Genomic DNA, 60948 nt, shown 5'->3' on the forward strand with positions numbered 1-60948 from the left:
TGAACAGAGAAATAGACAATTCAACATAATAGTTGGACATTTCAATGCCTCACTTTCAATAATAAATACAACAACTTGACAGAGATCAGCAAGGAAAGAGAAGGCTTGAATAACACTATAAACTAACTAGACCTAACAGACATCTATAGAACACTTCACCCACAACAGCAGAATATGCATTCTTCTGTTGCATATTCCATACACAGAATGTTTTCCAGGACAGACTATGTGTTGGGACATAATACAAGCTTCAGTAAATGTAACAGAATTAAAGTCATGCAAAGTATGTTCACAATTCACACACAACAGAATGAAATTAGAAATCAATGATACAATGAAATTTGGGAAATTAAGAGATATGTGGAAATTAAGCAATATTCTCCTAAACAGCCAATGGGTCAAAAAAGAAATCACAAGTGAACCAAGAAAATACTTTGAGATGCATAAAAATTAAAACAGAATATACTAAACTTATGGGATGCAACAGAAACAGTATTCAGAAGGATTTTATAGCTGTAAATGCCTATTAATAAAGTATCAAATCAATAACCTAACTTTTCACTTTAAGAAACTAGAAAAAGATGAGCAAATGAAATTAGACGAAAGCAGAAAGAGGAAAGTAAAGATTAGAGTAAAAATAAATTATATAGACATCTAAAGAAGTTTAACTATATGGACCTTTGTCAAAAACTTATAAATACAACTTCAGTATAAAATTGATGATATAGGTATTCACAAATTTTAATTTCTTGAGGCTCCTTGCCTTATTTATGCCATCACTTACTATAATGTAATGAATGAAAGGTATGAATGAATGAAAGGTATAAATGAAATAAAATAGAAAAAAATTCATCTTGTTGAGTTTTTCAGTGACTAGAAATATTTTCGTCCTTGGATTTAAATGTCCTTAACCCTGATAGAAATGAATTCATCAATGCTGACCACTGAGTCTAGAGAACAAACATGGCCTGAGGTCTTAGGGATAATTTTGGAAAAATAAAGAAAAAAATACCTTTTATATTGAGTAAAACATTTGCAAAATCACTCCCCAGAAGCAAAACATCAATATGGTCGCAGGAATGGCTTAGGAAGATATCTGATGATGACATTAATATCCACTTTTCTGAAAACACTTTGACTCTTCAAGCCATTGAATTTCATCACTAGTCTTCTTCCTTTACCAATTATCTTCAACCTCTTTTGTTCAGATTTGGTCACAAGGAAGAACAGCATAAGCAATGATAAGGTATTGGAAGGTGAAGTACAGCAATAAGAAAGTAAAAAGTTTCATGAAAATCCAAGACCAGGAAACATATTTCAGGAAGCTTCACCTCATTGACCTTCTGCTATTCCTTCTGCCATTAAAAAATACCCATTTAATCTTCACCAGCCACTTTCTTTACATTTTATCTCCATTTTCCTTTCTTGCCCCCCATTCTTTTTTTTTTGTTGGGGGACGGACCCAGGCTGGAGTGCAGTGGAGGGATCTCAGCTCACTGCAACCTCCACTTCCTGGGTTCAAGCAATTCTCATGCCCTAGCAGACTCAGTGGACGTGACCACAACTGGTTTATTTTTTTGTCTTTTTGGTAGAGATGGGGTTTCACCATGTTGGCCAGGCTGGTCTCAAACTCCTGGCCTCAAGTGATCCACTGGCCTCAGTCTTTCTCCCGCCCCCCGCCCCCCGCCCCCCGCCCCCGCCGCACCTCCAGAGTGCTCAGCAGGACTCAGCCTTTCAAAGTGCTGGGATTACAGGCACGAGCCACCTCATCTGGCCTATTTATCTCCATTTTCTTTTTCTTTTTTGAGACAGAGTCTCACTTTGCCACTAGGCTGGAGTGCAGTGGCGTGATCTCAGTTCACTGTAACCTCTGCCTCCTGGGTTCAAGTGATTCTCCTGCCTCAGCTTCCCGAGTAGCTGGGACTACAGGCATGCGCCACCACACCCAGCTAATTTTTATATTTTTAGTAAATACAAAATTCAGTATTTAAATACTAAAATTTAGTATTTAAATACAAAATTTTACTATTTCGCTAATTTAGTATTTTTAGTTTCACCATCTTGACCAGGATGGTCTTGATCTCTTGACCTTATGATCCACCCGCCTCAGCCTCCCAAAGTACTGAGATTACAGGCATGAGCCACCATGACTGGCCTCTTTTTCTTTCTTTCTTTCTTTTTTTTTTTTTTTGAGGCAGAGTCTCACTCTGTCACCCAGATTGGAGTATACTGGGGCAATCTCAGCTCACTGCAACCTCTACTTCCTGGGTTCAAGGGATTCTCCTGCCTCAACCTCCTGAGTAACTGGGATTACAGGCACATACCATCATGCCAAGCTAATTTTTTGTATTTTTAGTAGAGACAGGGTTTCACCATTTGGCCAGGCTGGTCTTGAACTCTTTACCTCAGGTGTTCCACCTGTCTCAGCCTCCCAAAGTGTTGGGATTACAGGTGTGAGCCACTGCGCCTGTGCTATTTATCTCCAATTCCTGAAAAGGATGTAATAATAAACCATGCTGGTTAAGTCATAAGGAAGGAGTACGCACAAGGTGCACAAGCTACCCCATAACTTTTCAGGAGAAAAAGATTTTTAAAAAACTCCTTAAAATATGCAAGATCAGCTACAAACATTATGAAATACAAGTTACAGTTCTGTTTGTTCTATAGCAGTATAAAAATCACAAAACTCTCGGGGGCCGGGCGCGATGGCTCACGCCTGTAATTCCAGCACTTTGGGAGGCTGAGGCGGGTGGATCACGAGGTCAAGAGATCGAGACCATCCTGGTCAACATGGTGAAACCCCGTCTCTACTAAAAATACAAAAAATTAGCTGGGCATGGTGGCACGTGCCTGTAATCCCAGCTACTCAGGAGGCTGAGGCAGGAGAATTGCCTGAACCCAGGAGGCGGAGGTTGCAGTGAGCCGAGATCGCGCCATTGCACTCCAGCCTGGGTAACAAGAGCGAAAGTCTGTCTCAAAAAAAAAAAAAAAATCACAAAACTCTCATCAAAATAGAAAATAAGAGCAATGACATACCATAAGCACCTTGTATACTTCAACTGACAATGACATTTTAATTGGCACCATCTCTGCCAGACAAGTATTAAGCCTGGCATCAGGCATGAGTTTATTAATTCGTGTGTTCACATATTTTTAATGATGTTTGGTAAACTGATTTCTTACTTTTTTTTTTTTTAAAGATGGGGTTTCACCATTATGGCCAGGCTGGTCTTGAACTCCTGACCTCAGGTGATCCACCTACCTCGGCCTCCCACAGTGCTAGGATTACAGGCATGAACCACCGTGCCTGGCATTTGATTCACTTTTTAGTTTAATAAACACTTCAGCTCCTACTTCATGGTAGATGTGAATTCATATTTCCATCTGTATCTTCCAGTTTTAAGATCTGAAAATATGTGAAGTGTATCTTTTTTTTTTTTTTTTTTTTTTTTGAGATGGAGTCTAACTCTGTTGCCCAGGCTAGAGTGCAGTAGCACGATCTTGGCTCACTGCAACCTTCGCCTCCTGGATTCAAGCAATTCTCCTGCCTCGGCCTCCTGAGTAGCTGGGATTATAGGTGTGTGCCACCACACACGGCTAATTTTTATATTTTTAGTAGAGATGGGGTTTTGCCATGTTAGCCAGGCTAGTCTTGAACTCCTGATCTCCGGTGATCCACCCACCTCGGCTTCCCAGAGTGCTAGGATTACAGGCGTGAGCCACCACGCCCGGCCAATTTCTTACTTTTATTCCTTCTTGCTTCTTTAATTAAGTCCTAAATGTGGAGAGATCTTTCTGTACAACATCAAGCCATATATGCCTCCAAAGTGTTCTAGTGATACTATGCCTTTGCCAGCTAGGGCCTCACTGTTGCTGAGCAACCTAAAACATTTATTTTTGTTTTTGACTTTTTATCACTTTTTCCTATTGACTGCCAATCTTTCCTAGTCTCTTCAAATCCTTTTCCACTCACTATTCTTTGTAAATAAATCACAGACTTGAACATACCAGGAAATAACTATAAAGAGTGAAGAGTCTTGCCTGGTGTTATACAACTAATTGATGATCACATTAAAACTAGAAACCAGGTCTTCTGAGTCTCTCTAGTTTCCCACTATTAGAGGGTCATATAAATGGGCTAAATTCATATGTGACATGAGATTTTCCTAATTTCTTTTTTGCCAGTTCTGATTTTCTTTTATTTTCTCTCTTGCTGCAGAGGAAGCACCGTTACTTTAAATCTTTTTAAAAAATATTTTAAAAATATTTATTTTTTTCTAAGAGATAGGGTCTCCCTCTGTTGTCCAGGCTGGAGTGCAGTGGCACAATCATAACTCACTGTGACCTCAAACTCCTGGGTTCAAACCATCCTCTCACCTCAGCCTCCCAAGGAGCTAGGACAACAGGCATGTGCCACCATACTGGGTAATTTCTTTATTTTTCTGTAGCAATGAGGACTTGCTAAGTTGTCCAGGCTAGTCTAGAACTCCTGGTCCATAGTGATCCTCTAAACTTGGCCTTTCAAAGCACTCCTGGTGGCTCACAGGAGTGAACCACTGTCCCTAGCCTGTTCCTCTAACTCTTGAATTCAAGCTTTTTAAAATTTTTTTTTGAGACCAAGTCTTGCTATGTCGCCCAGGCTGAAGTGCACAATCTCGGCTCACTGCAACCTCTGCATCTCAGATTCAAGCTACTGGGATTACAGGGGCATGCCACCACATCCAGCTAATTTTGGATTTTTAGTAGAGACCGGGTTTCACCATGTGGCCAGGCTGGTCTCGAACTCCTGACCTCAAGTGATCCACCCACCTTGGCCTCTCAAAGTGCTAGAATTACAGACATGAGCCACTGTGCCCAGTGGAATTCAAGTTTCCTAATGTAGTGTTTGGCGCAAAGCATAGGGCCAGCACCACTGACGGTATGAGAGATGATTTGAGTAGTATGCAGATTTGGCATTGAATAACATATTTTTTCTTTTTTTTGAGACGGAGTTTCGCTCGTTACCCAGTCTGGAGTGCAATGGCGCGATCTTGGCTCACCGCAACCTCCGCCTCCTGGGTTCAGGCAATTCTCCTGCCTCAGCCTCCTGAGTAGCTGGGATTACAGGCACGCTCCGCCATGCCCAGCTAATTTTTTGTATTTTTAGTAGAGACGGGGTTTCACCATGTTGACCAGGATGGTCTCGATCTCTTGACCTCGTGATCCACCCGCCTCGGCCTCCCAAAGTGCTGAGATTACAGGCTTGAGCCACCACACCCGGCTGGCATTGAATAACATTTAATCACACAGAGAGAAAGCTGCTTTATCCAATGCTTTTTCAATCCTAATAAGGATAAAGCATCATTTTCACATCAATGTTTAACACCTCTCTGACACCATCTATTTCCCTTTTTAATAAAGAACCATCAACCTCAACCCTGGAGACTTGGCACAACCTTTTCTAGCGAGCATTTTCATAGTATTGTTCTGCTTTTGTTGTGCTTGCTTTCATTTATGGCAAATACTGCTGACTTTCCATTTTTAGTTTTCAATTTAAGTAAGAAAATGAATCTGATTTAAAGCAAAATATTGAGTAAATACTATATATGGTTGTACATGTACATATGGCCAAAAAAAAAAAAAAGTCATGAAAGCCATGCTTGAGTGACTAGCTGCAGGAAACACTGTATTGGTGCAATCTATTACAAATGACCTGGGGTGAGAACTCTCCAGAATTTTCTTCCACTTAAACTCCTCCTCATTTGCTCCTGTCATTTTGGCTTCTAAATCTCAGAGTGTTCTTTCTAATAGTGCTGCCTCTGAACTGCTATGGTCTGGAGTTTCATTCTTCTCCACTTGTCCCACCCTTCAGGAATCTGCTTCATCACAATCTTCTGCTTCCAAATTGAGGGAGAATTTTTCTCCTCTGCAAGTGGTTATGATTCCTGTGGCTAATCTTTTGGCTAAGTGTCAAGAGGACACTTGTGTAATGCTACTCCCTAGCATATGCAAAGTGCTCCTCCATTCCAACTTTCACCCAGTATCACAGAACAAAGTTTACCCACCTCAGGTGATGCTTTCTTGAGCATCTATCCCCTCTCATCCTCTGGAATGGAATATTTCAGCATTTGACCATCAGCTCCCAAATGTAACTTACCCACAAGGCCCTAATGATCCTCAGACAAATAGCATTCCTGATAGCCTGCCCTAGTGCCCCAGAGTTTCAGTTGGATGTAGCTTAGGTACAACAAAACACTTTATAAAACAAAAATAATTAAAGGCTGAACATGGTGGCTCATGCCTGTAATCCCAGCACTTTGGGAGGCCAAGATAGGAGGACTCCTTGAGCTCAGGAGTTGAAGACCAGCCTGGGTAACATAGTGAGACCCCACCTTCAAAAAAGTAAAAAAAAAATTAGGCTAGGCATGGTGGCTCACGCTTGTAATGCCAGCACTTTGGGAGGCAGAAGCAGGCAGATCACAAGGTCAGGAGTTCAAGACCAGCCTGGCCAACACAGTGAAACCCCGCCTCTACTAAAGACACAAAAAATTTGCAGGTGTGGTGGCATGTGTCTGTAATCCCAGCTACTCAGGAGGCTGAGGCAGGAGAATCGCTTGAACCTGGGAGGAAGGGGTTGCAGTGAGCCAAGATCGCACCATTGCACTCCAGCCTGGGCGACTGGGCAAGATTCTGTCTCAAAAAAAAAAAAAAAAGAAAAAAAGAAAAGAAAGGAAAAACGAGCTGGGTGTGGTGGCATGCCTGTTGTCCCAGGTACTCAGGAGGCTGAGTTGAATTTCTTAAGTCACCAGGAGTTCAAAGCTGCAGTGAGTTATGATTACACCGTTGCACTCCAGCCTAGGTAACAGAGGAATTTGCAAAAGATATTGCAAAGAAAATTAACTGTACTGTTTCTAAGAAGCAATAACTGGAAGTTAAGTCTTGATGTTTAAGAACACAAGTTAAGATTCTTTATGTTTCTTATGCTTTTTATATTTCTATAGCAGGCTTCAGTGGTACTGGGCACAGTTTTATATCTTCTAGATCAAATTGACGCAAGGGAGCAGATATATTTTGAATATTCACATGCCTAACATATACTAGTACTCTGAGCAAATGCAAGAATGTTAATTTGCAAATATTTTAAATACTCTACCTCCTGGGGAAAGAAAATCATTCCTTTAATTTCCTTTGGCAGAAAGCCCCAGGTACCTTTTAATTTTCTACTCCACTCTGGTTTAATGCTCTGGTCATATTACAGAGTGTAACTTAAACAAAGACTACTTAAATTTTTTTTTTTTACTATCCTGCTTTCACAACAGTTAAATTCATATGTCTGTCTCTATGGTTACTTTTTTACAGTGTTCACTGAAATTTAATATGCTCTCCTCTGACCCTCCCCTCAAATACATTAAATCCACAATGAGGCAATAAATCAGGAGTGAGAAATAAGGAGGCAAGCTTATCCACATGATTAAAGTAAATAGTAACCATGAATTTGCTAACCCACAACTCTCTGTCTCAGCTCTATCTTGGGGATAGAGACTCATTAAACCTTGTTTTCAATATAGTGAAAACATTATTTTTACATTGAACTATTATTAAAGAAAATAAATTCCTCAAATTATATTTTGAATGACAATAATATTTCCAAGTTTATATAGCTAGCTATTGCCTCACATTTTCTGCATATTGTACTGTGTACTGGGTGATGCATGATAGAATATATCATGATCTCTAAGACACCTTCCATGTTTGTAATCTTCTGTGTGAATGTATGTGAAAGAGAGTGATATCTTGCTAGCATCTGAGAATAAAGAGATATATAATAAAAATGAAAAGATAAAGATATAACTATTTTAGAGTGTGTGTGTTGTGTGAATAAAAAGATGGCAGAAGGAGAGGGAATAGGTATGTACACAAATATTTACAATAAAAATGAAAAGGTGCTAAGATACACGTATATCCATCTTTAGTTTCTTGAGGGCAAGGTCCCTGATCATCTCTATATATTCATTCTTTTACTTCCAGGGCTGAACACAATGCCAGGGACACAGCAAGAATTTAATATATACTTGTTGAACAAATGAATGCATGTATACATAAACTGTTACTAAACGTTTGACGTATTCTGGGGATAATGGAAGTGGGTGCATTTCTGGGAGAAGGGGTCCTGGGTGGAGATCTGCACTGCTAATTTTTTTCTCCATTACCCATTCTCCCCTTCTTCTATAGTAGCAGTTCCCTGATTTTTAGCTGGACACATTTATCAACCTCCTTTGCTGCTGGTTATATGACTAAGTTCTGGCCAATAAAATGTGAGCCAAAGTGATATGTGCACCTTTCAGGTCATTGAAAAATATGGGCTGCTTTCTCTTTCCCTTTTATCCCACTAACTACTGACTGGAAATGGACATGACCTTACACTAATGAGGGAAGGGCAAATCCCTAAGGAGGAAAGGCAGAGGTGGAATTAGAACCAGTTGCCTTTCAACTGTACCTGAGTTTTTCAAACTGTGGTCTTTGGGCCAACTGCATCATAGTCGCCAGAGTTACCTGCTAAAAATGCAAATTATTGGGTCTTACTGATTCAAATCTCTGGGGTGAGTTCCAAGGATTTGCAATTATTTTTTAGCTGCAAGCGGTGGTTCACGCCTGAAATCCCAGCACCTTGGGAGGCTGAGGAGGGAGGGCTGCTTGTGCCCAGGAGTTCGAGACCAGCCTTGTCAACATAATGGGACCCGTGTCTGTTATTTAAAAAAAAAAAAAAAAATCATTACAGGCCAGCTGTGGTGGCTCACGCCTGTGATCCCAGCACTTTGGGAGACTGAGGCAGGTGGATCACTTGAGGTCAGCAGTTTAAGACCAGCCTGGCCAACATGGTCAAACCCCGTCTCTACTCAAAATACAAAAATTAGGCGGGTGTCATGGTGGGCGCCTGTAATCCCAGATGTTCGGGAAGTTGAGGCATGAGAATCACCTGAACCCGGGAGGCGGAGGTTGCGGTGAGAGGAGATTGCGCCGCTGTACTCCAGCCTGGGCGACAGAGCTAGACTGTGTCTCAAAAAAACACTATTTAACAAATGCTTTAAAGAATGTGCATTTTGTAACAGGTTCTTCAGGGACTTGAGCGTTGAAAATCACGGAACTGCGTCAGACTAACCTCAAAAATATCCTCAAATGTTTATAAACAAAGCCAAGGGCACGCATTCCGGCCCGGTGCGGTCCAGGAACTCCGGGAGAGGCCGCTGCCTCGGAGGGGCTGAAACAGGTGTCCTCGCGCACAGACGGAAGCGCGACTCTCCCAGCCCCAGCGAGCACTTGCCAAATCCCGCGGGAGCGGCCCGGGCGCCGCCCCCGCTGCCCCACCGCCTCTCGCGGTTGCCATGGAGACTGGGCCCCGGACCGGTCGACTGCGGGAGACCCGGGAGGCTGAGCTGTCACCCCTTTCCGCGCTCACACCTCTCCGCCGCCACGTCTGCGAAGGCCTCACGCGCGAGGCCGGGCGAGGCCCCGAGGCGCGCACCACTTCACGGCACCGGGGCCAACCGGGCGCCGGAGGCCGCGACCCCCCCGCCCCCGAATCCGGCCGGTGGGAGTGGCTGCATTTGAACCCAACGGCCTTCGCGGGCCGCAGCCGTCGCCCCGCGGTCGGGGGGCTCCCGTGGGCCTGTGGCCGACGCCCGCCTCCGCGTCTTCCTCCCCGAAGCCCTGGGACCCATCCGCCCTCGGGGTAAGGGAGGAGTCGCCGGAGCCGGTGACAGGGCTGTGGGGACGCGGACCGGGCTCCCGGGGCCGCTCTGTCCCCAGACTGGCCCGGGGAAAGCCGCCGGTCTCCTCGGGGCGCTTCTCCCGCCGCCGCCGTACCCCTCCTCGCCCTTTTTTTTTTTTTTTCTCGAGCATTTGGAAGTTTCGTGCGCGGCTTGTCCGGCTCGAAGTGTGGGACGCTCGGATGGGCCAGGAAATGCCCCCTCTCAGTCTTTAAGGCTACAACGAAGGGAGCCCCCCACTGGGGTGCTGCAGAAAGTGATTTACTGCAATTACCTTCTCTCTTCACAGAGACCATGCTGCAGAGGCGAGGAAAGCCATTTCCTGGAACATCGGAATTCTAACCCCAGGGTGAGGGACTCACGACAGGCGAGGGGCAGACATGCTGAACTCCACGGGCGAACTGGAGTTTTCGAGCGAAGAAAACCCCGAGATCATCTCCCAACTCGCTTCCCTGGCTCTGTGCGGTGGGAAAAGCTCAGCTGGTGTACCCGAGAAAACGGGCTATCCGGACTCTGTTTATGTCATGGCAGCGAACATTTTTCAGGGTATTCGAATCGAAAAGTCGGCACAGAAAGTCTTAATCAAGTATGGAAATGAACCTCTGCGGTCCTTATCCGAATCTGAGGATCAGTCTTTTCGGCGTTTGTCCTATGAGCTGGCTTTCAGTGCCCTGAAATGTGAGTTGTGCCATTCTGGAGGATCAACAGTAAAAGAAAATAATAGCGAGAGAATTTGGGGAATGCAGCCCTCCTCCTCGCTGCCCCTCATTCACACCAGGTTTTGGTTTTCAGCAAGTGCATCTCTTTGGTCAATTGCAAGTGTCAAGGATTTAGGGTTCTAATGAAACTAGCTCTTCCAGGCCAGGACTGCAGATTTCCCCATGGCTGGCACTGGGCTTTGTCCTTAGATCGGCGTAGTGAGCGGTCATTAAATTGAACATGTACACAATTTATACCAATGATCATTTCCCTCTCCCTGTATTTTTTTTTTTTCTCCGTAGAGTTGTGTGTGTGTGTGTGTGTGGGGGGGGGGGTCTCACTTTATTGTCCAGACTGGTCTCAAACTCTGAATCTCAAGGGATCTTCCCGCTTCAGCCTCCCAAAGTGCTGGGATTACAGGCAACAAGCAACCACACCCGGTCTCCCAGTGTTTTACTTTCCATTCCCTGTGTTTACCATTTTTTGGTTTTTTAGTTTATGAGCTTTCACATATAGAAAACGAGTAAGGAACAGAGACTAATAAACAGAAAAGGTGCCAAATTTTAAAAACGAATATCAAAATTATACCAACCCCAATTAAGACTATCCCATTCATAGCCAACAGCTTTAATGGGAGGAGCCAAACTTTAGTAGAACTTCTCTTTCTCATTTGCCTTCAGCTTGAGACTCAGTGTTACTGATTCCCTCAAGGGTGGTTAATTATCAATCTGAGGCCAAATGTGGTGGCTCAGGCCTGTAATCCTAGCAGTTTTCGAGGCCAAGCTGGATTGATTGGGCTCAGGCATTCAAGACCAGCCTGGCATATAGTAAGACCTCTTCTCTTCAAAAAATTTAAAAATTTGCCCAGTGTGATGGCTCATGTCTTTAGTCCCAGATACTTGGGGGGCTGAGGTGGGAAGATCACTTGAGCCTAAGAGGCAGAGGTTTCAGTGAGCCAAAATGGTGTCATTGCTCTCTAACCTGGTAACAGAGCAAGACCCTGTCAAAAAAAAAAAAAAAAAAAATCAATCTGAATGTGGAATTGACACTAGGAAATAACCAAATATTGTTATTACAAGGAGAGCAGTCAAAGGGCCTGAAGCTTTTTGGTTTTGTACTAGCTGTGACTAAAAACATTGGTTTGTAAACTGACTGAACGTAGTTCCAAAAAGAAGTTCTAGAAGTGTTTAGAGTATTAGCAGCATGGCTGAAATGATGAGTAGAAGCCTTTCTAAAGAGACATCTCAAAAAGTGCAAATACTCTTTTGCATGATTTTCTTAGTATTGATGAGCCTTGTACATCCTTGCTTATAGGAAGCAGTTAATTACTCAGTTCAGCTGGGTGCATGTGGCTTACACTTGCAATCCCAGCACTTTCGGAGATTAGGTGGGAGGATTGCTTGAGTTCAGGAGTTCAAGATGAACCTGGACAACATAGTGAGACCCCTTATCTCTATTTTTTTAAATTAAAAAAATGCTCAGTTGAATTTGAATGTCTTACTGATTATTTAGACAGGAATATATATTTTTTGTTGTCTGAAGAGATGATATAGCTTAACTCTGAAGCCAGCAATTTGTCATGGAGAAAAATTTGTGTGATGTGAAACAACTTCTCTTTTTCATTTCTTTGTTTTCTCCTGCTCAGGAATTTTTCTTTTCTTTTTAAATCTGTTTTAACCATTCTTCCTCCTCCAGTTTAATTTTTCAGATTTTGTTTCATCTCTCTTCTTCTCCTCTCCCCCAGCCAAAGTGTTACATTTCATGCAATGAATCAAATGAACATTTTTACACTTTTTTTTTCTTGCAACAGTGAAATGCAGACTGGGCAGCTGTGTTGATTAATTGGTATTTAATGTTAATGCTAGAATTCTATTATAGGTAATTTGTTCTCCTAATAGAGTATTGAGTATTACCTTTAGAATTCAATAAGAAAAGCCTGATTTATAATTCTATATAAAATAATGCATTAACTAAATGATTGTGTTGTAGTGATGTATGTGATAGATTATTGTTTTCGTCCTCTCCATCTTATTTTCTGTTTAATGAAAGATCTTGTGATTATTTGATCTTAATTAATGACCCAGAAAATCCCATTCAAATAAATTGTCATAGACCTTTACAAAACTTTTTTTTTTTTGAGGCAGGGTCTCATTCTGTCTCCCAGGCTGGAGTACAGTGTTGTGATTTCTGCTCACTGCATCCTCTGCTGCCTGGGTTCAAGTGATTTCCTGCCTCAGCCTCTCCAGTAGCTGGGATTACAGGCACATGTCACCATACCTGGATAATTTTTTGTATTTTTAGTAGAGACAAGGTTTCGCCATGTTGACCAGGCAAACTCCTGACCTCAAGTGATCCACCCTCCTCTGTCTTTCGCAAAGTGCTGAGATTATAGGTATGAGCCACCATGCCTGGCCAAAATTTCTTTTCTTGAAATGTTCATTTTTATAAGTTCAAATTATAAGGTAAGATGGTATTGTTTACTTGTTAAATATATTTTTTCTTATAATAATACGGTTGATATGGTTTGCCTGTGTCCCTACCCAAAACTCATCTTGAATTCCCATGTATTGTGGGAGGGACCCGGTGGGAGGTAATAGAATCATGGGGGCAGGTCTTTCTTATACTGTTCTCATGTTAGTGAGTAAGTTTCATGAGATCTGATGGTTCTATAAGGGGGAGTTTCCCTGTACAAGTTCTCTTCCCTTGTCTGCCACCATGTAAGGTGTGCCTTTCACCTTCCATCATGATTGTGAGGCCTCCCCAATGTGGAACTGTAAGTCCGTTCAACTTCTATCTTTTGTAAATTGCCCAGTCTCAGGTATATCTTTATCAACAGCATGAAAATGGACTAATACAAGGGTCTTATCAGTAATTTCTGAATGTGCAAATAGAATAAAATCAGAATTTTATGTAGTGAGTTTTCCAAGATAATTAGCAGCCTGCTATTTTACTTTTTGTTTGTGAGATGGAGTCTCGTTCTGTCACCCAGGCCAGAGTGCAATGGCACAATCTTGGCTGACTGCAACCTCCGCCTCCTGGGTGCAAGCAATTCTCTGCCTCGGCCTCCCAAGTAGCTGGGATTACAGGCACCCACCACCATGCCTGGCTAATTTTTGTATTTTTAGTAGAGATGGGGATTTCACCATGTTGGCCAGGCTGGTCTCAAACTCCTGACCTCGGATAATCCACATGCTTCAGCCTCCCAAACTGCTGGGATTACAGGTGTGAGCCACTGCAATGGGCCATCTGCTATTTTACTTTTAAAATATTGGAGGCTCTTATTCATTTCACTTTTTATCTACTGTATTATCAGTGTTCTGTCAATACTTTCACAGGTGATATTTCTTAAACTTACATCTGGCTTATACAGTGTAAGTTCAGGGCATAATGGATCAGAAAAGAAAACTCAGAATTTCTTCCCTAAGATTTTATAGGAGCCGTAAAACTGCAAAGGTTACTGTGAAAATGAAAGAGAGCTTGAGTAATGGTCCCTTTTGTTTGTGAATTTGTGAACAGGTAACTAAATCCCATTACCATAATATTTAAGGAAGTAGGAGAAGAAAAGCAATAACAGAAAATCTCTTATTTATGTAAATGTTAAGTGTCTTCCTTTGGTTGTCTTTTATGCTTTTTCAGTTTTGTTTGTTCCTTTGTTGATGTCCTTCATTGCGTATTGCATATAAGGTCTTTCAAGGCAGGAAGTATATTTATCTGATTAACCTTTTAAATACTTAAAGGGCTCCATAAAATGTTTTTTGAAATGAAGACTGCCATTAGTTCTGCTTTACCAAATAATCCCAAGGTCAATTTTCTGCTAACAAAGGTAGAATTACTAATGAAAAGTAGGCTGCCTATTCCTCTCTCAAAGTAGTAGAGTACCAGGAGCCAATTAATTTTTTCAAAGAATCTCGGTATTTTTCAAGGAACACTAAATATTTTTTTAAAAATAAGGAAAGAAAAATCTGGCAAAAAAATTTTTTAAAGAAATTAACAAACAAACAAACAAAAAAACTTCAAGAACGAGATACCCCTGAAATTGCTAAGTTTTTTTTTTTTTCCTGGCTTCTTTCTCCACCTTCTCTAGGTTTATATTGTTGTTGGTGAACTTCAAATCCCAGGAACTGATTGTGGCATTAACCTGGTGATTTCAGAATCGTATAATCTGTCAGTGAAAAACTTAGTAAATGCTTAACATGTGATTTGGTTATAGCTTTTGGGAATTAGTAATTGTAGTTAGGAGTTCCTAAGACCACCTCCAGGTTCAACAATTTGCTGAAAGGACTGACAGAACTCAGCAAAGCTGTTATACTCATGGTTATAGTTTATTACAGTGAAAGGATACAGATTCAAATCAGCAACAAGTAAAGGTATATGGGGCAGAGTCCAGGAGAGAGACCAGATGCAAGCTTCCTATTTTCCTTTCCCAAGGTGGTCTACCGAGAGTGCTTCATTCTCCCACCAATGATAAATGACAACATGAATGAAGCATTGCCAACTAGGAAGCTCACCTGAGCCTTGCTATTTGTAAGCATTTTTATTGGGTGTCAGTTTCATAGACAAGGTAGAGTCATGTGGCTGACCTTAGTTTTCAATCTTTAGCTTCTTCAGAGGTCAAGCTGATACTATGTTGTCTAGGGCCCCAGGGATTAAAAAAAAAATAGTTATCTTTATCAGATATTCCAAGAACTTAAGAAGTTATCTCCTAGGAAAGGGTTGTTAAAGGGCAGCCCTTTCTTTAGAATCTGCAGAGTTTGGCCCCCCAGGCCTGCTGAATGGGAAGAGGGAGAGATATGCCCTAGTTTGTTCTTCCAATTTCACCTGTCTAATAAACCCAATTTTTCTTTCATAGGGAGTGGTAAGAAAGGGTAGAGAGAGAGTTAAGGTGTTTCTGTAGGGAAGGTCCTCCACATGGAAACATGTGAAATGGTGGTTAAGAGTTCCCTGCTGCAGACTGAAGAGAAGCTTTAATGAGTGGGGAGAGGGAGAGAGAATTGGAGTTACTGGGCTGAATTCCAGAATAGGCAGGGTTTGCAACTTTCAAGTAAGTCCTGATAACCTTAATTGGGCATTATCAGTGTGGTTTATTTAGTTACTCCAGTTTGTCATAACAATAAGAAGAGGAAAGGCAGCATAATGTTGTGGTGAAGTGTATGTACTTTGGTGCCAGACTGCCTGGGTTTGACTGCTTTATCTGCTACTTGCTCTGTGACTATGAACATGTTACTTAACTGTGCTGTGCCTCTTTTCTGATGAAATAAAACAACCTAACTCATATGGTTGTTGTGGAGATTAAATGAATTAATGTATGAAATGCACTTAGAACATTGTCAAGCACATAGAAAACATACACACAATCCCCAATTTATGATGGTGGACCTTATAATTTTTCCACTTTACCATGATGTGAAAGCTGTACACATACTTTGAGTACCCATACAGCCATTCTGTTTTTTACTTTCAGTATCTAATCAGTTACATGAGATGGTCAATACTTTATTATAAAATAGGCTTTGTTTTGGGTAGTTTTGCCTAACTACAGGCCTGTGTAAGTTTTCCAAATATGTTTAAGATAGTCTAAGCTAAGCTATGGTGTTTGATAGGTTAGATGTATTACATACATTTTTTTATATACAATATTTTTAACTTATGATGGGTTTATTAGGATATAACTCCATCGTAAGGAAAGGAGCATCTGTATAAAGTATACAGTTACTCATGTTGATATTACTATGTGTGAAGGTAAAATTGTAGGTATACAAAAGTAATGCATTCTGCACAATATCAAAGGTAACCCAAAGGTGATAATTGCTTTTGACAAAAGCCCAAGGGGAAAAAAGTGCAATATTGGGAAAAGCATGTTTGTTATCTTTTGTTTGTTCTGCCTCTCCTATTTATGTTTTTTTTTTTTTTTTTTTTTTTAGACAGAGTTTTGTCACTCTTTTTGCCCAAGCTGAAGTGCAATGATGCGATCTTGGCTCACTGCAAGCTCCACCTCTTTGGTTGAAGTGATTCTCCAGCCTCAGCCTCCCAAGTAGCTGGGATTACAAGTGTGCGCCACCATACCTGGCTAATTTTTTGTATTTTTCGTAGAAAGGGGGTTTCACCATGTTAGCCAGGCTGGTCTCGATCTCCGGACCTCAGGTGATCTGCCTGCCTTGGCCTCCCAAAGTGCTGGGATTATAGGTGTGAGTCACCACGCCCTGCCAGCCTCTTCTATTTCTTAGGAGTCTAGCATCTCCATTGCTCAAAAGAGGTCTGCCAAGTTAGAAGTCCTTTATTCTAATACTGTACTTGTGAAAAAAAGTACAAAAAGTATAAAGTAGATGGAAATTGGTTCGAAAGTATTAAGAATGTGAAACTGTGAACTTCATTTCCTTATAAGCGATAATTACTTTGTGAAGTACGAGTACATAATTGTGGCTGGAATGTGGATAGTGATTCCCAGAGTATTTCTATGGGAAAATTGGAGTCTGTGCTCCCAAATCAGTCATTTCTTTTTAGAATTCCCAAATGAAAAATGAAATTTAGGCCAGGCATGGTGGCTCATGCCTGTAATCCCAACACTTTGGGAAGCCGAAGTGGGCAGATCACTGGAGGTCAGGAGTTGAAGACCAGCTTGGCCAACATGGTGAAAACCCATCTCTACAAAAAATACAAAAATAATGTTAAAAAAAAAAACCCTAAAACTAAAACAAAAAAAACAAAAACAAAAACAAAAAAGAAAAGTAAAATATACAAAAATTAGCCAGCTGTGGTGCCACACACCTGTAATCCCAGCAGATTGGGAGGCTGAGGCAGGAGGGTTGCTTGAGCCCAGAAGGTGGAGGTTGCAGTAAGCTGTGATAGTGCTATTGCCCTCCAGACTGGGTGACAGAGCAAGACTCTGTCTCAGAAAAAAAAAAAAGAAAATTCAATTCGTGAATTCAAATTCAGTTTATACCTTCGATATAGTAGGTTTTCCATAAATGTTGAATAAATTGAAGCTAGGCAGGCCTACCTTTCTATTCAGCTGATTAAAGCATTTGTTATATGCCAGGCACAGTGGCTCACACCTGTAATCCCAGCACTTTGGGAGGCTGAGGGAGGCAGATCACCTAAGGTCAAGAGTTTAAGACCAGCCTGGCCAACATGGTGAAACCCCATCTCTACTAAAAATGCAAAAATTAGCTGTGGCACATACCTGTAATCCCAGCTACTTTGTAGATACAGGAGAATCGTTTGAACCCATGAGACGGAGGTTGCAGTGAGCTGAGATCATGCCACTGCACTCCAGCCTGGGTGATAGAGCAATACGCTGTCTCAAAAATAAATAAATAAATAAATAAAAAGCATTTATTATGTGATGTATATATAGTTTAAGTAGTTGTAACATAAAGACCATTCATGTTCCCTGTGGAAGTTTTTAAGTATGTTTGCTTGTTTCTACTTAACTACCTTTGCAATTATCATAACCTCTACCTGGAATGCTGTCCCTTCCTAGATATTCACATGGCTAACTCCTTGTCATTTGGGCCTTAGATTAAATGTCATCACATCAATGTCTTCACTGTTGAGTTTTACCAAATACTTAAGAAATAATACCAATGTAACACAAACTCTGAGAGAACAGAGGAACAGTTTCCACTCATAGGCTGCATAACTTTGATAACAACACTGGCAAGGATATTACAAGAAAAGAAAATTGGGCCGGGCGCGGTGGCTCAAGCCTATAATCCCAGCACTTTGGGAGGCCGAGGCGGGTGGATCACGAGGTCGAGAGATCGAGACCATCCTGGTCAACATGGTGAAACCCCGTCTCTACTAAAAATACAAAAAAATAGCTGGGCATGGTGGCACGTGCCTGTAATCCCAGCTACTCAGGAGGCTGAGGCAGGAGAATTGCCTGAACCCAGGAGGCGGAGGTTGCGGTGAGCCGAGATCGCGCCATTGCACTCCAGCCTGGGTAACAAGAGCGAAACTCCGTCTCAAAAAAAAAAAAAAAAAAGAGAAAATTATAGACCAGCATCCCTCATGAACATGAACATACAACAAAAATCCTAAATAAAACATTAGCAGCCTGGTGTGGTGGCTCATGCTTGTAATCCCAGCACTTTGGGAGGTGAGGCGGGCAGATCGCCTGAGGTCAGGAGTTCAAGACCAGCCTGGTCAACAGGGTGAAACCCCATCTCTATGAAAAATACAAAAATTAGGCTGAGGCAGGAGAATTTTAGGCTGAGGCAGGAGAATTGCTTGAACCCGGGAGGCGGAGGTTGCAGTGAGCCGAGATCGCACAATTGTACTCCAGCCTGGATGACAGAGCAAGACTCTGTCTCAAAAACAGAACAAAAAAAATTAGCAACTCGAATCCAGCAATACATAGAAAGAATAAGAAAACTGTTGTTCAACATTATTAATTAGGTCCTCTTTAATGTTTTTCAAAGACCATACATTAAAGGTTGGAATCCTTTTATTACTACTTTGACTATTCAGATAATGATTCTTTGACTATGATTACATGTGGAGTCTAGGTCATAAGGGTTCAGCATTCATAAAGATTATAAATATTTCGTCATGTCATTATAATTTAAGTCTTTATCCAGAATTGAGGTATATTTTAGAAATGAAAGTAAATATATATATGGCATTATTAAAGTATATTTTGGTTCCAGAATTTTCATGTTCCACTTTGTATTTTTGGTGACAGGAATTTCCCTTGTCTTGTAGATCAAGATATTTTGGAAACTATATTGATAGACAGCTGTATCTTCCCAAGTACCACAATAGTAAGTAGATATGTTTTAGAATTACATTGTCTCATGATTTTTTTTAAAAAGAAAGTGTTTGAAAGCCTTTAGATTTAAATAATTAGTTTGCTTAATATTGAAACCTCTTAAATATAGACTATCTTCTAATATTCATTTTGGTGAACATACCAAAAATTGTCTCTTTAGAAAGTTTTTTTTTTTTTTCCTGGCTTTTTTTCTATTTTGAAAACCTTCTTTCTTTCCATATCCAATCAGACTATGTAAAAATAGCCATATTTCTGCTCTGTTATGAAAAATAATGGAATGGAAAATATTGCTTGGTAAGATATTGTTTGCATATTTTTCTTCATGTGTGTTTTCCCTTGATAGCCAGATCATTTGAGCAGTCTTATTATTGTGATGCTATATGATTTCCAAGATAGAAAATTTCAAACTCGTGTCCTTTCTGATAATGAAGAGTCCATATCAGAAGTTCAAGAAGTAGAGAACCTTCTTAACAGGTAATTGTAAAAGTGAAAAGGATGTTTTATATGAAAGTCACATTGGTATTTTTATTGGTAAAACTGGCATACAGCATAATGTGTAAATAAGAGTTAAATTTTATAGAGAAAAATATAAAAATTCATAAATTTCTTGGATTCGAACAGGTTAAATATTTTGTTTAAAATTAGGTTTTTTTCAAAGCTTGATTTACAAGATCAAATGTGTAAGTATGTGAGAAAGCATTAAAAAGTTCCAATAATTTTTAGCACATAAATTAAACTGTATTTGAAACAGCTACTAATTGCTTAGTTTATTTATAGCTTTGTAAAAAAAAAGAAAAAGAAAACCTCTAACATGAATCAAATGAGAAAATTCCAGTAGTAGGCAAGAATCAACTATTTTGCCAAAGTAAAAAAAAAATTCTACTTAAGAGTAAACTAACATCTTAAATATGTTTTCTTTTTATCCTAAATATCAGTAGAAGTCTACCATGAGAATAATAATTATCTACCTCAAAGGGTAGTTGGAATAATGGAGTAGATTAATGCATCTAAAATACTTAGCTTAGAACCAGACATAGAATAAATGGTCAGAAAATGTTAAGTGTTACTATTTTCTATGGTTTGAATGTGTCCCCCAGAATTCATGTATTGGAAACCTAATCTTCAGTATGACAATGTTGGGAGTTGGGGCCTAATAAGAAGTGTTTAGGTCATGAAGATTTCACCCTCATGAATAGATTAATGCATTGGTTACTGTTACCAACTTGTAATTTTACACATGGGAAAAATGAGGAATAGACAAGTTAAAGCAGGGGTCCCCAACCTGAGGGCCACAGACCAGTACCCATCTGTGGCCTGTTCAGAACTGGGCAGTACAGCAGGAGGTGAGTGGTGGGTGAACGAGCATGACCACCTGAGATCTACCTTCTGTGAGATCAGCAGCTGCATTAGGTTCTCATAGGAGCATGAACCCTGCTGTGAACTACACATGCATGGGATCTAGGTTGTGTGCTCCTTATGAGAATCTAAGGATCCTTATGAGATCATCTAATGCTTGATGATATGAGGTGGAACAGTTTCATCCTAAAATCATTCCCTCCACCCTCCCCAGTTCTTGGAAAAATTGTCTTCCACGAAACTGATCCCTGGTACCAAAAAGTTTCGGGACTGTTTAATGCCACATAACGGGAAAGGGAGTAGCCAGAATTCACACTCAGCAATCACCATCTACCTAAAGTCCAAACTCCAACCATTTATATGCTATCGCTCCTTCCACTTAACATAGTGAGGCTTGGCTGGGGTTTAGAACATAGTCATATCTCATGTCATTGTCATAGCCATGAGAAATCATGGGATGGAGAAGAGCAAAAGCAATCAGATGTATGTACTCTCTGTTTATAAGTAAGGATATTGTGCCTGTTTATTTTGGGTTTGGGGGAAACTGCCTTGCCGCTATGCTAGTTCCAGTTTGGGGCAGCCTGACTCCCAGGATGGGTATTCAGAGGAAACTCGGTGGAGCAATATGCTATGGGAGAGGCTCTGAGTTTTGGTTTCCTGTGCCTCTCCTAGTTTCTGTCTGACATAGTCAGGACTTAGGGGCCTTTCATGTTTCAACTTAGTCTCAGATGGGCTATTGAGAGCTGGGGTTATGCTGAGTCAACCAAGAAACCCACAGGGCTCTAACCAAGAAAGAAAGATTACACTGTGGTTTCATTAGAAGTAGACTTTAGCTAAGGATGCTGGTGAGACACGTGGGAGTAGGATAAGTAAAGGGCCTGGCTTAAGAGGTCAGAGGAACCAAAAGATGTTAATGTCGAAGGATTCCTGGTTCCCCAGATTTTCCCCATTCCCATAATCCACATCGTGCTACCACCTGCCTTAACACATATTCTGGTTACATTGTTGTCAGTGCAATGCTTTTTCCCCATACCCAAACCAAGAGAATTTTATGTGCTGCAAATTTTAGTCTTAAATGAATCAGTCACATTGTACTCTATTAATAATATGCTATAGGAGAAATGCCTATGTTTAATGATTGAATTGCAGAGAAGAATAGTAGTGCAGTGCTGGGAAAATACACGTACAAAGATGCCACAGTATTTTATTCAAGTCTTTGCTTTCAAGTAATTGAAGCCATCTTCAGTGAGCTTTAGCAAAAATGGAAAATAAAGATACTGGGATATCTCATACAGCTTAAGGACTCAGGAAGAGAATGAAATCAGGAACTGAAAAGATGTTAGGACTTTCATTTGCTTTATCTCTTTATCTTTTTATCTCTGCTTCTCTCACAGTATCTGCTTCATTTTTTTTCCTCTGCACATCTGCCTACTGTGCTTTTTTAGTGTGCATGGAAAAGGCCCTACTGTTGTACCTCAGTACCTAAGCTTATGTTACAGTTGTATGCTAGTTTCTTCACTTAGACTAACTTCTTATCTGTACCTCCCAATTCTAAATTCCTAAGAGAGGAAATTCAGTTGGCTCAGTGTGGGTCAGGTGCATCCTCTTGGGCCAATTCCCTGTAGCCAATTAAGTGGTATTCTAAACCACAGAAAGACAGCTGGAAGCCAACTTGATTCATCTTTTAGGGCTTGAGACTAGTTGCCAGGGAAGTTAAATCACTGTAAGCTCAAAGTATATCTTAGCATGTATCTACTTAGAGGATTAAGACTCATTCTTTTTTTTTTTTTTTTTTTTTTTTTTTTTTTGAGATGGGTCTTGCTCTGTCCCCCAGGCTGGAGTGGTGCAATGACTAGATCTTGGCTCACTGCAACCTCTGCCTCCTGGGTTCAAGCGATTCTCCTGCCGCGGCCTCCTGAGTAGCGGAGATTTGAGGTGTGCACCATCATGCCCGGCTAATTTTTGTGTTTTTGTGGAGACGGGGTTTCACCATGTTGGCCAGGTTGGTCTCAAACTCCTGACCTCAGGTGATCCGCCCGCCTTGGCCTCCCAAAATCATGCCTGGGATAAGGCATGAGCCACTGTGCCTGGCCATTAGATAAAGACTAATTCTAAGGTGTAATAGAAGAAGAAGTAATTAGCAAGAAATTGAATGAGAATGATTTCTTCCTTGTAAAAGTGGTTTGACCTTTGCTGTTGTTCCTCCTAGAGATTGTTCGATTTTTTTCACTCTTATACCCCTATGCACCAACATGTATCTTTTTCTTCACTTATTCATGGTTTTATACATATAATCCAAGGTGATACCTATTATCATTTTTTTACATATGAATGGTCTTTAAGAATTCATTTTTGTGTATGAAATGCAACTGTCTTTTTAATACTGTGTGACTAGGTTAGAAAAAGAGAAACCACAGTCCCTTCTTTCTCACTCCCCATGCCTTTCCACCAGCCCAGTAATCTATTTCTGTCAAATTATTTGTTGGACTGTTGTGAGGCAGCAATTGGAAAATAGGCAATGAAAAACTAGAGAAAGGAGGGGAAAGACTTAGTTCTTCTTCCAAATCACCCCAAAACCGTTTATCCTGAAGTCTACTTCACAGCAGAGGCATCACCATCTACCTAGATATCATCCTTAATTCTTCTTTCCTCCCCTCCCCTGCATTCAATCTGTATCTAATGCATCAAGTCCTGTAACTCCAATTCAGAAACCTACAGTGAATCCGTGTGCTTCTTTCCATTTTCACTACTACCATCCAAATCTATGCCACCGTAATCTGTCACCTGGACTACCACGATAGCTTCCTTAGATTGGTTTCCCCGGCCTATAACTCTTACTTTCCTGCAATCCATTCCTCATGGCAGGTAGTGATGTTTTCAAACTGGAATTGTATGGTCATGATAGAATATCTTGGATCAGGCGTCCCCTTCTACTGTAACAACTAGAAAACTGGACAAAATATGTTATAGGATGTAAAGATTTTGGATATTAGACAAGAAGCAGCACAGAAACTTGATCCCTGAAAGAAAAAACAAATGAGGTGAGCCCTAGAATAGTCTTGGCTTTATGCCTGGAAGAATTCTCAAACTGCAATGCAGGAAGTAGAAAATAGCAGTCTTGCTGAGTTAAGAAAACAGAGACCAGTTTTAGAAGACTGAAGTGATGGTTTTTCTTCTCTGTTGATTTAAGTGGCCAGGTGATTTATGTTGACTGGTTTATGAATATTAAGCCAGCCATGCATTTTTGGAATAAACCACATTTGCTCAGATATATTCTTTTTCTTGTCTTCCTCAGTTTCTCTCATTCTCCGTAATGCTCCAGAATTTCTCATTGCCAAAATGCCCCTTAAATACCTGTTCATGGGTTTTATCTCTCACATTCTCTCTACCCCTTCTTCAGAAACTCTTCACTTGTCTCACCTCATGAAGAGTCTGAAACAGATGTCTGATTTTATATTTTTCTGGGAAATTCAAGCAGTTCATTAAGATTATCTTTTAGCATTAAGAAAATGCAATCAAGCCGGGTGTGGTGGCTCAAGCCTGTAATCCCAGCACTTTGGGAGGCCGAGGCGGGTGGATCACGAGGTCGAGAGTTCGAGACCATCCTGGTCGACATGGTGAAACCCCGTCTCTACTAAAAATACAAAAAATCAGCTGAGCATGGTGGCGTGTGCCTGTAATCCCAGCTCCTCAGGAGGCTGAGGCAGGAGAATTGCCTGAACCCAGGAGGCGGAGGTTGTGGTGAGCCGAGATCGCGCCATTGCACTCCAGCCTGGGTAACAAGAGCGAAACTCCGTCTCAAAAAAAAAAAAAAAAAAAAAAAAAAAGAAAATGCAATCAAGTGTCACTTAATGATGGGGAACATCCTGAGAAATGTGTCCTTAGGTGATTTCTTCTAATGGGAACATCGTATAGTATACTTACACAAATCTAGATGGTATAGCCTACTGCGCACCTATCCTATATGGTATAGCCTAGTGCTCCTAGGCTACAAACCTGCACAGCATGTTATGTACTGAATACCGCAGGCAATTGTAACACTATGGCAAGTATTTGTGTATCTAAACATATTTAAATATAGCTAAGGTACAGTAATTATACCGTAGTAAACTCTTTGGGACCACCATCATAAACACAGTTCATCATTGACCTAAATGTCATTGTACAGCTCATAATGTTATTCAATTTATATTTAAAGAAAACCACAGTTCTGATGTGTTAGACATTAGTAATGCCATTCAAAAACTTGAGCCAAAAACTACAGAAAGATTTCTGAAAATTTAAAAAATGTAAATATATGTTACAAAAAGCCAAAAAGAGTAGTAAAAAGCCAAAAAAGAATAAAATCAATTTCATTAAAAAAATAAACTGAGGAAAAATGGCATATTAGTTAAGATACTTTTTTGCAACTGACAGATTCTGCAAAAGAAGGACTTTAAGATCATTGATGGAAGAATTGAACATGAAGCTGCAGGAAGGGCGGTGATGTAGCTGTGCTTCTACTAACTAGAGCCTGTGACTCCAAAATCATCTGGACTCTAGTCTCTGCTTTCCTTTCCCTCCATTCTCTTATTCCATATTGCTAGGATAAGAAGCTTGGCTGCCAACAACTCCCTAACAAAGGAGCTACATTTTATAGTACCAAACACTGGAAAAACTGGCTTGACTCTCTCTTCCTACATCCAAAAATCTCTCTCTCTCTTTCTCTCTTCTCTCTCAAGCGTGCCAGTTGGGCTTGAACTCTGCAATCAAATTACCTGAGTTGAGATAATTGAGAGAGAATATGGAAGAGAGAGAAAGAGGAGACATGACCTGGCATACCATGGAGTGACAAATAGTTCAGTGCGTGACTGAAGATAGATTCATGGATGGGAGTGACGGGAATTGAGGCAGGAGGAGTTGTTTCAGGTTAAACTATTAATGTCCTAGAATATCCTGATAAGGAGTTTCGATTCTGTCCTATGGCTGATGGATTTCATCTAAAATTTAAGCTTAGAAATTACGTAATTATGATGTAATATTATAAAGGAAACTGTGTGTGTAACTTGGATGATGGTAAAAGAGATAATCAGGCAGCTCTCTGTGATAACATACAAATTTCAGCAGAAGAAGGGCTTCTGGATCAAGAATATTGGGAAAGACTACTTTGCTAACATTTTCATCATTGCAGTCCTCCTTATTTACAGCTATGGAAGAGGCTTTTTTTTTGTAGCAACAGGATAGGATACTTCATTTACAGAAGTATAAGTCTGGTTATTTTAATAACATTTGCATTTGATCTTTGCCCTAAGTCTAATATAGTATATTTACATAAAAATCTATATAACTGCATCTATACTTGATTTTTCATGGGATTAAATTATGTTAAAAATCATGGTCCAAAATGTTTACTATCTGGAAAATTGAAGAATTTTTTCTCCTTACACTCCTCACATATACATAGCACATACATATTTCTCAGCTTCATATTTCTAGTCTTTAATGATTAAATAATTCAGTCAATAGCATTTATTATGATAAATTTGAGCTAAGTAGGTATTTGCAAGTATTGTTAATAAAAAATAGTCTTTACTCAGAATATCTCACAATGTATAATATAGAACAGTAACTCACTGCTTTTACGTTAATTTACTTTTTGAGGTGCGTTAATATACTATTTCTTTTTTTTAGTGTCTACTGCCATAGTTCTGTGACATTTAGACCCAGAATTAGACACATCTAATTTTATTGCAGTCCTAAAAGGCTTACTGTTTGACCACCCTTTCCTTTTCTTCCAAAGTACCTCTATATTCTCTCTCTTATATACATACACATAATATTCTCATATAAATAATTTTTGGGGTGAGATGTTCTCATTCTATTGAATAGATAAGAAATGTAGAATAAGGAAAATGCAGGCATAAAGAAAAGAAGTAGGTATTTAACAGTTGGTGCTAAAAAAAAAAATAACAGAGATGTTCATTTACTTCCCTCTTGTCCTGGCTCCCAACATTCTTTGAAACAATTTAGGCGGGCCTGACAGTAATTCCCTGAAAGTGTCCTCCCTTTCTGAACCACCCACCAACCACAGCTCAGATCGTACTTGACTCTTTTGTGACATCTCTTCTGCCTTCTTACTCAAGGTTATACTTGAGGTTAATTTCAGTTAGATTCCCATTGTGAAAATGCTATGAATATGGGTCAGACATAAGTCCTGTGTTTTCGTTTGTTAAAAATTTGGGCTATGAGATAAAGAAAAATCATTGAGCCTTCATGGCGATGCTTACTAGTTCTTGTTTTTCTTTTTTGTGATTTGGAACTTTAAAGCATGGGACATTGAGAACTGGGAAGGACTTAATACAGACTCATGAAAGTTTTAAAATCATATCAAGACTGTATTTTTGCCATCTGTGATACTGGTAACTAGGCTATAATGAGTGCCTGCTATGTGCCAGGCACTGTGCTAATAATTTTGCACACATTGATAATCACTACATTAATAGCAAGGTAAGTTGACCACCTTAAACAGATGAGAAAACTAGGCTATAAAAGGAGATTAAGTAACATTCCTGAGGTTACACAGCTACTAAGTGATAAAACCTGAATTTAACTTCAAGTTTGTCTGACTCTAAATCCTAAACCCTTCTCACTAAATAAAGTTTGTCATTCAGCTGGGTGCAGTGGCTCATGCCTGTAATCCCAGCACTTCGGGAGGCCAAGTTGGGTGGATCACTCGAGGTCAAGATTTTGAGACCAGCCTGGCCAACATAGCGAAACCCCATCTGTACTAAAAATACAAAAATTAGTTGGGTGTGGTGGTGCACACCTGTAGTCCCAGCTACTCAGGAGGCTGAGGTAGGAGAATTGCTTGAACCCAGAGGGTGGAGGTTACAGTAAGCCAAGATCATGCCACTGCTCTCCAGCCTGGGCGACAGATGGAGACTCTATCTCAAAAAAAAAAAAAAAAGGTTTATCTTTCAACCAGCAATCAATATAATAGTTAAGAATTTGCTGTACATCTATACAGGGCAGCAAAAACAGAAAGGAATCAGGATTATTATATTTCTATTTTCAGATAAAACAAATTTTTATTTTAGACTTCAAAAATTTGAAATGGAATTATTGGTTAAAATTCTAAATGTAATTGTTAGAGTTTTCTGTGGAAAATTGATAGTCTTATCTCAAATGCAGTAGAGTAAGGATGGATTTTCTGTCTCTAGTTTTAAGATAAAATTGGCTGCAGCATTGGCAAGATGTCGAATCAAACATGATGCCCTTTCAATTTATCACATCCTGCCAGAAACAGTTAGGAAACAGGAACTAAGGGCCTCCACGTTACCACTTTATGCTTGGATAAATACTTATAAAATCAGGTAAGTGTTTAAATCAAAGTCTTTATATTTCAAGTCTCCATACTTTTAAAATAATATGATGAGAAGCATTGCCTTTTTTAAGAGGTGGGGGTGTCACATCTAGGGGAGTGATTAGGGAATCATAGTTACGTTTCAGAGCTTATGACCAAATTACCAAAGGTAATTACATACATATGTTAACTTTTCTGTCAATAATTATCTTTGTTTATTTTTGGTTAAAATTGTTAGTTCCATTAGATGTAATGTATGAAGTAATGTTTTTCTTTGTTACAGGAAAAAGGTGTTAGTGGTAAGTACATTTTTAATGTATTATATTTGTAATTACAAGCTAATGTTGTATATTTACAGCCCTGAAGAAGTTTATAGTAATTTGAAGAGAAGAGGCTATCATAAAGTCAAATCTGTATTGCATATTGATGATAAAGTCTTTGCAGTGGACCAACATTGCTATGATGTCTTAATTTTTCCATCTCATCTTAAAAATGATCTTATAAATATAGATCTTTTCAAAGATTACAAACTTATTTTTCAGGTAAATTAATATTTACTTTCATTGTGATTCTCAACAATCCAACTTAACCAAAGAACTTCTCCACTTAAAACCTAACACTGTTTATGTTTTTATAGATTATCAGGGAGGTTTATAAGGCCTAATTGTCATCTTGAATAAAATTAATATCTCTACAATCAGTGCATCTGATTGGCATCTTTGTCTTATGTGAATTTACAAAGAACATATTCTTCTGCCCGATTCCATAGATGGGAAGATTTGCATTGCTGGCAGCTGTAAGGTTCTACTTTTCTCCGCTAAAGGAGAATTCAAGAGAAGGTGCCTTTTCTTCCATTTCCGGGAAAGATTCTAGTGCCATCTTGTATATGAAAAGCAATTGTAATGGTTTTTCATAATTTCTGTAATATAGTCTTATAGCTTTGATTTGTAAGAGGTGTATAAATGCTATCAATATAGGAAGAGTATGAGGTACAATGTGGTTTAAACAGGAAAAAAAATAAAAGGTATAAAAAAGTAGGTTAAATTCATTTTTACATCTGTAGCGTCTAAACATTGCCTCAAATGTACCTTGGTCTTCTAAGGTTTATCCCTTCTCCACATGCATATTCTTGGGGAGAATCTCTTACCACATCAAACACTGAGATCAACTGCAGAAGCCTAAGCTGCTCAAACATCTTGATTTTAACCTCTGTGAGCTAATGGCAATTTAGGTGACAAGGTAATGGGGAAGAAAAAAATGGAAGTACTAGATGAGTGGGTTTTTGTGAAGGGGAAAGAATGGGAGCTGAGACAGGACATCCTTCATCTGTTGACTATATTATAGAGATTTTGGTATTGCTTTATACAAAAATTAGACAGTAAGTCATAATTTAGGCTAAACAAACTTAAGCTGTTTGTTTTAAATATATCAGTTGTCTCTGCTAACTCTTTACTTAGACATATATTAAGATGTTAAAACTAAAATGGATTAGGTATCTAATATTACTATGAAGTACTTTCTTTTATGTAAAGCAAATAGAAGTCAGCTTATATTCCTAGTCATACCCTTTGAAATTCTAATCATACTGTTATCTTATAGGACAAATCTCGAAGTCTTGCTGTCCATTCTGTAAAGGCTTTATTAAATATGGATGATGATATCTTAATGGTCAATACAGGTTCATGGTACACAGTTGCCCATATGTCAGTTTTAACAAATAACAATACCTCAAAAGTATTTGTGTGTGGAGTGCAATCACAAGCTAAGGATCCTGACTTGAAGACTCTTTTCACAAAAATGGGATGTAAAAGTATGTACAAATATTTCTTCATTTGGCAATTATTATTCTACAAGATTTTAGAAATGTTAAAAATGTTTTAATTTATTAGTTTTTTGTAATTTAAAAGCTCTATATGTGAACTATAATCTTAAAATCCTCACTAATCTATATTATATCAGGCTGTCCTTGTTGCTTAATTTGGTTAAACAACTGTAGGTTAAATTAATATCTTGGTACTTTGTAATAGTGTTTCACATTTAGCTACATATAGTTTGAGGCTCAAACAACATTTAGTTAAAGTGGAAATTTTATCTATTATATTATTGTTATTATTATTATTATTATTATTTTGAGACGGAGTTTCGCTCTTGTTACCCAGGCTGGAGTGCAATGGCACGATCTCGGCTCACCGCAACCTCTGCCTCCTGGGTTCAGGCAATTCTCCTGCCTCAGCCTCCTGAGTAGCTGGGATTACAGGCACACGCCACCATGCCGAGCTAATTTTTTGTATTTTTAGTAGTGATGGGGTTTCACCATGTTGACCAGGATGGTCTCGATCTCTTGACCTCGTGATCCACCTGCCTCGGCCTCCCAAAGTGCTGGGATTACAGGCTTGAGCTGCTGCGCCCGGCTTATCAATTATTAAATAAGAATGATTATCACTTAATAATAAAGTAAGTGCTTAAGTGACAAAAGATAATATCTAGGACTAGAAGCAAAGTTTTTTTTGTTTTTTGTTTTTTGTTTTTTGTTTTTGAGATAAAGTCTTAACCTTGTAGGCCAGCCTCGAGTGCACTGGTACGATCACAGTTTACTGCAGCTTCTACCTCCTGGACTCAAGAGATCCTACCCCCTCAGCTTCCTAAGTAGCTGTGACTGCAGGCTCATGCCACTATACCCAGCTAATTTTTGTAATTTTTGTAGAGCTAGGGTTTTGCAATGTTACTCAAGCTAGTCTCAAACTCCTGGGCTCAAGCGTTCTGCCTGCCTGGGCCTCCCACAGTTCTGGGATTACAGGCATGAACCACCATGCCTATCCTAGGAGCTGTCTTTTAGGCTTCTTGTTTTTAAAAAATGTTTCCATTGGATCATGCTAACTAAAGATGACATTTTATTATAGGTTCGGCGAGGCTGAAAAACTAAGCAAAACTTTTAACGAATTCACAGGGATGGGAGACAAAAAGCAGAATTCAGGATTTGACCAGGAGAGGTAGCCTGGTAAATACTCAGGATTTCACTTGGAGTCCTGAAGTACATCTTGAATAGTGATCAGTCCTCCAAAGAATTAGAATTAGAACCCACATTATAGTCATCTTAATTCCCAATTAGATTGAGGTAGTCTGGGATTGCTAGTGCCTAGTCTTAGCTACCTGCCAGAAGCAAAAGCAAATTTCCTCTGGAGGAAAACAACATCATCCTACATTTCTAATTATCTTCTATTCCAAAATTTTTTTTTTTTTTTAGTTTTTTTTAGATGGAGTCTCCCTCTTGTCACCCAGGCTGGAGTACAGTGGTGCCATTCCAGTTCACTGCAATCTCCCAGATTCAAGCAAGTCTCCTGCCTTAGCCTCCCAAGTAGCTGGGATTATAGGCACCTGCCACCAGGTGTGGGCCTAGCCAAGTTTTGTATTTTTAGTAGGGATGAGGTTTCAAGATGTTGGCCAGGCTGGTCTGGAACTCCTGACCTCAGGTGATATACCCACCTCTTCCTCCCAAAGTGCTAGGATTACAAGCCACCACACCCGGCCTGTATTGTCTAAATTTTTTCAAATGCAGTATCTACCACTCAATTAAAAAAAAAAACTGACAGAAGAAGAAAAGATATGAGTAAAAGCAAAAGTACTGCAGTAGAACCAGACCCATAGTGTATCTGGGGATACTGGATTGATCAGATGTGGACTTTAGTTTTATTTTTTTGAGACAGGGTCTTGTTATGTTGCCTACGCTGATCTCACACTCCTGGGATCAAGCAGTGCTCCTGCCTCAGCCTCTCAAGTAGCTGAAATGACAGGCAGGTGCCACTGCACCTGGCTCAAGATATACACTTTAAAATAACTATGATTAATAAGCTGGAGGGACTAAATATCAAGTTTTAGAATTTTAGCAGAGAACTAGAAATTATAAAAGCTGAAACAAAGTTCTAGAACTGAAAAATACAATGTGTGAAATTAAGAAATAAATGTGAGGCCGGGCACGGTGGCTCAAGCCTGTAATCCCAGCACTTTGGGAGGCCGAGGCGGGTGGATCACGAGGTCAAGAGATCGAGACCATCCTGGTCAATATGGTAAAACCCCGTCTCTACTAAAAATACAAAAAGTTAGCTGGGCATGGTGGTGCGTGCCTGTAATCCCAGCTACTCAGGAGGCTGAGACAGGAGAATTGCCTGAACCCAGGAGGCGGAGGTTGCGGTGAGCCAAGATTGTGCCATTGCACTCCAGCCTGGGTAACAAGAGCGAAACTCTGTCTCAAAAAAAAAAAAAAAAAAAAGAAGAAATAAATGTGATCTAGATTTAACAGCAAATTACACAGAACTGAAGATACAGTAAGTGACCTGATAGGCCTGAAGAAAATATCCAGACTGAAGCATGGGAAGACAAAGGATATAAAAGATGTCACAAGACACACACGAGACTCAGTGATTCAATTATTTCGTGTGTTTGATTGGAATTGCAGAAGGAGAGGAGAAAAGGAATTGGAAAGAAACAATATTTGAATTTCAGGAAGGAAATTCTTGAAAATTGATGAAAGACATTAAGCTGCAGATTCAAGAAGCCCTGTAAAGTCTAAGCAGAATAAGTATATGGAAAACATATCCCATGGCCTGTAGTTCCAGCTACTTGGTAGGCCGAGGCATGAGAATCACTTGAATCCCGGATGCAGAGGTTGCAGTGAGCTGAGATCATACCTCTGCACTCCAGCCTAGGCAACAGAGTGAGACTCTGTCTCAAAAAAAAAAAAAAAAAGATAAAGTAGAGAATATTAGGCACAATGGCTCATGCCTGCATGCCTGTAATCACATCCCAGCACTTTGGGAGGCTAAGGCGGGTGGATTACTGGAGCCCAGGAATTTGAGACTAGCCTGGGCAACATGGTGAAACCCTATTTCTACAAAAAATAGAATAAAAATGAGTCAGTGTGGTAGCACACGTCTGTGGGCCCAGCTACTCAGGAGGCTGAGATTAGAGGATCACTTGAGCCCAGGACACTGATGCTGCAGTGAGCCGTGATTGTGCCATTGCACTCTAACCTGAGTGACAGAGCGAGACTCTGTCTTAAAAAAAGAAAAAAAAAGGAGAGAAAAGGGGACATAGAAAAGAAAGACAAGTAGCAAATAGGATGGTAGATTAAACCAAATAATATATATTTAAGCTTATATACATTATATACATATAAGACATTAAAATTGCATAGAAAAGATTTTATATTTTTATATATATAAAATATTTGATAAATGTTACTCCGGCTCAGCCTTCCAAGTAGCAGGGACTACAGGCGTGTGTTACCATGCCTGGTGAATTTTTTGATTTTTTGTAGAGATGACATCTCACTATGTTGCCCAGACTGGTGGTGAGCTCCTGGGCTCAAGCAATCCTCCTGTCTTGGCCTCCCAAACTATTGGGATTATAGGCATAAGCCACTGCACCCGGTCAGTCTTGGATTTTAAAAGATCAACTACATGCTGTTTACAAGAAATGCTCTTAAATAAAAGGATACAAAAAAACTTACGAGGACAGAAAAAGATATGCAGTACTTATACTAATAAGAGCTGCAGACAAATAGATTCAAGTCAAGAAGCATTGCTAAGAATAGAGATATTTATAGCCAGGCGCGGTGGTTCACGCCTGTAATCCCAACACTTTGGGAGGCCGAGACAGGCGGATCACGAGGTCAAGAGATCGAGACCAACCTGGCCAACATGGTGAAACCCCATCTCTATTAAAAAAATACAAAAAAATTAGCCGGGTGTGGTGGCACATACCTGTTGTCCCAGCTACCTGGGAGGCTGAGGCGGAAGAATCACTTGAACCCAGGAAGCAGAGGTTGCAGGGAGCCGAGATTGCGCCACTGCACTCCAGCCTGGCGACAGAGCAAGACTCCAATTCACAAAAAGAATAAAATAAAAAAGATATTTATAATTACGAAAGGTTCAATTCATCAAGAAAATATGACAGCACTGAAGATATATGTACCTAGTAGCATAGTCCTAAAATATATAGAAAGTAAAATTGTCCAGAACAAGCAACCCTTCTCTGTATACAAAAAATCCAAAGGAATCAATGAATAAACGATTAGAAATAACAAATTAGTATAATAAGGTTGCAGAACACAAAATGAATATATACAAATCTATCATATTTCTATCCACCAGCAATGAATAATCTAAAAATGAAAGAAAACAATCCTTTTTATAACATCAAAAAGAATAAAATTCTTAGCAATAAATTTAATACAAATAGTTCAAGACTAATACAAGTAGTTCAAGACTTATACAATAAAAACTACAAAATACCATTTAAAGAAATTAGGAGGCTGGATGCTGTGGCTCATGCAGGAGGCCGAGGTGGGTAGATCACTTTGAGCTCAGGAGTTTAAGACTAGCCTGGGCAACATGGCAAAACTCCGTTTCTGTAAAAAAAATACAAGAAGAAATTAGCCAAGCATGGTGGCACATGCCTGTAGTCCTAACTACTTGAGAGGCTAAGGCTGCAGAATCTCTTGAACTTGGGAAGTGGAGGTTGCAGTGAGCCGAGATAGCACCATTGCACTCCACCCTGTCTCAAAAAAAAAAAAAAAAAAAAAAAAGAAAAGAAAAGAAATTAGGGCCAGGTGCAGTGGCACACGTTTGTATCTCAGCACTACTTAGCACTTTGGGAGGGTATAAAGTGGGAAGATCACTTGAGGCCAGGAGTTCGAGACCAATCTGGCAACAGAGCAAGACTTCATCTCTACAAAAAATTTAAAAATTATCCAGCCATGGTGGCACATGCCTGTAATCCTAGCTACTTGTGAGGCTGAGGTGAAAGGATTGCTTTAGCCCAGGAGTTCAAGGCTGCAGTGAGCTGCTTCATGCCACTGGGCATGAAGACTGAGACCCTGTCTCTGAGAAAATAAAAAATAATTTATTTTTATTTTTTATTAACCCAGTCTGGGCAACAAAGTGAGACCCTGTCTCTAAGAAAATAAAAAATAAGACATAAATAAGTGGAAAATATTCCATGTTTATAGATCAGAACACTTAATATGGCAGTGCTCCCTAAATTGATCTACAGATTCCTTGCAGTTTTTATAAAAATCTTAGCTGAGCTTTTTCAGAAATTGACACACTGTTCCTAAAATTTGCATGGAAATTTAAGGAACCCAGAATAGCCAAATGAATTGTGAAAAAAAAAAAAACAAAATTAGAGGACTCACATATCCTGATTTAAAAGCTTACTATACAGCTACAGTAATCAAGAAGTGTGATACTAGCATAAGGATAAATGTGTAGATCAATGGAACAAAATTGAAAGTTCAGAAATAAACCCTTACATTTATAGTTAGTTGATTTTCAACACGGTTGCCAAGACTATGCAATGGGAAATGAATAGTCTTTTCAACAAGTGGTGCTGAGACAACTGGATACGTACTCGGAAAAGAATAAAATTGGTTGCATATCTCAAATTATGTACAAAAATTAAAATGGATCAAAAATATAAGTGTTAGAGCTAAAATTCTTATAAGGAAACACAGGTAAGTCTTCATGAGCTTGGATTTAGTAATGGTTATTTAGATATGACACCAAAAGCACAAGGAAGAAAAAAAAATAAATTGGACTTCATCAAAATTGAAAACGTTTGTGCTTCAAAGTTACTATCAAAGAGCTGAAAAGACTGGCCAGGTGTGGTGGCTCACACCTGTAATCTCAGCACTTTGAGAGGCCAAAGCTGATGGATCACCTGAAGTCAGGAGTTCAAGACCAGCCTGGCCAACATGGCAAAACCCCATCTCTACTAAAAATGCAAAAATTAGCTGGATGTGGTGGCACACACTTGTAATCCCAGCTACTTGGGAGGCTGAGGCAGGAGAATCACTTGAACCCAGAAGGCGGAGGTTGCAGTCAGCCAAGATTGGGCCACCGCACTCCAGCCTGGGCAACAGCAAGATTCCCATTTCAGAAAAATAATAATAATAGTAATAACCTACAGAACCGGAGAAATTATTTTGCAAATCATCTATCTGAAAAGGGATTTGTATCCAGAATATATTATAAACAACTCAACAATAAAAAGACAAATAGCCCAACTTAGGGCAAAAGATCTGAGTAGATAGATATTTCTCCAATGAAGATCTGCAAATGACCAGTGAGCTCATCTGAAAAGATACTCAACATCATTAATCATTAGGGACCTGCAAATTAAAACCATAACAAAATACCGCTTCGAACCCACTAGTATGGCTATAGTAAAAAAAAAACAGGAAAATAATGTGTAAGCAAGAATGTGGAAAAATTGCTGATAGGAACATAAAATGGTGCAGCTACTTTGGAAAACAGTTTAGCAGAATCCCAAAATGTTAAACATAGAGTTACTATATGACTTAGGAATTCCACCTTTATGTCCATACTCAAGAGAATTGAAAACATATATTCACACAAAAGCTTGCATGTGAATGTTCATAGCAATGTTATTTATAATAGCTAAAAAGTGGAGATAGTCCAAATGTCTATCAGATGATGAGTGGATTAAAAATGTGGTATATCCATAGAATGGAACAGTATTTGGCCATAAAAAAGAATGAAATCCTAATGGTGCAAGATGGATAAATCTTTTTTTTTTTTTTTTTCTTTCTTTTTTTTTTTTTTTTTGAGTTGGAGTTTTGCTCTTGTTACTCAGGCAGGAGTGCAATGGCGTGATCTCGGCTCACCGCAACCTCTGCCTCCTGGGTTCAGACAACTCTCCTGCCTCAGCCTCCTGAGTAGCTGGGATTACAGGCACGCACCACCATGCCCAGCTAACTTTTTGTATTTTATTAGAGATGGGGTTTCACCTTGTTGGCCAGGATGGTCAACAAAGTGCTGGGATTACGGGCTTGAGCCACTGCATCCGGCCCCAAGATGGATAAATCTTAAAATATTATGCTAAGTGAAGAAAGCCAAACAAAAAAGTCCTCATTTCTACATTTTGGAGGAAGAGGGCAATATGCCAAATAGGCAAATCCATGGAGACAGAGAGTAGTAGATCAGCAGTTGTGATGAGCTGGAAGAAAGGGTGAATGGAGAATGACTACTAATGGGTACAGAGTTTCTTCTGGGAGTGAAGAAAGTGTTGCAGTATTTGACAATAGTGATGGTTACACAGCTTGGTGAATATACTAAAAGAACCCCTGAATTGTATACTTAAACCTTAAGAAAATCTCTCTGTTTACACGGCTGACTTGCAAGGCAAGAAAGGTGCTGCAGAAAGGCAAGAAGCCCAAGAGGTCAACCTGGAAGTTTAATTTGGATCTTACTCATCCAGTAGAAGATGGAATTTTTGATTCTGGAAATTTTGGTACCTTCCCTAGTGAATATCTAGGGTTCTTCCCCAGTTTTGCATTTTTTCTGTTTTAAAATAGGAACAGTTTCTACAGGAGAAGTTTAAAGTTAATGGCAAAACTGGAAATCTTGGGAATGTTGTTTACATTGAATGCTTCAAGAATAAAATCACAGTTGTTTCTGAGAAACAGTTCTCGAAAAGGTGTTTGAAATACCTTACTAAAAAATACCTTAAGAAGAACAATCTTCAGGATTGGCTTCGAGTGGTTGCATCTGACAGGGAGACTTAGGAACTTCGTTACTTCCAGATTAATCAAGGTGAAGATGAATCAGAGTTGGAGGACTAGGTAAAGGCTTCCCTTACAGGGCTTTGCTTACTAATAAAATAAAGGAAGTATACATGAGAAATGCCAAGAAATTGGATTTAGTTTATCAGTGAATAAAAAATATTGTACTCTTAAAAAAATTAACTGAGAACCAAAAACTGGACAATTTATCTTAGTGAGAGATTTTAGCGGACTTCTCTCAAATTGAAAACAAATTAGTAAGATAAGTAAGGATATAGAAGATGGAAGCAACATGATCAGCAGCTTAACCAAACTAACATGTGTAGAACACTATACCTAGTAACTGCCTAGCACACATAAATACCAAAAGTTACTATATGTTGGGCCAGGAAGCAAGTTTCAGTGACTTTCAGATAACTGAAATCATACAAAGTAGTAGTAGTTGTTATTTTAGAGACTGGGTCTTACTGTCACCCAGGCTGGAGTGCAGTGGTATTATCCTGGCTCACTACAGCTTGACCTCCTGGGTGCAAGCAGTCCTCCCACTTCAGCATCCCAAGTAGCTGCAATTACAAGCACATGCTACCACTCTCAGCTTTTTTTTTTTTTTTTTTTTTTTTTTGGTAGAGACAAGGCTGCACTATGTTACCCAAGCTGGTTTCAGACTACTGGCCTCAAGCGATCCTCCTACCTCAGCTTCCCAAAGTGCTGGGATTGGAGGCATGAGCCACCACACTTAGCCCATAATGTTTTTCAACCATAGTGGAATCAAGCCAGAAATAAGTTTAAAAAGAATGTAACTAGGAAATCCCAGTACATTTTGGATTTTTTTTTTTTTAGACGGAGTTTCACTCTTGTTGCCCAGGCTGGAGTGCAATGGCACGATCTCAGCTCCCTGCAACCTCTGCCTCCCAGGTCCAAGTGATTCTCCTGCCTCAGCTTCCCAAGTAGCTGGGATTACAGGTGCGTGCCACCATGCCTGGCCAATTTTTTTGTATTTTTAGTAGAGACAGGGTTCCACCATGTTGGTAAGGCTGGTCTTGAACTCCTGACCTCAGGTGATCCACACGCTTTGGCCTCAAAGTGCTGGGATTACAGGAGTGAGCCCTTGCTATAGAATAGACGCCCACGCTGAGCTTAGCTACTTTATCTCAGTCTTCACCACGGTTATATGAAGTAGCTATCCCATTTTATGAAGAAGAAAATGGAGGCTTAGGGAGATTAAAACGCATAGCTAGTAAATAATGAAGTTGGGAGTCACATTTTTCTGTCTCTGAAGTCCATTTCTTCCCTACTATATCCTGCAGTTCCAAATGAGAAATTTAATTTTAAATTTCAAAATCATTTCAGGTGAAGGAGAAAGCATTCTATTAATAGGATTCCTGTATTAACTTTGGGTAGATATCAGAGAAGAATAGCCCTCTTTTCTAACTACATTAAAATGAATTTTTGTGAGATTGAGGTTTTTAAAATGTGGAAGAAATAGATACAATCAAATACTGCATTAAGATTTTTCATTAATATTTTACATTAATTTTTCTGTGTTTTTTCCCCAGATATTGAAATACTTCGTGAGCTATTTATTAACATTGAATCAAAGGATCACAGGTTACAGAAAGTTAAAGTGATTTTGCTGCTACCTCGTTGTTCAGGACTGGGTGTTAGTAATCCAGTAGAATTTATCTTAAATGAACATGAAGGTACTTGTTTTAATTTCTAAATTATTGAAATTAATTGACAGTTTAAAATATAAAACTATTTAAAATTGTTAAAATAGCATGTCTAATATATCTGATTAATAAATAATAGCTACCATATATAAAGTACTTACTATGTGTAAATTCCTTTACCTCTGTTACTCATTTAATCCTTACACTAATCCTGTGGGAAATAGACCAGGATGATAATCAAAATATTTAATAATTGGAACAAGTAGACAATCAGAAAAGATACTGGCCAGTATGCTATTTGAATATACCAGAGCTCTTGATGTAAGTGTCAAAATTTACCAACACTCTATATAGATGAAAATACTGAGATTCAAAGATTGATTCATTTATCTCAGGTCAAACAACTAGAGACAGAACTAGGATTCAAATTTAGATCTGTTTGACTCTAGAGCTTATGTTCTAAACATGATCCTAATTAAATCATAATCAGAGTATTTCAAACACAAAGGTATTTTAATCTCCAGGATGTTTGCTTTATAAAATGAACATCTCAGACTAAATACAGAAGCATTTACATTTAATTTTATTGGCTTTTAAATACATTTTAAGGAATTATTATTTAACACTAACATTTGTTGAGCACTTAGATGTAAGGCCCTGGGCATGACACTTTTCCTGGATTATTTCCAAGATTATTTCTTGTGAAAGTCTTCACAAGAATTCTGTGAAGTAGTAGTAACTTGTTATCTCTGGTTTACAAATAAGGAATCCGAGGCTCAGAGAAGTTAATGAAGTCTCCTAGGATCATTGGGCTAGTAAGTGTCAGAGCTTGGATTCAAATACAACTAGTCTGGCTCTGAGACTGGCACTTTTAATGACTCTCTTAATCACATTATATTGCTTCAAATTATATGAAACTTATTCTTACCCCTTACTTATACTGAAAGGCTTGGACAAGGTTAATTAGAATATTAGAAAAAGAAGACACTCCACCAACATTCAGAATATAGTAACTGTTTTCTGTTTCTAGCAAGGACAGAAAGAGGAGGAAGAGAAATGGAGAGAAGGGGGCTAATATTTATTGAATACAACAGTGTCCCAGGCAATGTTCTAGGTAGTGTTCACATACTGTCACTTAGTAGTCACAATAACTTTTTGAGGATAGTGTTCTTATAATTGTAGAGGAAAAAAACTAAGACGTAGAAAAATTAAACAAGTTGCTTATGGTCATGTAGCTAGTAAGTAGGGAAGCTGGGATTCAAATTCAGGTCAGTTAGCACCTCTTCTTTCCACTAAATGACACTGTCTTTAACTGAGTTTAAACTGTACCACATGGAATTTTGACTTGCTGTAGAAAATTTCTTTCCAGAGAGACTTAAACAGAGAATAATCAATTCAGATGGTAAGTAGACTGAGAAAATTTCCAGATGAACTTCAAGAAATAATCAAATATCAATTAGTAAACACTGAAAGAAAAGGGGGAAGAAAAAAAAGGGGAAGAAATAGCAGCTCTAATAAGAGCTGTCAAGAGAACTAGAGCCCAGAACTGTGAGACTCTGGCCTTATCCTGGGCCATTTTGATGTGGAAATCCAGAGAAAAAAACACATATTAAAAATAAACTAAAGGCAGCCAGGTGCAGTGACTCATGCCTGTAATCCCAGTACTTTGGGAGGCTGAGGCGGGTGGATCTCTTGAGGTCAGTAATTTGAGACCAGCCTGGCTAACATGGTGAAACCCTGTCTCTGCTAAAAATACAAAAGAGCCGGGCATGGTGGCATGCACCTCTAATCCCAGCTACTCAGGAGGCTGAGGCAGGAGAATCGCTTGAACCAGGGAGGTGGAGGTTTCAGTGAGCCAAGATGGTGCCACTGCACTCCAGCCTGGGCAACAGAGCAAGACTCTGTCTCAAATATAAATAAAATAAAATAAAGGCCACGGGAGAAAAGCCCGAAGGAAAATACAAACGAGGAAAGGGGGAAAGGAAAACATTTTCTAGGTACTGTAATGTTTTGAAAACCTTGATGAGATAATAGGATAAGCTAAGAAGTAGGCGTATCCTGAAGTAAGGTGGGCTTTTGAAGAAACCTGGGCTCTGAGGAGCTAAAAGCCGGAGCATATAAGTAGCTGCTGACCTATGGTGGGAACGTTGGTCAGAAACTAGTGGGGGTGAATCCAAAAGATTATTTTATTAAACTTAGATACAAGGTAGAATGGATCAATAAGAAATTAGTTTTAAACACCTTTTTTTTTTTTTTGAGACAGAGTCTTGCTATGTTGCTCAGCTGGAGTGCAATGGCGCTTTCTTGGCTCACTGCAACCTCTGCCTCCCAGGTTCAAGCAATTCTCTTGCCTCAGCCTCCTGAATAGTTGGGATTACAGATGCCTGCCACCACGCCTGGCTAATTTTTGTATTTTTAGTAGAGATGGAGTTTCACCATGTTGGCCAGGCTGGTAAAAACATTTTAACATTGAAAAATATTAGAACCATTGAGGAATATATGAAGTTGGTCCTTGCTAACAACTTGGGATTATTTTAAGATAGAATTAAAGAATTGGATGACATGGCTTTAGAGTATAATACTTTGTAATAGTCCTTTACAAAGTAATGAATAGTTTTAGAATAGAGATTAAAAATGTGAAATATAAGCCAGGCACACTGGCTCACACCTGTAATCCCTCCACTTTGGAGGCTGAGGTGGGTAGATCAGTTGAGGCCAGGATTTTGAGACCAGCCTGGCCAACATGGTGAAACTGCATCTCTTCTAAAAATACAAAAATTAGCTGGGCATAGTGGCACATGTCTGTAGTCCCAGCTACTCAGGAGGCTGAGGCACAAAATCACTTGAACCCAGGAGGCAGAGGTTGCAGTGAGCTGAGACTGCACCACTGCACTCCAGCCGGGACAACAGAGTAAGAGCCTATCTCAAAAAAACAGCAACAACAACAATAACAAAAAACAAACAATCCCCCGTGAAATGTAAAACTAAGTTGGGAAGAAATGGAGTTTAATTAACCTTTAGTTATATTACTGGAATGGGCAACAGCCACATACATGGTATAAATAATTGGCTGCCCTACTCTAGGGAGTTCTCGAGAGCAGTTGAATACAGAGTTTAGAAGTTGGGGCCCTCTGGTCAGATTTCTGAGTTAGAATCCTGGCTGTCTACTTAGTAGCTGTATAACCTTAGACAAGTTGTTTAATGTATGTTTAAACAATTATCTCAATGTTAACAGGGATGGTGATGCTTCAAGGAGTTGTTGAGATAATTTACACGAAGTAGCATTCAGTATATCTTCATTAATATTATCAATAAATATGTTTGCATTATTTTTCAAAAACTAAAAATTGTAAGACATTATTGCTTAATCTGTTATGAAGGCATACATTTGCTTTTCTCAATTTTTTCTTCCAAAGCTTCTTTTGGAAAGTTTGTATTTTAACCGTATCTTCGTGTGTTCCCAGATCTGACTATAGCCCATTAGTTTTTATTTTGGAAAATAAACCTTATTTTCTCTTTCCAATATTAGTCTCTAGACTGATTGTATCTTCTCTTCTGTATCTAAATGACTTAAATGACTACTTGGATGACTATCTCATGGGAACTTGGAGAAAAATAATATTAAATATTTTCAATATTCCTTTTGAAAAGCAATAATAAAGTCAAACGGAATTAACTTTATTGTTATTTTTAAGTCAACATTTTAATATCATCTATTTAGTTTTAATAGATATTTTCCATGAAAAACTTTTATTGGTAGGCAAAATGACTGAAAACTTGTGATGATAACAAAATGTAAAAAGTTTTTAATGGTGCTATATTTAAAAGCATTTCTTTTTAAAATTCAGATACAGAATTCCTTAGAGATCACTCTCAAGGAGGCATATCAGAGGACAAACTTCACATTCTTGCTCAACAGCAGTATGAACAGCTAACACATGCAATGAAATGTAAGTTTGTCAAGGTCACTATTTTGTTAAAATACGGTGTACATTTTAGAAATATTAGTCTTTCACCATCTATTATAATCAAGCAATGAAGTGTGAGCCACGAGCCAGTTTTCCAGAACATCAGTCTTACTGTCTTCAAATAACAAAATATTTATCTTTACCAATTTAATCTGTTTTTAGAATATATGTTTTACTATAATAAACAGGTTAGCAAGCATAATTTACCAATTTCATAATGCTGAAGTGAAATAATTATGTGCATTTATAATTGTAGTTTTCAGCTTTCCTGTTTCTTCTCTTTGATTTCTTACTTGATGTAGTTTTTCTGTTTTCATTGTGCCTACCCCTAACAACTCTTCTGTAGTCCAAATTTTAGTCAAACTCTTATTTCTCTCAGTGCTAAGTAGAGAACAGAGAGGTGCAATTGTAGATAAAGCCTAGATCTATTGATTTGAAGTCTGAGTAACAAGGTGGCACTTTGAGTAATTTATATCATTGCTTTAATCACTTCATTTAGATTTTGAGTACCACTGCCTTTCCTCATATGCACACAGTAATCTAGATGTCTCTGAGAAATTAATAAGCTTTTGCTAATTCAGTATATATTTATAAAGTACCTACTTTGGGTAGGGCATTAAGCTGTATGTAAGGTGTTTCAGTGTTAGCAAATCCTGACCTGCAAAGGCTTAAAGATAAATGGATATGCAGCCGGGTGTGGTGGCTCATGCCTGTAATCCCAGCACTTTGGGAGGCCGAGGTGGGTGGATCACGAGGTCAAGAGATCGAGACCATGCTGGTCAACATGGTGAAACCCCGTCTCTACTAAAAATACAAAAAATTAGCTGGGGATGGTGGCCCGTGCCTGTAATCCCAGCTACTCAGGAGGCTGAGGCAGGAGAATTGCTTGAACCCAGGAGGCGGAGGTTGCGGTGAGCTGAGATTGCACGATTGCACTCCAGCCTGGGTAACAAGAGTGAAACTCTGTCTCAAAAAAAAAAAAAAAGATAAATGGATATGGGCATAGACCCTATCCATATTATGGGTATAGATCTATGGGTATAGATAATTCAGTAAATAAATATATAAACACATATGAGGTAGAAATAAGGCCTAATAGAAATCACAGAGGTCACAGCTTGCCAGGAGTAAAAGCAAAAAATAAATATGTAAAAGAAAGCACAGAGGAGGCCTTTTCTTTTAGTTTATACTGCTAATAGATATTCATTTGAACATGATATGAATATGATCTAGGAAATGAGTTGATGGGAAGATCAGGAATTTGGTAAATAATAAACCTTTTATTTGATGCATTTTAATTGGATATTTAAAGCTTAAAAAAGCTTCAGGAAGAATATGAAAAGCAAAGGGATTTTAATGTCATGTAAGCTCTTCTGTGACGCCAAATGAACAAAAAATTGGCAACTCTTGAGACTATGGCAGGTAATATTACTGGAAGACATACCGTAAGTCAAAACAAGTTGTATTTAATTTTCCCGTAAGACCATACTATCTTAGGTAGTTAAGTGTGTAATCAGGGGTTTGACTGTAAATTTTGTTAGAACTGACTAAAAGCCCCATTCGAAATGAACCACATAAAAGATAATTATGTAATCTGTCATGGGATTAGAGTAAAAACAAATAAAAATAAAAAATAACAAAAAAACAAAAGATAACTGTGCTCAGTCCTCTTGTTAGTTGTGAAAATAATTTTTTAAATATTTAAGCACTTATTGATTACTTATTATATGCCAGGCACCTGCTACTTACTTTATATATATATTATTTTATTTAATAATCACCAAATCTTCTTCCTTAGCTTCCGTGCTGTCTTTGACCAGAGCAATAAGGGGTCCGGGCACCCCTAATTCCCTTACCCTTTAAGACTCACAGCGTTGCCACTACTCTCGACTTAAAATCATAAGTTGGGGCCAGGCGTGGTAGCTTATGCCTGTAATCCCAGTACGTTGAGAGACCAAGCTGGGCAGATCACTTGAGGCCAGACTAGACAACATGGTGAGACCCCATCTCTACTAAAAATACGAACATTAGCTGGGCATATTGGCACATGCCTGTAGTCCCAGCTACCTGGGAGGCTGAGATATGAGAATCACTTGTAGTGAGCTGAGATTGCACCACTGCACTGCAGCCTGGAGACTCAGTCTCAAAAAAAAAAAAAAATTATAAGTGGGCTGGGCATCGTGGCTCATGTCTGAAATCACAGCACTTTGGGAGGCCAGCATGGGAGGATCACTTGAGGCCAGGAGTTTGAACCAACCTGGACAACATAGTGAGACCCTGCCTCTACAAAAAATAAAAAAAGTTATCTAGGCATCAGGGCATGTAGGCTACTTAGAGGATGAGGTGGGAGGATCGCTTGAGCCCAGAAGTTGGAGGTTGCAGTGAGCCATGATCACCTCACTGCACTCCAGCTGGAGCAACAGAGCAAGACCCCACCTCTAAAAAGAATATAAATAAACCAAATCATAAGAAACATGTCTCCTTATATCCTTTATACCTATGAATTACAATTAACTCAGGCAGCCCCGACTCCAGGTCATTCGTCATCTCCTGTACTCTGGTCTCCATAACTCTCTTCATAACCCTTTGTCCACATCTCTCACTCTGTGCTCTCTAGAATTTATAGTCCCTCATCCACAAAAATTCCCTCTAATTTAGCTTCTTTGAATGTCTTCCCCCTTTGTAAAAAATTCCTGTAACTTGCCTTTCCCCTGGGAACAGTGTGTCAGTCTTTCCTCTCCTCCTTTTTTGAGGCCCATTACCATCCACGTTCACTCCTGCCACTAAACTGAAATGGTCCTGTGAGGATCACCAGTGAGCCCCATGCTGTGGCGTCAGTTCCCAGCCCTCGTCTACCTTGATCTGTCTGTGGCAGTTGACATAAGCGGTCACTTCCTCTCCCTTCACACACTTACGTCACTTGTCTTCCAGTGCACCATCTTCCAGGCCTTCCCTCTGTCTTCCCCTTCTCAGTCTCCCTTACTGGGCCCTCTCTGTCTCAACACCCTATTTAACATGGGAGCGTACACAGCCCATGCTTTAGATTTTTTTTCTGGCTATACTTACTCCCTTGGTGATTTTTTCCAGTCTCATTTTAAACACGTCTATGCAACTTCCACATCTATATTTTCAATCTAAACCTCCTCTTGAAACTCAGCTTGTATCTCCAGCTGCCTTCTTGACATCTCCACTTAGGGACTCAGGCATCTCAAAGCTGACGTGTCCAAGATGGAAGCCCTGATCTTCCTCCTGCCATACCTGTTCCTCCCTCAGTACTGCCATTTCAGTTAATGATAGTTTTAGTTTTCTACTCACTTAGGCTAAAAACGTTAGCATTATCCATGACTTCTCTTTCATGCCCACAGCCAGTCTGTCAGTGTATGAGATAGGTTCTATATTCAACTTTTATCCAGAATATATTTAGCTACCTCCACCACTACCACGATGTCCAAATCACCATCACCTCACACTTGGATTACTGTAATGACCTCCTAATTTCTCCACCAGCCTCTGCCCCGCCCTCTACAGTCTATTCCGAACACAGCAATTTGAGTGATCTTGTTAAGACATGGGGCTTCCCATCATAACCCGAGTAAAAAAATCTAATTCCTTCTGGTGGCCCACAAGTCCCTGTACTATCTGATGCTCAGACCATGCTTTTTGACCTTGAATCTCACTACTCTCTTCATTCCCTCTGCTGTGATCAAATCGGCCCCTTCACTTTCCTTGAACATCCCAGCACCATGTTGACTTCAGGCCTTTACCCTTGCTGTTCCTTTACTTTAGAATGCTTTTCTCTACATAGCTCCGTGGCTGGTTCCTTAGTTTACCCACAGTTTGCCATCTCCATAATGCTTTCTCTCACTGCTCTATTTCACAGTATTTCTCCTGGAGCTTTATCTCTCACCCCTGCTCTGCTTTTCTCCGTAGCATTGATCACCCAACAGTACTATACAGTTTTTGTATTTATCTCTTTCTTACTATCTTTCTCCTCTACTAGAAGTAAGCTCCACAGGGGCATGGATTTTGGTTTATGTTGTTCACTGATGTATCCCAAAGCCTAGAACAGCTGCCTGGCAGCTGGTAGGTGCTGAATAAGTGTTGCACATGGTAGTATTACTTCATTTTACGGATGAAAAATGTAAGACTTTAAGTAATTTGCCCAGGTTCATAGATGAGTAAGTGACAGAATTAGGATTCACATCTAAGTCTGTCTGTTTCTAGAGTCTACTAAACTATTTAGGTGCTTGTAGAAGAATGGCTGGAAGTATCAAGTTCATGGTAACCTGCACGATTTATTTCTTTGTGTTTATAGCTAAGTTGGCCTCATTTTTTATTGAATGTTCCCCTACCATACAGTCCAGTTAGATTGACTTTACTTCCTAGCTACAGGCTAAATTTCTAAGACAAGCTTTTGCTTTAAAGGGGAGCCACTCAAGCATCTGGGGAAATCATTCTCATCAAAACCATGTGGTATTAGTATCAAATAGATGTTTGGAAACATAGCATATCTGTATAGGATTGTAATGGGGTTGTTACAGTCATTGCATCTTCTTCTAATATAGTTACTAAAGCTCAAGCAGTTGTTTACTGCACATGTTCAGTTTATCCAGAAGAAAATGAAGCTGTTGTTAAGAAAGCACTGGAATTTCAAGACCTTGGGAATAAAGTACAACCTTATAGGTAAGAAAAGGAAGGACTCTTCTAAACTCAAATAAACATTTTTTAAATGAAAAATATGATTTTCTAAGTTATATAAAGACATTCTAGTTTTTACAATTATATTTTAGTATGATAAAATAGCCTAACTTCTTATAAATTTAACATAGATTCCATAGGGCCTTTTTCTTTTTCTTTTTTTTTTTTTGAGATGGAGTCTCACTCTGTCATCCGTACTGGAGTGCAGTGGCATGATCTCGGCTCACTGCAACCTCTGCCTCCTGGGTTTGAACAATTCTCCTGCCTCAGCCTCCCAAGTAGCTGGGATTACAGGCATGTGCCACCACAGCTGGCTAATTTTTGTATTTTTAGTAGAGACAGGGTTTCACCATATTGGCCAGGCTGGTCTCAAACGCCTGACCTCAAGTGATCCACCCGCCTCGGCCTCCCAAATTGCTGGGATTTGCTCACAGGCGTGAGCCACTGTGCCCCACGCCCTATAGAACCCTTTTCAACAGCTTGACATGAGCATTTTCTTATACATCGAAAGACTTTTGTTGTTTTTGTTATTTTTTGTTTGTTTAACACTTGTCATGGACATCTATGTTTTTGTTATTATTAAAGCTAAAGGCATGTTGGTTTTGACTTCATTGATTTCTGGATAAGTGGATCCAAATTTATGGTCCCCATTTTAGAGACATGCATGCCTTAGTATAATAAAAAGTATATAAAATATTCTTAGAAAATAGAAAATTTGGTTTATTATCTGAAAGAGTATACATTTATTAAGCCATTTTAGCCTTTGGTACCCACCAGGATATAACCCAGAGAATTTTAATAGCTTCTGGAGAAAATGCTGCAATCAACTAGAGGTAGAGAGAAGGAGCATTAACACTGCAGTGTGAACTGTGGACATCAAGATAAGAGTATATCTCAGGAATAGATGACACTAATTAGTTCTTTCAGGTCATGACAATGAATAAGATTATTTTAAACCTCACTTTGATTTTTTTACTTATTTCTCCTGTAGTGAACTTCTCTTCTATTTTTATTTATTTTATTTATTTTTTATTTTTTGAGATGGAGTCTCACTCTGTCGCCCAGGCTGGAGTGCAATGGTGTGATCTCTGCTCACTGCCCCCTCCCCTTCCCAGGTTCAAGTGATTCTCATGCCTCAGCCTCCCGAGTAGCTGAGATTACAGGCACACACCACCATGCCCAGCCATTTTTTGTATTTTTAGTAGAGATGAGGTTTTACTATGTTGCCCGGGCTGGTCCCGAACTGCTGGCCTCAAGTGATCTGCCTGCCTCGGTTTCCCAAAGTGCTGGGATTACAGGCATGAGTGAGCCAGCACACCTGGCTCCTATAATTCTTAATATGCATATTGTCTGCTCCCTCCCTTTAAAGTGATATTTTTCCTTTGCCCATTTCACAAGTGGACATAATCACACTTCTATTTTCTTTCTTGCTGACTTTCCTTATTTAGTAGCTCCTTTTGGTAGCTGAGAGCCAACCTCATGCTCTGAGAGCTCCTCAACATAGCATTAGCAAAATCATCATCCATTGGCAAAGGGTATTACTGAAGGTATGCAATCAAATTGGTGAATGTGGAATGTGTACCTCTTGGTTTGCTAGGAATAAGATTTTTAGGAATATGATATGGCTGGCCTGGCATGGTGGCTCACATCTGTATTCCCAGCACTTTAAGAGGCCAAGCTGGGCACATAGCTTGACCTCAGGTATTCAAGACCAGCCTGGGCAACATCATGAAACCCTGTGTGTCTTTTTAAAAAAGAATGTGATACGAGGTCGAGAGATCGAGACCAACCTGGTCAACATGGTGAAACCCCATCTCTACTAAAAATACAAAAAATTAGCTGGGCATGGTGGCGCGTGCCTATAATCCCAGGTACTCAGGAGGCTGAGGCAGGAGAATTGCCTGAACCCAGGAGGCGGAGGTTGCGGTGAGCCGAGATCGTGCCATTGCACTCCAGCCTGGGTAACAAGAGCGAAACTCCGTCTCAAAAAAAAAAAAAAAAAAAAAAAAAAAAAAAAAAAAAAAAAAAAAAAAAAAAAAGAATGTGATATGGCAAATGTGGAGGAATATTGATTTTGTTTTAGGCAAGCCATGATTAATGATTAATCTATAATATGGCATAAAAGGCACAGGTTTAAATATAAAGACACAATCCATAATTCTGATTGGTTTGAGGTTTGAGCTCAAACTGGAGAGTATATATTGAAGAGGGTTATAATTACTTGTTGGGGATGTTGTCAAATTATGCGTTGCCCAGGGAAATATACTAGATAGTCTCTAAGAATCACTTCCTATTACCCCAAAGTGGTAGAATTTAGAGTTGAAAGCAATATTACATGTCTTTTAATCTCATCGCCTACCTGTTGCTTACATTTCTTTTCTTTTTCTTTTTTTTTTTGAGACGGAGTTTCACTCATGTTACCCAGGCTGGAGTGCAATGGCACGATCTCGGCTCACTGCAACCTCCACCTCCTGGGTTCAGGCAATTCTCCTTCCTCAACTTCCTGAGTAGCTGGGATTACAGGCACGCACCACTATGCCGAGATAATGTTTTTTGTATTTTTAGTAGAGACAGGGTTTCACCATGTTGACCAGGATGGTCTCGATCTCTTGACCTTGTGATCTACCTGCCTCGGCGTCCCAAAGTGCTGGGATTACAGGCTTGAGCCACCGCGCCCGGTGCTTATATTTCTTTTTAATGTCCCAGAAATATTCAGCTCATTTTGGACTTCAGCTGTCATGATAAAATTTGCAAATTTGTACCTTTTTTGGTCCCCTATTGTAAAAATTTCACATTACAGAAGTACAGCTTAAAAATAAGGCCTTTTTTCTAAATTCCATCCTCTTATTAATAATTGTTCTTAACAATTTGTAGTCTTCTAGATTTTTCCACCATAGAATGTGAATATTTTAAGTTTTAATTGGTATTGTCAAATTACTACCAAAACATTCACTCTTATAAACCTGTTTTCCCACAGCTTCACAAATGCTGAGCTTCATCAGACTTAAAATCTTAACTCACCTGTGAGATGAAACATGAGATTTCATTACTGATTGTATTTTCATTTCTCTATTACTGAGGTTGAGCATGCTTCCTCTTTACTGACTGGTCAGTGTAATGTGATGGTTAAAAGGAGGGATTCCAGAGCAGTGTTTGTCAAACTTTTGCTCAAACAATCCTGATTATTTTTTTTTTTTCGAGATGGAGTCTTGTTCTGTTGCCCAGGCTGGAGTACAGTGCTGCAATTTCAACTCACTGCAACCTCCGCCTCCTGGGTTCAAGCCATTCTCTTGCCTGAGCTTCCCAAGTAGCTGGGATTACAGGCATGTGCCACCACACCCGGCTAATTTTTGTATTTTTAATAGGAGATTACAGGAGTGCACCACCACACCTGGCTCATTTTTCTATTTTTTTTTTTGTAGAGACAGTTTCACCATGTTGGCCAGCCTGGTCTCAAAATCCTGACCTCAAGTGATCCACCCACCCTGGCCTCCCAAAGTGCTGGGATTACAGGCATGAGCCGCCGTGCCTGGCCCCTAAACATTTTTGAATAACTATGTATTTTGTTCTTTATTTTAGAGTTAATGTCTAACATTCACATCATAAGTTTAAATAGCTGCAAAATATATTATTTCTGGAATATTATATTGCATATTTGTTTTAAATATATTTCTGTTTAATGTTTGGACCTGCAGATTTATTTATCTTATTTGATTTATGGGAAAATGTTAAATTTGTTACCTATTTTATATAACTAATTCTCATTGTCAAAACTAAATTTACCTTGTCAGAAAAAGTCTGACTTTAATTCAAATAAACATTAATATTCTGATTTTCTTCTGAATTTGAATTCTAAGATAGATATATAGAAATAAGAAAGGGAAAGGGAGGGAGGGAGGAAGCGAGTGTAGGAGAGAGAGGAAAGGAGAAAGGGAGGGAACGAGGGAGGAAGGAAGGGAGGTGTGCTGAGTGTGATACCCTCTTAAAGACTTCTGACCTAAACTCTGCACGCCATGGGAGAAGAGGGCCACATTCTTGAATTGTGCCTTTGTTAGCACCCTGGAGATGTTAACATCCCAGGACAATGTACCATAACAAGGCAGTGACAGTTATACCTTTTTTGTTAAGTGGGAGAAGGGTATTGTGAATGGAGAGGTGGCTGTGAAATACAGTTAATGATATTACCTAGTCATTAGATCCTTGTGGGGATTAAATATATTAACATATAACAGTATCTGGCATATAATAAATGTACAACAATTTTCAGTTGTTTTTATTTATTTATAAATTGCATGTTCATAAACTTTTCCACTTTTTTCAACTGGATTTTCCTTTTTTTCTCTTCACGTGTCTTATTACATATTATGAAGAGTTGCTGTTTTCATATGAATTACAGATATTTTTCAGATTGTGTAACTTTTTATTTTTAAATAAAAACTTGAATTAAAAATTTGCTTTATAGGTTGAGCATGGTGGCTCATGCCTGTAATCCCGGGCACTTTGGGAGGCTGAGGTGGGTGGATCATTTGAGCTCAAGTTTTCAAGACCAGCCCGGGCAACGTGGTGAAACTCCATCTCTACAAAAAAATAAAAAAATTGGCCACGTGTGGTGGTGCACTCCTGTAGTCCCAGCTACTCAGAAAGTTGAAGTGGGAAGATTGCTTGAGCCCAAGAGGTTGAGGCTGTGGTTAGCCGAGATTGAGTCACTGCACTGCACTCCAGCCTGGGTGACAGAGTAAAACTCTGTCTAAAAAAAAAAGAAAAAAAAAGAGAAAGTAATTGCTTTACAGTAATTTCTGTGTAGACATTTGTCTCAATGTTTTCCTTATGGATTCTACATTTTGTATTATGTGAATTCCTAGCTTATGAATGCTTTTATCAGTTTTTTTTAGTACTTTTGTAATTTCATCTTTTTTATATTTAAATAATTTATTTTTCTGCTGTTTATTTTGGTAAAAGAGTCAAGTATGGATCAAGGTTTATTTTTTCCCCAAATAATCTTTCCTTGACCCCTGTTCCCTGTTGATTTAAAATGCCATCTTTTAAAAATACGCTTTAGCTTATAATCCCAGCACTTTGGGAGGCTGAGGCAGACAGATCATGAGGTGAGATAAAGACCATCCTGGCCAACATGGTGAAACCATGTCTCTACTAAACATACAAAAATTAGCCTGGTGTGGCAGTGTGCATCTGTAGTCGCAGGTACTCGGGTTGAGGCAGGATAATGGCTTGATCCCAGGAGGTGGAGGCTGCAGTGAGCCAAGATGATGCCACTGCATTCCAGCCTGGGCAACAGAGTGAGACTCCATCTCAAAAAATAGAAATAAAAAAAATGAAAAGAATGCTTTAAGCCCATATATACTTCTGTGTGGATTTGTAGTTCTATTCCATTGATGTTTGGCTATTTCTATACTAATATGACAATACTATAACTACTATCATTTTAAGTGGTTTTCTTCTCAAATTTTATTATTTTTTATTACAGAAGCCCCACCCATAATCCAAAGATGCATAATGAAATGGTTAACAATTTTCTTTCTATATCTCGCCGCTTCTAAGTTCTAAAATAGCCCATTAAGGGGTTGAAGCAGGGCCCTGGTGGTCCCTTGATGAGCTAGGTGTAACCTCTTGGTCCCTTTTTATTATATGATGGTCTGGAGGGGCGCTTAGAGAGCTGGGGCAGCAAATAGGCATAAGCCCAGAAATTTAGATATTTTTATTGCTGATACAGCCACACCAGCGTGTACCAGCTGAATATCAACCACATGGATGTGTGTGCATATATTATAGATATACATTATGTATAGGTAACTATTCCTATTTTAATAGGCCTTTTGAGATGTAATTCACATACTATGCAATTCACCATTTTAAAGTGTACAATTCAGTGCTCTTAAAATATTAATGCATTCATGAAGTTGTAAAACAATCACCACTAATTTCTGTATATGGTTTGAGTTAGGGGTCCAACTTCTTTCATTTGCATGTGGCTATCCAGTTCTCCCAGCAACATTTGTGGAAAAGATTATTCTTTCCTATTGAATGGTCTTGGCACCCTTGTTGAAAATCAGTTAATCCCAGCCTGGGCAACATAGAGAGACCCCATCTCCACCAAAAAATCAGCCAGGTGTGGAGGTGCCTACCTGTAGTCCCAGCTACTCAGAAGGCTGAGCTACTCAGGTCAAGGCTGTAGTGAGCTGTGATTGGGAGACAGAGCAAGAACCTGTCTAAAAATAAAAGAAAGAAAATAGAAAACCCACTAATCATAAATGTATGGGCTTATTTCTGGATTCTCATTCTATTCTCGTTCTATCCATTGATTTATATGTCTATACTTAAGCCAATAGCACAATAAGATTTTCAAAATCACTAATGGTTGCCTAGATTTATGAAAAGCCTTTGCAGCATTTAATGATATGATCAGATGTTCTCATCTGACACTTTAATGTGTGGTGATTTACATTTAATCTTTAATAATAGTGAACAGTCTTAGAGCTTGAGGTCCAGGTTGTGTTTTGATTTTCTGTTTCCTAGTAAGGGTGGAGGGCAGGAAGGTGAGCAGTGCGTGAGAGTGATTAGATTGCTACTCTGGTCCTAGTACTCATTATGATCGTCAATATGTGCACATGCCTGGCTTCTGATGGTTAATTTGCTCACCTGATCTCTGTTGTTTCAGGATCCTATTATTTTCATTGCTGTCAGTGAGCCCATTTCTGTCACAGCATCCCCTACTGTCAGCCATGGGCTGCAGAGGAAAGCCACTAGTGCCTCTCACCAGGCCATTCCATGTTGCTTGACAGTGGGTGTACTTTTGGAACCTTCCTCTCAACATAGTCCTCTGGTGGGTTTTCCAGCCTTCGTGGTGTTATCCATGGCAGCAAGCTCACTTCTCTGTCCTCTTGCTCCGTCTTCCACTGCCTGCCATCTGCAGTCTGGCATTGCTTCCTCACATAGGGCAAGCCATTGTGTGTTCATTTTCCATGTCTGTTTAAGAAATTACCTGAAACTTAGTGGCTAAAAACACCTATTACATAAGTCAGATATGTCTGGCATGGCACAACCAGGTTCCCTGCTCAGTATATGAGCTAGGCTGAATTCTCTGGAGGCTCTGGGAACAGTCTGCTTCAAAACCCACGCTTGTGTTTGTGAGACTGAGGTCCTCATCTCCTTGCTGGCTGTCACCTGACTGCTCTCCACTCCTAGAGGCCACTTGCATTCTTTGTCCCAAGGGTCCCCCAATCTGTGCACCTGCAGTAGCCGTCGTAGCATCTTGTGTTTTGAATCTCTGACTTCTTCCATCTCTGACCTCTAGACCCCGATTTCAAAGGTCACCTGGTTAGGTCAGATCCATCCAGATAATAGCCATATCTTTTTTTTTTTTTTTTTTTTTTTTTTTTTTTGAGACGGAGTTTCGCTCTTGTTACCCAGGCTGGAGTGCAATGGCGCGATTTCGGCTCACCGCAACCTCCGCCTCCTGGGTTCAAGCAATTCTCCTGCCTCAGCCTCCTGAGTAGCTGGGATTACAGGCACGTGCCACCATGCCCAGCTAATTTTTTGTATTTTTAGTAGAGACGGGGTTTCACCATGTTGACCAGGATGGTCTCGATCTCTTGACCTCGTGATCCACCCGCCTCGGCCTCCCAAAGTGCTGGGATTACAGGCTTGAGCCACCACGCCCGGCCTTATAATAGCCATATCTTAAGGGTAACGAATGTGGAATGTGGGACCTATCCTACATCTGCAAAATCCCATTTGCCATGTGTGTTAGTTTCCTGGGCTGCTGAAAGAAATTCTCCCAAACTTGGTGGCTTATAATAACACTTTTATTCTCTCATAGTTCCAGAGGCTGGGAGTCCTAAACCAAGGCATTGGCAAGGTGCTGGCAGGGTGGATTCCTCCTGGGGCCTGTGCTGGAGAGGTCTGTCCCCTGCTGTCTCCCAGCTTGTGATGGTCGCTGGCTACCCCCGGTGTTCTTTGGCTTGTAGCTGCATCACATGGACACTATTATTAATATTTTAAGACAGAATCTCACTGTCACCCAGGCTGGAGTATAGTGGTGCGATCTTAGCTGACTGCAACCTCGACCTCCTGGGTTCAAGTGATTTTCCTGCCTCATACTCTCAAGTAGCTGAGATTAAAGGTGCCCACCACAACACTTGGCTTTTTTTTTTTTTTTTTTCCTGAGGCAGAATTTCATTCTTGTCACCCAGGCTGGAGTGCAATGGTGCAATCTTGGCTTGAACCTCCCAGCTTCAAGTGATTCTCCTGCCACAGCCTCCCAAGTATCTGGAATTACAGATGTCTGCCACCATACCTGGCAATTTTTTTGTATTTTTTAGCAGAGAAAGGGTTTCATCCTGTTAGTCAGGCTGGTCTCAAACTCCTGACCGCAGGTGATCCATCCACCTGCCTCGGCATCCCAAAATGCTGGGATTACAGGTGTAAGCCACCACACCCGGCTGAATTTTTGTATTTTTAATAGAGATGGGGTTTCACTATGTTGGCCAGGCTGATCTTGAACTCCTGACCTCAAGTGATCTGCCTGCCTCAGCCTCCCAAAGTGCTGGATTACAGGAGTGAGCCACCGCACCCGGCCAGGACACAATGATTAATAAAAGATTTCCTGATGGTTTAATTCATATAGAACAGTGTTTAGTTGCTTTGACTTATTAAAAATATTTTAATAGGCTGGGTGCGGTGGCTCAATCCTGTAATCCCAGCACTTTGGGAGGCCGAGGCGGGTGGATCATGAGGTCAAGAGATCAAGACCATCCTGGTCCACATGGTGAAACCCCGTCTCTACTAAAAGTGCAAAAAATTAGCGGGGCATGGTGGCGCGTGCCTATAATCCCAGCTACTCAGGAGGCTGAGGCAGGAGAATTGCCTGAACCCAGGAGGCGGAGGTTGCAGTGAGCCGAGATCGCGCCATTGCACTCCAGCCTGGGTAATAAGAGCGAAACTCCGTCTCAAAAAAAAAAAAAAAAAAAAAAAAAGAGTGAAACTCTGTCTCAAAAAAACAAAAACAAAAATTTTAATAATAAAAGCTTGGAAATAGAATCATTTATTATTCATGAATGAACCACTTACTAATAAATGATAAATTCAATACTAAACATAAAACCCAAAATTTCATTTTAAACCTGTTAGTGATTCAAGATTTTTCTGACACAAAGTCTTTGTTATGTACTTTCTTGAACACTATGTGACTCATCTATTAATCCTCAAAAAGTGACTGGGAAGAAGAATGTAATTAAAGTGATAGGTTTTATTTTTATATTGTAATTATGCAAAAGGTACTCAAAAGAAGATGTTTTCTTCTTTGTATTTTTAAAATGGTAGAAATATAGGAAATTTTGGATAACTTTGTGATTACTATACATATTTACCTGCTTTGATAATGGAAACCTTTTACTAATATATTAGTGATTTTGGGAAGGTAAGTTTTTAGTTTGTTAAACATTTATTCTTGGCATAGTTGGTTAAAAGATGGAGAATCTGTGATTTATAATAAATTATGAACTAATATGAACTATTAGAGCTTTTAACTTATTAGTATTTAGAGGAAGCCTGCTTCAGAATTTTATTCTTGATTATAATTTCTATTTAAATGATTGGTAAAATAGGCTAGAAAAAAAGTTTAGCTGCAATTTACTCTCTTTCTCTTTTGGCAAAGAGGCCATTCTAACTGTTGAATGCTTGTTCCTGTCTACTGCAGGCTCAGCCCTCCCGTTCTTCCACTGTGCTCCTTAAAGGAAATTCAACTGTCTACTGATAAATTTTTCAGAATGGAACCATCTGAAATTACCAATGGTTGTTTTATTTCTATTTTAACAAGGGAGGTAAGGAAAAAAAATCCTAATCCATGTCATACTTTGGAATTAAACTACAAAGCCTCATAAGAGGAAGCCGGGAACTGTGCATATTCTGTAAGGATGTGTTTGCATTTTATAAACAGCTAAAGGGCAGGAGCCAGAATGACTGCTGTGTGGCAGATGAGCTCTGTTCTTTATACTTCCCCCTAGTGTTCCTCTTCTGCCTGGCTGCCACCCTCGACCTCTCCAAGCGTTTTATCAACATCTAGTACATCTTCCCTCACATGTAAGAAACAAGCAGCTGGGCGGTGGGGGGGGTGCTGATGCCTGTAATCCCAGAATTTAGGGAGGCTGAGATGGGTGGATCACCTGAGGTCAGGAGTTTGAGGCCAGCCTGGCCAACATGGAGAAACTGTGTCGCTACTAAAAATACAAAAATTAGGTAGGTGTGGTGGCACACACCTGTAATCCCAGCTACTCGGGAGGCTAAGGCAGGAGACTCACTTGAACTCAGGAGGTGGAGGCTGCAGCGGGCCGAGATCGCACCACTGCACTCCAGCCTCGGTAACAAAGTGAGACTCCACCTCAAAAAAAAAAAAAAAAAAAAAAAAAAAGCTGTGTGATTCTTTTTTTCTATCAGTTATCAGGTTCATAAGTGGGGAAGTTTTTAAGTTAAAAAAAAAAGTGCTGTTAAAGTCACTAAGGGGGATAAAAGGCATTTGCTGAGGCTTATGAGATTGAGGACTAAGGCCTAAAAACCATTTCTTATTTCTCTTAGTATAATAAGAGTGTCTTTTTACTTTTACTGACACATTGATAAATACTTGCAAGAGACACAATAATAGCTAATTCCCACATTTAATAAGTGCTTCTTTAATTGCAGCGGGACCCTTCTGAGACAGTGTCTGTGAAAGATGTTTTGGCCCGAGCTGCAGCCAAGGGTTTGCTGGAGGGGATTGAGCTGGGTAAATCATCAAAACGGGAGAAGAAGAAGAAAAAATCAAAAACGTCGTTGACAAAAGCTGCCACTACTGATAACAGCATCCAAATGAAAATTGCAGAGTTCCTGAATCGAGAAACTAAAGCCAGTGCTAATCTATCAGAGACAAAACCACCTCTTCCCCAGAAGAATACTGCTCAAGTGGGGGCTTCTTCACAGACCAGAAAACCCAACAAGCTGGCCCCCCATCCTACAGTGCCTACATTTATGAAAAGCACATGTCCCTCTAGACTGCGTGAACGGCAGGCACACTTCATGAGACCTCGGCCAGAAGACAGAATGGTTGCTTTGAAACCCGTCGAGATTGTTCTGCCTCCAGTGTTTATGCCATTTTCAAGTCCTCAAGGGTTCAGATCTCAGGTGCCAGCTCAACATTTTTACTGTCGTTGGGTTGCACCCAAGGCACTTGTGCCCACCTGTCTCCCCACACCCTCACTAGCCAGGAAAGGGGAGAAGCCTAAAGACGACACACCTTCCTCCCTACTTAGGCCTTCGCGGCCTTGGCTTTGACAGTCTTGCATTTTTTATATGGGCCAAAGAGCAGTTGATTTTTTTTCAGTCTAGTATTTTGAAAGTTCCACATCTCACATCTCTACACAAAGTACTCATTCTTTTGGTCACTTAGGGCTCTTCTAAGTGTGATACTACTTTCAGATAATTCAGACAAGTGAGAAACAGTAACGTAGGAGTCAGCAAAGCAGATTTCAGAGACTTCAACAGATCAGTGCTGCTCTGCTTGAGAAGATCCAGTGAGCGACTTGGTGACAGCTGTCAGAACTTGTCTCACTCCTGTGAACTTTCAGGCTGGACTTAAAGCTGCAAGTTTCTCCTGCAGGGAAGGAAACACTCGTTGCCTTAGCAGGCAGCTCATTAGCCAAAAGGCAAACGATCCCGGCATCTCCCGCCAACTGAGACTGCTCTTCAGCATCCACACAGTTGTAGTTGCGACTTTCTCAATCACGGTCAAGGGTGATTTTTTCTTAAATATCAAGCTGTTCTTTGAACAGGGAATGACATGAGTTTTTGTAACATGACTGAGGTTAAGTAGGAAGCGCAGGAAATTCCCAAGTGCCAGGTGTGTGTAGCTCAGGGGTCCTTTCACAGTGAGGTGTCTCTCACTGGGGGAGCTTCCAGGATCCTCAATAGACTGGACATAATCTTCTCTCCCTTCCTATCTTTTATGCCAAGCACTGTTATAAAAAAGACTGTGAGTAAATTTCCATCTAAATAATTCAGAAGAAGAGGCAAAACTGTTGAATTCAAGCGATACCTATTGTTGAAGAAACCCGTAAATTTCTGATTCTATTCAAAGATCAGGCAACGCAACAAAATCTACAAGTCATTTCAAATAGCACACAGGAATCAAACTTTGGTAAATCATTTCTGATGCACAATTAAAATATATTGTAGCACTATGTTAATTATATTAAATTTCGTCTTGAATGTATTATCAATTGCCTACCAAAAATTGATATTATCATTTCTGGGTCTGATTTTTCATCATGGCAACAGAAATTGTCATTAAATAGAATAAGATACAACTATATATCTTACTGTTTAAAAAAATTCATAACGTTTGAATTTATAGTTTTATTTTTACAATTCAGTTGTATAGAAATGTTATGTAAATTCCTAAATGCTAAATTCAGATGGCATGATTTTTAGAATATTATCCTCAAGATGAATATTTAGGTCTATTTCAGCTCTGATATTCTATTTTTATTTTTCTTAAAGTGAGGATTAAAAAAGAATGGTGAATTTTTAAATAGTGGTAATAAATGACTTTTCTTTTAGCTTAGGTTTGCCAGTAAAATGTGTCAGTGGGCTGGGTGCAGTGGCTCATGTCTGTAATCTCAGCTGTTTGGGAGGCTGAGATGGGCAGACCACTTGAGCCCAGACGTCCCAGACCAGGCTGGGCAACATGGTGAAACCCTATAACCCCATCCCTACAAAAAATACAAAAATTTGCTGGGTGTGGTGGGACATGCCTATAGTCCCAGCTACTTAGGAGGCAGAGGTAGGAGGATCACTTGAGTCCAGGAGGCGCAGGTTGCAGTGAGCTAAGATTGTGCCATTGCACTCCAGTATGGGTAACAGACTGAGATCTTGCCTTAGAAAAAAAAAGTGTCATGAAGAAAGGAAACAAGACTTTTTATACTTGAACCAGGCTAATTATATTTTAAATCCCCAAAGAATTCTTCACATAATTAATCACTCTTTTTTTTTTTTTTTTTTTTTTTTTGAGACAGAGTTTCGCTTGTTACCCAGGCTGGAGTGCAATGGCGCGATCTCGGCTCACCGCAACCT

General features: G+C 39.6%; 1 protein-coding gene across 4 annotated transcripts; it reads left to right on the forward strand.

Annotated features, from left to right (window-relative positions):
• Positions 1 to 9279: 9279 nt before the first annotated feature.
• Positions 9280 to 60202, forward strand: NSUN7 (NOP2/Sun RNA methyltransferase family member 7). Of its 4 annotated transcripts, none has more exons than XM_074396059.1 (12): positions 9280 to 9709; positions 10036 to 10424; positions 19149 to 19207; positions 19559 to 19689; positions 27771 to 27923; positions 28197 to 28455; positions 29513 to 29723; positions 39050 to 39193; positions 43012 to 43113; positions 47697 to 47814; positions 57545 to 57668; positions 58525 to 60201. In XM_074396059.1, the coding sequence occupies exons 2-12, from the start codon at positions 10127 to 10129 to the stop codon at positions 59149 to 59151; spliced, it is 2226 nt and encodes a 741-aa protein (XP_074252160.1). In that variant the 5' UTR covers positions 9280 to 9709; positions 10036 to 10126; the 3' UTR covers positions 59152 to 60201. The 4 variants fall into 4 exon arrangements, with proteins under 4 accessions (XP_074252160.1, XP_039324457.2, XP_074252161.1 ...); XM_039468523.2 differs by having other exon boundaries at positions 9282 to 9709; positions 28272 to 28455; XM_074396060.1 differs by having other exon boundaries at positions 9283 to 9709; positions 28197 to 28212.
• The last annotated feature ends 746 nt before the right edge of the window (positions 60203 to 60948 follow it).

This window comes from Saimiri boliviensis, chromosome 3 (genome assembly GCF_048565385.1).
Source record: "Saimiri boliviensis isolate mSaiBol1 chromosome 3, mSaiBol1.pri, whole genome shotgun sequence".
NCBI lineage: Eukaryota > Metazoa > Chordata > Mammalia > Primates > Cebidae > Saimiri > Saimiri boliviensis.

Excerpts from the sequence above, each read along its gene's own strand:
- NSUN7 (XM_074396059.1), top strand. The coding sequence starts at position 10,127 with ATGCTGAACTCCACGGGCGAACTGGAGTTTTCGAGCGAAGAAAACCCC. Across the intron at positions 19,690-27,770 it reads GTAGAGAACCTTCTTAACAG|TTTTAAGATAAAATTGGCTG; the intron begins GTAATTGTAAAA and ends TTCTGTCTCTAG. Across the intron at positions 27,924-28,196 it reads ATAAATACTTATAAAATCAG|GAAAAAGGTGTTAGTGGTAA; the intron begins GTAAGTGTTTAA and ends TCTTTGTTACAG.